Source organism: Aegilops tauschii, chromosome 7, assembly GCF_002575655.3.
Source record: "Aegilops tauschii subsp. strangulata cultivar AL8/78 chromosome 7, Aet v6.0, whole genome shotgun sequence".
Taxonomy (NCBI): Eukaryota; Viridiplantae; Streptophyta; class Magnoliopsida; order Poales; family Poaceae; genus Aegilops; species Aegilops tauschii.
Window position 1 is genome coordinate 88,558,488 of NC_053041.3, and position 72,089 is coordinate 88,630,576.

General features: G+C 46.1%; 1 protein-coding gene across 4 annotated transcripts; it reads left to right on the top strand.

Moving 5' to 3' along the window:
- The first annotated feature begins 40,600 nt into the window (after positions 1-40,600).
- On the top strand, positions 40,601-51,570 carry LOC109778891 (protein DETOXIFICATION 27). Of its 4 annotated transcripts, none has more exons than XM_020337476.4 (7): positions 40,601-41,132; positions 49,269-49,810; positions 50,186-50,329; positions 50,411-50,649; positions 50,759-50,877; positions 50,967-51,053; positions 51,188-51,570. In XM_020337476.4, exons 1-7 carry the CDS (start codon positions 40,866-40,868, stop codon positions 51,233-51,235), a joined length of 1,446 nt encoding a protein of 481 aa, XP_020193065.1. In that variant the 5' UTR covers positions 40,601-40,865; the 3' UTR covers positions 51,236-51,570. The 4 variants fall into 4 exon arrangements, with proteins under 4 accessions (XP_020193065.1, XP_073361822.1, XP_020193064.1 ...); XM_020337475.4 differs by lacking the exon at positions 40,601-41,132 and adding an exon at positions 45,331-46,666; XM_073505721.1 differs by having other exon boundaries at positions 40,607-41,132; positions 50,186-50,649.
- The last annotated feature ends 20,519 nt before the right edge of the window (positions 51,571-72,089 follow it).

Consider the following 72,089-nt stretch of genomic DNA (forward strand, 5'->3'; position numbering starts at 1 on the left):
TAGCTCGTAGGTTCATTGTTGTCTAGCAACATGACTTCCAAGACAGGATTATGTACCACCCTGAAGTAGTACGCATCCTTGTCGACCTACGAGGTGTGGTAGTGACTTGATCCGAAGTTTCACGATCACTATCATAAGCTTCCACTTCAATTGGTGTAGGTGCCACAGGAACAACTTCATGTGCCCTGCTACACACTCACTTCTTTGGAAATACAAGTTTCTCATAAACTTTATATAAACCCAAAATCTTTGATCATCTCATCAAAGCGTATATTCCAACTCCGAGATGCTTACTCCAGTCCTTAGAAGGATTGCTGGAGCTTTGCATACTTGTTAGCATCTGTTAGGATTGACCAAACCTTCTGGTTGTATCACATACAACCTTTCCTCAAGAAAATCGTCGAGGAAACAATGTTTTGACATCCTATCTGCAAGATTTCATAAACAATGCAGTAACTGCTAATATAAATCCAACAGACTCTTAGCATCGCTACGAGTGAGAAAGTCTCATCGTAGTCAACTCCTTGAACTTGTCGGAAAACATCTTAACGACAAGTCGAGCTTTCTTAATGGTGACACTTACCATCATTGTTCGTCTTCCTTTTAAAATCCATCTGCACCCAACAGCCTTACGACCATCAAGTAGTTCTTCCAAAGTCTATACTTTGCTTTTATACATGGATCCTCTCTCGGATTTTATGGCCTCGAGCCATTTGTCGGAATATGGGCCCACCATCGCTTCTCCATAGCTCGTAGGTTCATTGTTGTCTAGAAACATGACTTCCAAGACAAGATTATGTACCACTCTGAAGTAGTACGCATCCTTGTCGACCTACGAGGTTTGGTAGTGACTTGATCTGAAGTTTCATGATCACTATCATAAGCTTCCACTTCAATTGGTGTAGGTGCCACAGGAACAACTTCTTGTGCCCTGCTACACACTAGTTGAAGTCATGGTTCAATAACCTCATCAAGTCTCCACCATCCTCCCACTCAATTCTTTCAAGAGAAACTTTTCCTCGAGAAAGGACCCATTGCTAGAAACAATCACTTTTGCTTCCGGATCTGAAATAGGAGGTATACCCAACTGTTTTGGGTATTCTATGAAGATGCATTTATACGCTTTGGGTTCGAGCTTATCAGCCTGAAACTTTTTCACATAAGCGTCGCAGCCCCAAACTTTTAAGAAACGACATCTTAGGTTTCTCTAAACCATAGTTCATACGGTGTCATCTCAACGGAATTGCGTGGTGCCCTATTTAAAGTGAATGCGGTTGTCTCTAATGCCTAACCCATAAACGATAGTGGTAATTCGATAAGAGACATCATGGTATGAACCATATCCAATAGGGTGCAGTTATGATGTTCGGACACACCATCACACTATGGTGTTCCAGGCGGTATTAGTTGTGAAACAATTTCCACAATGTCTTAATTGCGTGCCAAACTCGTAACTCAGATATTCATCTCTATGATCATATCATAGAAATTTTATCCTCTTGTCACGACGATCTTCAACTTCACTCTGAAATTACTTAAACCTTTCAATAATTCAGACTTGTGTTTCATCAAGTAAATATACTTAGCATTTACTCAAATCATCTGTGAAGTAAGAACATAATGATATCCACTGCGTGCCTCAGCACTCATTGAACTGCACACATCAAAATGTATTACTTCCAACAAGTCGCTTTCTTGTTCCATCTTACTGAAAACGAGGCCTTTCAGTCATCTTGCCCATGTGGTATGATTTGCATGTCTCAAGTGATTCAAAATCAAGTGAGTCCAAACGATCCATCTGTATGGAGTTTCTTCATGCATATATACCAATAGACATGGTTCGCATGTCTCAATCTTTTCAAAAACGGGTGAGTCCAAAGATCCATCAACATGGAGCTTCTTCATGCGTTTTATACCAATATGACTCAAATGGCAGTGCCACAAGTATGTGGTACTATCATTACTATCTTATATCTTTTGGCATGAACATGTGTATCACTACGATCGAGATTCAATAAACCATTCATTTTAGGTACAAGACCATTGAAGGTATTATTCAAATAAACAGAGTAACCATTATTCTCCTTAAATGAATAACCGTATTGCGATAAACATAATCCAATCATGTCTATGCTCAACGCAAACACCAAATAACAATTATTTAGGTTTAACACCAATCCCGATGGTAGAGGGAGCATGCGATGTTTGATCACATCAACCTTGGAAACACTTCCAACACATATCGTCATCTCACCTTTAGCTAGTTTCCGTAGCCTTTTATTTCGACTTACTAACACTTAGCAACTGAATCAGTATTTATTACCCTGGTGCTACTAGGAGTACTAGTAAAGTACACATTAATATAACGTATGTCCAAAATACTTCTGTCGACCTTGCCAACCTTCTCATCTACTAAGTATCTAGGGTAGTTCTGCTTCAGTGACCGTTCCCCTCAATACAGAAGCACTTAGTCTCGGGTTTGGGTTCAACCTTGGGTTTCTTCACTAGAGCAGCAACTGATTTGCCGTTTCATTAAGTATCCCTTCTTTCCCTTGCCCTTCTTGAAGCTAAGTTGAAAGAAAAATCACTGAATGCTAGAATGAAATATGATCCTGCTTATGCTACTTCACCTATCTTTGTTACTGATAAGGATTATGAATTCTCTATTGATCCTGGCATAATTACTTTGGTTGAATCTGATCCTTTCTATGGCTATGAATCTGAAACGGTTGTGGCACATCTTACTAAATTAAATGATATAGCCACCCTGTTCACTAATGATGAGAGAACTCGCTACTTTTATATCCTTAAAATATTTCCATTCTCATTAAAGGGTGATGCTAAGATATGGTTTAATTCTCTTGATCCTGGTTGTGTGCGTAGTCCCCAGGATATGATTTATTACTTCTCTGCTAAATATTTCCCTGCTCATAAGAAACAAGCTGCTTTAAGGGAAATATATAATTTTGTGCAAATTGAAGAAGAGAGTCTCCCACAAGCTTGGGGGAGGCTTCTCCAATTACTTAATGCTTTGCCTGATCATCCTCTTAAGAAAAATGAAATACTTGATATCTTTTATAATGGACTAACCGATGCTTCCAGAGATTACCTGGATAGTTGTGTTGGTTCTGTTTTTAGGGAAAGAACACCGGATGAAGCTGAAATTCTATTGAATAATATGTTGACAAATGAAAATAATTGGACACTTCCTGAGCCTATTCCTAAACCAACTCCGAAGAAGAGAGGTGTTCTATTTCTCAGTCCTAAAGATATGCAAGAGGCAAAGAAATCTATGAAAGAGAAAGGTATTAAAGCTGAAGATGTTAAGAATTTACCTCCTATTGAAGAAATACATGGTCTTAATTCACCACCTGTTGAAGAAATATATGATCTTAATCCATCACCTATTGAAGAAACTCATGGTCTTAATAACCCGACACAGGTAGTAAAGGTAAATTCTCTCTATAGAGTTGATGACGGTGATATTCCTCGTTATAAGTCTGCTAGACAATGCTTGGATGAGTTTGACAATTTTATTGTTAAACAAGAAAACTTCAATGCTTATATTGGTAGACAATTGAATTATAATTCCGATACGCTTGAACACTTGGGTGATTATATGTCTAGAGTTAAAGGTGAACTTAAACTCATTAGTAAACATGCTTCTATGGTTACCACTCAAGTAGAACAAGTACTTAAAGCTCAGAATGATTTTCTCAATGAATTAAATAGTAAGAATAATGATTATGCTGTTAGAGTGGCTACTAGAACTGGTAAAATGACTCAGGAACCTCTGTATCCTGAAGGCCATCCTAAGAGAATTGAGCAAGATTCTCAGAGAAATAATATTGATGCACCTGGTCCTTCTAAAAAGAAGAAAAAGAAAAATGATAGGACTTTGCATGCTTCTAGTGAACCTATTGCTGAACCACCTGAGAATCCCAATGATATTACTATTTCTGATGCTGAAACACAATCTGGTAATGAACATGAACCTAATGAAAATGTCAATGATGATGTTCATGTTGATGCTCTACCTAGTAATGATAATGATATAGAAATTGAACCTGCTGTTGATCTTGATAACCCACAATCAAAGAATCAACATTATGATAAGAGAGACTTTGTTGCTAGGAAGCATGGTAAAGAAAGAGAGCCATGGGTTCAGAAACCCATGCCTTTTCCTCCCAAACCATCCAAGAAAAAGGATGATGAGGATTTTGAGCGCTTTGCTGAAATGATTAGACCTATCTTTTTGCGTATGCGATTAACTGATATGCTCAAAATGAATCCTTATGCTAAGTATATGAAAGAAATTGTCACTAATAAAAGAAAGATACCGGAAGCTGAAATTTCCACCATGCTTACTAATTACACTTTTAAGGGTGGAATACCAAAGAAACTAGGAGATCCAGGAGTACCCACTATACCATGCTCCATTAAAAGAAACTATGTTAGAACTGCTTTATGTGATCTTGGAGCCGGTGTTCGTGTTATGCCTCTCTCTTTATATCGTAGACTTGATTTGAATAAGTTAACACCTACTGAAATATCCTTGCAAATGGTTGATAAATCAACTGCTATACCTGTCGGTATTTGTAAGGATGTGCCTGTTGTGGTTGCAAGCGTTACTATTTTAACAGACTTTTTTATTCTTGATATTCCCGAGGACGATAGTATGTCTATTATTCTTGGAAGACCCTTTTTGAATACTGCAGGGGCTGTTATTGATTGCAACAAAGGCAATGTCACTTTTCATGTTAATGGAAATGAGCATATGGTACACTTTCCGAGGAAACAACCTCAAGTTCATAGTATAAACTCTATTGGAAAAACTCCATCGATTATTTTTGGAGGTTTTGAATTTCCTCTTCCTACTATCAAGAAGAAATATGATATTCTTATTATTGGGGATGTGCATATCCCCGTTGAGGTAACATAGTGTTATTCGAAATTTCTCCAGTTCCATGTTAGTCGGAATGAGTTTGTTAACAAGACTTGATCAACCTTATTAGTGGATTCCTTTTGATGAGCATGAGATGGATGAATTTAGAAAGCACAACCTTTTGTACCCTCCTTTTACTTTCTGTTATTTAGTTGAAATAAAGTAAAAATAGTTTTTTCTGTCTGTTTTCTGAATTATCCGTGCAATATAAAATACCCCGAAAATAAAAGTTATCCAAATGCCCTGCCAATTTAATATGATTTTTTCTGGAATATTTGAGAATATCTGGCACTGAGAACACAGCGGGGGGAGCAAGCACCTAGCCACGAGGGTCCAGGGCGTGCCCACCCCTACAGGGCACGCCCCCCTGCCTCGTGGGCCAATGGTGGCTCCCCTCCACTTATTCCTACACCCACACACTTCTTCTTCCTCCCAAAAAAAATCACCATCCAGCTCAAGCACGAGTTCTAGCTCATTTTGCTGCGATTTTCGATGTCCTTGCTCAAAGCACCTCTCACAAAACTGCTTTGGGGGATTGTACCTTGGTATGTGACTCCTCCAATGGTCCAATTAGTTTTTGTTCTAGTGCTTTATTCATTGCAAATTTGTGTTGCCTAGGTGACCATGTTCTTGAGCTTGCATGTCAAATTTATATGGTTCCAAGTAGTTCTAATGCGTGATATAGGCTCTAGGCACTTGTAGGAGTAGTTGCTATCAATTCTGTTGAGCTTGGTTCACTTTTATTTGAAGTTACTAAAAATTTCAGAAATTTTTCAGAGGAAGAAATATGTTTAGGAAAATGTACCAAGGTGGCCTTTCAAGGAAGCAAGGACCCAGGCTCGCAATGCGCGATGCCGATGATGATCCACCAAGGAACGCTCCAGTGCGGCCTTATGAATGGCCTTCAGAAGACTTTATGGATCGAGCGGGAATCAAGGAAGAATTTAACTCATATTTGCGTAACGCTGATCTTGTGAGCTTCGAGGCAGAAAAGTGCCGCCAGTACCACTATCTCACTAGTTCATTTGTGAGGAGGTTTGAATATTCATCTTCACGCAATTCTCAAACTGTCCTGTTTGATCTCTATGAAAATTCTTATACTATGGACTTAGAGGATTTTAGCACTGCTTGCAAACTTCCACAATGGGGTAGTACTAGTGAACCTCGCAAATCTGAATTTAGAGATTTTCTCGCTAGTATAACTGTGGGGGAATCTAGAGATATAGCACAAGCTACCATAGGGAGCATTCATTTTCCTGCTATACATTATTTTGCTCTCTTTATAGGTAGGTGCATAAATGGTAAAGATGAAGCATGTCATATGTGTGTCCCTGACCTCAGTGTTCTTAGGAGTGCTGTGTTAGGAGATAAATCTTATAATTTGGGAGCCATTGTTGCACGTAGGTTGCATCATAATAGATTTAATGGAGATTTCTTTGGCGGAATTTATGCAACCCGTATAGCTAATTTTCTGGGTATAACCATACGCGATGATGATATTGAATTGCCTCCTACTTATCTAGACTTTAATTCTACGGTTCAGCATCAGGTTGTCGAGAGGAATGAACCACCTCTCCGGTACTGACTAATCTTTGACAGGCATCATGCCGTCAATATTGTTCTCCCTGCCCCTACTCTCTTTGACTTTCAGGCAAAGGGGAGATATTACATAACCAGAGAGGAGGCAGATGAGTATAAGAGGAGGGCTGAGATAGCTCGCCTCCAAGCTACAGCCCATGATGCAATGACCGCTGCATCACAGTACGACCCCAACTATAACTTTGGATATCCGCCAAGCCATCCATGGCACTAAACCAACTTAGGCCAAAAGCCTAAGCTTGGGGGAGTACGTATTTCCCACCGACATTACTTTTATGTTCACGCACTCATTGCTAGATGTCGGTGCTCATACTCTTTCATTGTACTATCCATGCTAGTTTATTTTCCTTTTTATGCTTTCTTCTTGTGTGTTTGAAAAATCTTAGAAAACCAAAAAAAATAGCGGTAGCTTTTAGCTAGTTTACTTTTCATGCTGTAGTAATAATTAGAAAGAAAACCCAAAAAGATTTCCCTTTCTTCTTTTGTCTGTTGGGAGCTTTCCCGTGTAAATAGTTTTATTTCTTTTCTTTTCTTTGGGGGTCAATAGGAGAAGACCATGATGAAATTGTTGAAGTGGCTCTTATATGCATTATTGTTGATTTAACCAAGAGCCCGTATTGCCTTGTCTTCTCCTGTTTATTGAATGCTCGCAGATTCCAGCTTAGTCCAATGCACGTGCACTATTATTATTATTCACACCATTCGGTCGTGCAAGTGAAAGGCAATTATGACGATATATGATGGACTGATTGAGATGAGAGAAGCTGGTATGAACTCGACCTCTCTTGTTTTTGTAAATATGATTAGTTCATCGTTCCTGATTCAGCCTATTATGAATAAACATGTTTGCAATGACAATTAGAGATTATAGTTACTTATGCCATGCTTAATTAGCTAGGAGTTTATAATGGTTTACCTTGCATGCCAACATGCTATTAAAATGGTTGTGATGTGGTATGATGGGGTGGTATCCTCCTTTGAATGATTCAAGTGACTTGACTTGGCACATGTTCACACATGTAGTTGAAACAAATCAACATAGCCTTCACGATATTTATGTTCATGGTGGATTATATCCTACTCATGCTTGCACTCAATGTTCATTAATTTTAATGCATGTTCATGACTGTTGTCGCTCTCTAGTTGGTCGCTTCCCAGTCTTTTGCTAGCCTCACTTGTACTAAGCGGGAATACTGCTTGTGCATCCAATCCCTTAAACCCCAAAGTTATTCCATATGAGTCCACTATACCTTCCTATATGCGGTATCTACCTGCCGTTCCAAGTAAATTTGTATGTGCCAAACTCTAAACCTTCAAATGAAATTCTGTTTTGTACGCTCGAATAGCTCATGTATCAACTAGGGTTGTCCTTATCTTCCATGTTAGGCGGGTTAATCTCAAGAGGAGTGGACTCCGCTCCTCACTCACGAGAAAATGGCTGGTCACCGGGATGCCCAGTCCCATGCTTTATGCAAATCAAATCAAAATAATTGCAAACAAAACTCCCCCAGGACTGTTGTTAGTTGGAGGCACTCGTTGTTTCGAGCAAGCCATGGATTAATGCTTGTTGGTGGAGGGGGAGTATAAACTTTACCATTCTGTTTGGGAACCGCCTATAATGTGTGTAGCATGGAAGATATCGCCATCTCTCGGTTGTTATGTTGACAATGAAAGTATGCCGCTCAAAATATTATTTATCTCTGCTTTAAAACCGAGCTCTGGCACCTCTACAAATCCCTGCTTCCCTCTGCGAAGGGCCTATCTATTTACTTTTATGTTGAGTCATCACCCTCTTATTAAAAAGCACCAGCTGGAGAGCACTGCTGTCATTTGCATACATTACTATTAATTTATATACGGTATGACTATGATTGGATCTCTTTTACCATGAATTACAATGTCTAGCCAGTCCTTGATCTTTAAAGGTGCTCTGCATTTATGTTTTGCGGTCTCAGAAAGGGCTAGCGAGATACCATCTTGTTATATCATAGTATGATTGTTTTGAGAAAGTGTTGTCATCCGAGATTTATTATTATAGCTCTCTAGTTGATTATGCCATTAACATGAGTAAACTTGAGACCTAAGTGTTATTGTGAATATGGTTAGTCATAATCTTTGTTGAAAACTTGAATGCTGGCTTTACATATTTACAACAACAAGAGCAAACGGAGTTTGTAAAAGTTTTTCTTTATCACTTTCAGTTTATCAACTGAATTGCTTGAGGACAAGCAAAGGTTTAAGCTTGGGGGAGTTGATACGTCTCCGTCGTATCTACTTTTCCAAACACTTTTGCCCTTGTTTTGGACTCTAACTTGCATGATTTGAATGGAACTAACCCGGACTGACGCTGTTTTCAGCAGAATTGCCATGGTGTTATTTATGTGCAGAAACAAAAGTTCTCGGAATGACCTGAAACTCCACGGAACTTATTTTTGGAATATTAAAAATACTGGCGAAAGAATCAAGGCCAGGGGGCCCACACCCTTGCCACGAGGGTGGGGGCGCACCTGCCCCCCTGTGCGCGCCCCCTGCCTCGTGGGCCCCCTGCTACTCCACCGACCTCAACTACAACTCCATATATTCGTGTTCGGGGAGAAAAAAAATAAGAGAGAAGGATTCATCGCGTTTTACGATATGGAGCGCCGCCAAGCCCTAAGCTCTCTCGGGAGGGCTGATCTGGAGTCCGTTCGGGGCTCCGGAGAGGGGAATCCGTTGCCATCGTCATCATCAACCAGCCTCCATCACCAATTTCATGATGCTCACCGCCGTGCGTGAGTAATTCCATCGTAGGCTTGCTAGACGGTGATGGGTTGGATGAGATTTATCATGTAATCGAGTTAGTTTTGTTAGGGTTTGATCCCTAGTATCCACTATGTTCTGAGATTGATGTTGCTATGACTTTGCTATGCTTAATGCTTGTCACTAGGGCCCGAGTGCCATGATTTCAGATCTGAACCTATTATGTTTTCATTAATATATGTGAGTTCTTGATCCTATCTTGCAAGTCTATATTCACCTACTATGTGTTATGATCCGGCAACCCCGAAGTGACAATAATCGGGACCACTCCCGGTGATGACCATAGTTTGAGGAGTTCATGTATTCACTTTGTGTTAATGCTTTGGTCCGGTACTCTATTAAAAGGAGGCCTTAATATCCCTTAGTTTCCATTAGGACCCCGCTGCCACGGGAGGGTAGGACAAAAGATGTCATGCAAGTTCTTTTCCATAAGCACGTATGACTATATTCGCAATACATGCCTACATTACATTGATGAATTGGAGCTAGTTCTGTGTCACCCTATGTTATGATTGTTACATGATGAACCGTATCCGGCATAATTCTCCATCACCGATCCAATGCCTACGAGCTTCTCACATATTGTTCTTCGCTTATTTACTTTCCCGTTGCTATTGTTACAATCACTACAAAACCCAAAAATATTACTTTTGCTACCATTACCGTTACTTCCATACTACTTTGCTACTAAATACTTTGCTGCAGATATTAAGTTATCCAGGTGTGGTTGAATTGACGACTCAATTGCTAATACTTGAGAATATTCTTTGGCTCCCCTTGTGTCGAATCAATAAATTTGGGTTGAATACTCTACCCTCGAAAACTGTTGCGATCCCCTATACTTGTGGGTTATCATCCGTGGACCTAGAGGCGAAGGCGTCCAAGAAGGGGAAGATCTCCCTTTCGAACGATTCGGAATCGGACGCCGAAGCCATCCTCGAGTGGCGCCTCAGGCCGAAGCCCTTGGCCGAGTCGTAAGTATTCAAAAGATACTATGTATATACCTGGCCTTTTACAAATTGTAGGATAACATATCATTTACGTATTTCAGTACGGCCCGTGATCTCCCCCAACAATCGTCGTCTTTGGGGAACTCGTTGGCGCCGGAGATGATGGAGAGCGAAACACCTCCGCGAGCCTCTCCGCCACAGACACTGAGGTGTTGTCCCAAAGGACCTCTCCGGGCCAGGGAGAGGTGCGGAAGGCCGTTGAAGCGACGCCAGAGGGTAATGCCTCAGCCGCCGAAAACATGGACACAACCCCTATGGAAACTGACAACGGGAGCTCAGACCAGTCCGGCCCCCAGCTGAATATGACTCTGGAGACCCACATGGCTCCGGAATCGAGCGAGCAGCCCCTTTAAGGGAGGGGGGAGTGCCGACTCCACCAGCGACCTCCATTAATCCGGAGGCGTCGAAAACGTTGAGGGAAGCACTTCAACGTGCTTCCGTCGTGGAGGAGCACCGTACCTTGATGGGTACGGTGGTTGAGAAGGTTCAGTCCGCCAAGAGCGGTCTGAACGAGGCCTTCACTAGCCTGCTAACAGGCTTCGAGGTATGCGATGTAATATTCCTGACCGCTTTTGATATGAAATATATGCCTGTATATAGATAGTAGCCCCTGAGACTTTGTTCGGCTCTTTGGAAAAAGGAGCCGAACAGAGGATCAAATATTTGTCGGAGATAACACGCGTATCTATTTTGATAAACAGGCTTCACTGTTAGCGGCTTTAGCCAAGGACGCTGAAGTTTCCAAACTCTAGCGGAAACTGAAGCTGGCTGACAATGAGATTGACCGTATTAACAAGCGGTTCGATGAGGCCCAAGTATGCTTTTAAAAGGCCCCTTACAAGCCTGAATGGTAATGCAAACTCAGAGTTTAAGCTCATGTGCTGCTATGTATATGATTGTAGGCAGCGCGACCGAGGTTGAGACCCTCAAGAGTGCCCTTGCCGAAGCCAAGAAGGAGGCGAGGGCAAGCAAAGCGGCCGCAAATAAAGCGGCTGCGGATTTAGACGCCGAAAAGGTCGCCCGCCGCCAGTATGAGGCAAGGGTGACCGAAGTGGAGCAAGCGCTCCAGGATACCGCCAACAAGTGTGAGTCCTTAGAGGAGAGTAATAAGGCCCAAGCGGCCGAACTCACCAAGGACTTCAAGAGGCGAAGGAGGCGCGGACCGAGTCCTGGGCGGCTCGTGAGGAGATCAAGCAAGCCGAACAGATAGCGGCTGGTAAGCCTTTTCTTTTACAGAGTATATTTGGCGGTCGGAGATATGCTTTGCTAAATCGACTATGGAGTGCTCCATACGCCTTCGCGGATCTCCCGAGAAGTGCTGCCGATGCCGCCCAATACTTCCGGACCCAAGAAGGGAACGCGACGGAGAAGCTCTTCTGGTTGCAGTATTTGGCGCCGGAGCGGCCAACATTGCTAAACAACCAGATGATGCAGCTGGCGGAGCTGCATAGGATGTCTGGTTTGGCCATGAAGGATATCATAGTCCGGCTATGGCCAGCCGGACCCATTCCGAGCAGCTACTCTGGCCTAGTCAAGCGGCTCGGCGACGCCTCGCCCCGAGTTGAGGCTGTGAAGCGCTCAACGTGTATAGAAGGTGCGCGGATGGCCTTTACCCGTGTCAAGATGCACTGGGCAAAGATGAAGGCCGCCGTCGTGGCGGTTGAGAGTCCGCCCGGAGGCAAGGACCACCGCAAGCCGGAGCGCTATTTTGAAGATGTCCTCAAGGGTGCCCGTTTGATAGAGGGTCAATGCTCGAAGGATATTGTGTTCGAGTGAATGTATCCGAACTGCCCCGACCTTGTATTATAAACAAAGGCTTTGTAATATATTTATGCTTTTATCCGAACTACATACCTCCGGTGCGGCCGTATTTTATTATTCTTGAAAGTTTGCCATTCGTTGGCTTCAGCCCCCATGTACATGCTACGGGGGTGTTCATAATAACGTGTAATCACTCTTGACCCAACGTCTTGGTCCATAAAAGAGGTGACCTACGTAACGAACCAGGCAATCAGACTATGCGGCTTCAGCACTTTCACTTAGCCATAGGAGTTTGACTATGGGGCTAAGAACTAGCCCCTGGTGCGCGTGCGGCTGTCCGAACTAGGATACCTTAGGCGCGTGACCGAACCGAAGTCAGTCCTTCGTATAATACGGAAAAAATCGCAAGAGATTTACATTGAGTCGCCGAATAGCCGACCATCTCCCGCCATACCATGACAATCAGTTTTCGGCTTTCTCTACTTAGGTGTTTGACCGGACGAACAAGAAACACAATCGCAGTAGTTCTCTCTTTACTACCTTAGCCGAACAAGCGGAACATAAGGTGGTAACCACAGGAGTCGGGCAACCCAACTATTGACCGAACACATGATTCGGAGCCGATGCATATAATGCCATATTCGGGGCGCCGAAGTATACTATAAAAGTGTTCGGACTTTTTTCTGAAAAAGGAATATATGTGGCTGACAAGAGCCCCTGGCGATTTAAATCGTGCCGATGTGTATATGCCGATCTGACGCAAAGAGGGAATACATATTAGGAAATAAGCCAATACCGAACAGGGTTGGGCGAAATTGTTTCCATTATAGTCTGATATATACGTCAAAACGTATTTTTACAGAGGATGCGATAAGCATCGAGGCTATTTTACATGCCGATCACAAGGGAAAGCTGTATACAGGTCCTAAGAAAAGGAAAAAAATGATCTTGAAGATCCTTTGGACACTCTGCCGCATGTCTGCGCTGCTTTTTGCCTTGGTGTATGATCCTTTGAGAGGATCAATGATCAAGTATACATAAGGAGCCTGAAAAGGGGCCCTTGGTATCATCAAAAAGTGATGTTGGTTGTGAAGAACCTGAAAAATAAAAATAAGAAGAAAAAGAAGAATGTGAGGGTCCGGATAGGGTCGAACCGTATTGTGGACCTTATTTTTAGTAGGCCTCCGTCCTTGCCCATGGTACCTTTAGTGTGTAGTTATGTACACACGGTACGTATGCTGCTATCAGGTTGGGGCTTTGACGGAGGCTGAATTGCTAATCTAGCTCTCGACGAGCCGGACTTTCATTCTGCAAGGTAGACCGGACTCGTTTGACAGTGTCCGGGGGCTTGACTGCCGATGTAGTATTCGGATTAATGAGGCCACCCTGTACTTCGGCTACGAGGGCTGCAGTATGCTCCTCAGTACGGAGGGAGCGCTCCATGTTTCCATTGACTATTATAACCCCACTCCCCCTCGCACGATCCCCACGATCCCCCACTCTCTCGTTTACTCCCCTACCCTGGATCTGGATCGGCCAAACGCGCCGGCGCCCACGCCCGTTACGCCCGCCCCGCAAGGCCTTGGGCCACTGCCCAGTGGGGCCCCCACACCCCCCCTTTTCTATAAAAAGAAAAACAGAAAAATATTTAAAAATATTATAAATAAAATTATTTAATTAATTAACTTTGTTTGATTAACTTGATTAGTCTAATTAGATCTTAGTTAACTAAGAGTATGGCAGATGGGCCCCACTGCTCCTTTTGACCAGTCAACCCAGTCAAGGTTGACTGTTGACCTTGCTGACATCATGCTGATGTCATGCTGTTGTAGTAAACCTATTTTTATTTTAATTAAATCTGTTAATTCCAAAAATGTTTTAAAACTTTAGAAAATCATAGGAAATAATCCGTAACTAGGATGAAAAAGTTTTCTACATGAAAGTTGCTCAGATCGACGGGACGAATCCGAATACGAAGCCAGTTCGCCTGCCACACATCCCTAGCATAGCGAACGTGCAACCTTTCCCCTCCGTTTCATTTGTCCGAAAAATGCCTACCACTGGGAAACATTCCCGGATGTTTCCCCCCTTCGCCGGTATCGTGTAGCACCGCGGTAGAACACCCCTAGCGCTGCTTTTTGTCATGTCATGCATCTTTTGCTCTGTATTTACTATTTCTTCCCCCTCTTCTTCTCCGATAGACCGCGAGACCGCTGTCGATGCCGCTGTGATCGACTACGTCGACGATGAACCCTTCTTCCCTTTCAGCGGAGCTTCCAAGCAAGCCCCTCCTTTGATAATCCCAATATCGCCCATTCCATTCTATCATGCTTGCATTAGATTTTGCTATTGTTATTGATTGCTCCTATTCTGATGCATAGCCTGCTTTTGTACCTGCTATTGTTACCTACCTGCTTGTCCTAAACTGCTTAGTATAGGTTGGTTAGTGATCCATCAGTGACCCCCACCTTGTCCTTGTTGCCCCTGCTTCATCATCGATGACTCGATCAACGTGATCGACGACCAGAGCCCGACACCTCACATCACTTCATGCCCCTATTGTTGCTCGACTCTGTAGAGCTACTATCGAGTGCCGAGGGTGATCCCTCATAACGCACTCCTGATGATAATGTTGTATTGTAGCTATTCGGTCGTGGTCATCGAGGGTGATTTCCTCTTTCACCATTCCTGATACGGCTCTGTCGTTCAACACCTCAAGTGTGAACCTCGAGGGTGGTCCCTCTTACGTTCACCTTTATGATTACATTGAGTGGAATCCACCGGGGGTGATTCCTCGGGTTTTCCCCTTGATGTCTGGACACACGGTTACCTTGACTTTACTTGAGACCTTGGTGGAAGTCGGGCGGGCCCGGAGAGCACCCGCAAGATGGTTACGAGGCACGGCCGGGCCGACAGACCGCCCCCGAGTGGGCTGGGCTAGCCCTTGTCGTATTTCCTCGAGACGGGGCGACGGGGTCACATTATCGTGAGTCTCTGCTCGTCTCCGCAAGCTAATAATACACTATGGTTTGGGTATTTGTTCTGAGTTGGCCTTTCGCCTTTACGCACTAACCACCACGCGAGAATAGTTATGGGCCTCGACGTCGCAGTATCAGCCGAAGCTTTGTCAGACGTCCAGTTCAGCATTGCGGCACGACTGGGCCGGCACCATCCTGTAGTGGTGGAGCCTGGACCCGCCCTACACGTAACGACCCGGAGTGCAACGGCGATGGGCCCAGACCCTAGAGTGCTTAGGATGTAGACCGGCGGGGACCTCTCTGCTGAGCCTAGGTAGGGCTACGACGTGTTGATCTTCCGAGGCCGGGCATTGACCCAGAAAAGTGTGTCCGGCCAGAGTAATCAAGCGTGTTGGAAAACGTGGTGCACCCCTGCAGGGAAGATTATCTATTAATAGCCGTGTCCACGGAAATGGACGTTCAGACTTGTATCCTGATCTTATACAACTAGAAATGGATACTTGATATGTGATGGATATGTGGCTCCGGGATTGCTTCCTCGCAGGGAGTCGAGGAAGGATCTCTGGGCATTAATTCTACAACATGTTTGTTAAATATAAACTGCTATTCTTTACTCTTCTACATGCTGCAAGATGCTTGGAGCTGCTTGAAGATGCTAGTCTTTGATAGGCTAGGCCATCCCCCCCCTATTCTGGCATTCTGCAGTTCAGTGCACAGATACAATCCTTCCATTTGATACCAATGCGTAGTTAGTATAGATCTGATGCTTGCGAGTACCTAGGATGAGTACTCACGGTTGCTTTGCTCCCCCTTTTTTCCCTTCTTTCTTCTTTCCGGTTGTTGCAACCAGATGGTGGATCCCAGGAGCCAGATGCCACCCCGTTGCCTACTTCTACATGGAGGCCGCCAAAGACTAGGAGTAGTTAGGAGGTCCCAAGCTGCAGGAGGCCTTGCCTCTTCGATCGTGTTGATTTTATGCTTGCCTTCTTAAGGCAGTCTTGTCTAACCTTATGTTTGTACTCAAATTGTTGCTTTCGCTGACTCTTGTGTATCGAGCTTGTATTCGAGCCCTCGAGGCCCCTGGCTTGTAATATAAAGCTTGTATTGTTTTATTTGTGTCTAGAGTTGTGTTGTGATATCTTCCCGTGAGTCCCTGATCCTGATCGTACACATTTGCGTGTATGATTAGTGTACGGTCGAATCGGGGGCGTCACAAGTTGGTATCAGAGCCGACTGCCTGTAGGATCCCCCTTTCCAACTCCTTGGACGAAGTTGAGTCTAGCCTTTGAAAAATTGTTTTACTAACATGGCTGTGTGGCTTATCGGCCCACGTCGCCATTGGGTGGTTTTAGGATCTTTTACTCCTCATCTATACTCTGGGACTCTGATCTTTCTACTATTCGGGTTAAATGATTTTGCTAACTCTATCCTAGGTTCTCATCATCACATCCATCCGGAGATTTGTAATACGCCTTTCTTGAGTTGTGGGCCAGGATCTGCTTCACATTGTTCACGGGCCGCAGGATCCTTTTATCAAGGGCACCCTGCGTCGTCCCCTGCAGATTCCTCGCTCTAGTGGTTTTCTCCGACATGGATGTAGCCTTTGCTATGTCTCGTTGTTGTATCCTTCCATCGTGCGCCAGCGTGCCGCCTAGTACGTCTAGGATGATTCTCTTGTCCGAACTCATACTAACAACGTGTAAATGGCTCTATAGATGTATATGTATGTCTTTAATGACTACTGCTTTGTACATACTAAGCCTTTGCTCATTGTTCAAGTTACATCATGAATGACTCCATACACCTGCTCCACCCCTTGTTAAACTGCTCCCTGATGTTTCTAGCAGGATGGCTGACGATCCTCCACCTCCACCCTATATTGCCGCAATGATGCAACAGTTTGAGCTGAATGGTCAGTTTATGACTGGGGTAATGGCCCAGTTCCCGAACCAGAATGCTAATCAACAGCCTGCCCCAATAACACTGCCAGAATTTGTGCGCCTCAACCCATCCATTTTCCGCAACTCCACCAATCCTATGGATGCTGATGATTGGCTTCGTGACATCATGTTTGAGATGGAGTCAGCTAATGTTGCCCCTGCCAGTTATGTCACCTTTGCGACATTTCACCTGAAGGGTTCAGCTGCTCAATGGTGGGAAAGCCACAGGGGCATGCTGCCTGCAGAGACTGTAACCACTTAGCAGGAATTTTTGTTAGCCTTCCATGCACGGCACATTCCACAAGGTCCGATGGACCAGAAGAAGAAGGAGTTCCGCAAACTCTCACAGGACACAATGACTGTGGATGAATATCAGAGGAAGTTCCTTGAATTATCTCGCTATGCTGCGGATGATGTCTGCACTGATGCTCGCAAGCAGGAGAAATTCCGTGAAGGACTGTGTCCCGATATAAAGCTCGCACTTGTTGCTCATGATTGTGCAGACTTTGCGACGCTTGTCAGCCAAGCTTTTCGAATTGAAACTGGTCTGACTGAGTACCAGGAGTCGCTCAAGCGTACTCGAGATGTTGGCCCATCCTCGAGTCAGCCTGCTCAGAAACGTCGAGTCTGGATCCCACACAATGTTCCTCACCGACCTGCTCCAACACCAAGTCCGTCTTATGTTGCACCTCGTCTACCTCCGCCGCTGAGACAACTGACGATTCAAGGTGGACAGGCTAATGTTGTAGCTTCTTCCCATAATGATGGTTTATGACACAAGTGTGGTCAGCCAGGGCACCATGCTTTCAACTGTCGCCAGGGTCAACCGCAAAATTCATCACGTCGTCCTGTTAGTCGTAAGAAGGGCCGTCGAAACCATCATACCAGTGTGTGTACTGCCAGTCCGCCTACGGTGATTGGTGGTCAAGTCTCCCATGTCAAGATTGAAGAAGCTCGTGAGTCCCCAAAAATTGTGATGGGAACCCTTCGCGTTAATTCAGTGCCAGCTTCTGTTCTCTTTGATTCAGGAGCATCGCATACTTTTGTGTCCCAACAATTTTCTCAGTCGCATGAGTTATACATGGAAAAATTACCCACTCCCTTAGCGGTTCAATCCCCAGGTTCCAAGTGGCAAACCTCAATGGTAAGCCCTCACAACCAAATCGAGATTGGAGGTCTACTTTTTCCGGCTTCTCTCATTGTACTCGGACCTTCCAACATAGACATCATTCTTGGTATGGATTGGTTGACAGCCCATAATGCTTTGATTGAATGTGCTACCAAGATAGTCCAGCTCACTCACCCTTCTGGCCAGACAGTCAAATACTCAGCTCGCACAGCTCGGGATGCCAAGAACCAGATTGTTCTGAATGCATTGAATGCTTCACCTCTTGAGGGAATAGAGAACATTCTGGTCATTCGTGAATTCGAAGATGTCTTTCCAGAAGAACTTCCAGGAATACCCCCTGCTGGAGCTGTTGAATTCATCATAGACTTGAAGCCGGGCACTACTCCTATTGCCAAGCGGCCATACAAGATGCCGCCACATGAACTCCTTGAACTTAAGGAGGAAATCGACAAATCTCTTCATAAGGGATTCATTCGTCCTAGTTCCTCTGCTTGGGGAGCACCTTCTCTCTTTGTCAAAAAGAAGGATGGTATGAATCGTTTGGTCCAAGATTACCGACCGATCAACCAGGCAACAATTCAGAACAAGTATCCGCTTCCCAGAATCAACGATCTGTATGATCAACTTGCTGGTTCCTCGGTATTCTCTAAGCTGGATTTGAGGTTGGGTTACCACCAGATTCGGGTTCGTGAAGAGGATATTCCCAAGACCGCCTTCGTTACTCGCCATGGTTCATACAAGTGCACCGTCATGTCTTTCGGCTTGACCAATGCTCCAGCAACATTCTCTCGTCTGATGAACTATATATTCATGGAATACCTCGACAAGTTCGTCGTGGTTTATCTGGATGATATCATGGTATATTCGAAGAATAAAGAAGAACATGTTGAACACCTTCGACTTGTTCTGGAAAAGCTTCGAGAACATCAACTATATGCTAAGTATTCCAAGTGTGAATTCTGGCTACCCGAAGTGACCTATCTAGGGCATGTCATCTCCAAGGATGGTATTGCCGTCAACCCCGAGCGAGTTCAGGCTATTCTCGATTGGACTCCTCCGAAGAATGTCAACCAAGTCAGAAGTTTTCTCGGACTCGCCAGCTATTGCCGTCGATTTGTCGAGAACTTCTCCAAAATTGCCAAGCCCCTGACTGGTCTGCTTCACAAGGGCGTCAAGTTCGAATGGACAGAAAAGTGTCAGGAAAGTTTCCAAGCACTCAAAGACAAGCTGACTTCTGCCCCAGTGCTTGCTCCTCCCGATACTAAGAAGGATTTCGTCATTTACTGCGACGCTTCACGACAAGGATTAGGCTGTGTCCTAATGCAAGAGCGCAGAGTGATTGCTTATGCCTCTCGTCAATTGCGCCCTCACGAAGAGAACTACCCAGTTCATGACCTCGAGCTTGCTGCTGTCATACATGCATTGAAACAGTGGCGACATTACCTTCTTGGTAATCGTTGCGAGATCTTCACCGACCACCACAGTCTGAAGTACCTGTTTACCCAGCCAGACCTGAACCTCCGTCAGTAGAGATGGATGGAGACCGTAGAAGACTTTGACATGGGCATTTCTTATACACCAGGCAAGGCTAATGTAATGGCTGATGCTTTGAGCCGCAAGTCATATTGCAATCACCTTGAGGTTCGAAAAGTTCAGCCCTCGCTTGTTGAAGAATTCAGAAAGTTGAACCTCCATATTGTTCCTCCTGGTGCACTCGCACCCCCTCCTCCAGAATTCCGCAAGATGAACCTCTGCGTTGCTTCCCAGGGTTCCCTCAATACCCTGGCTGTCGAACCAGGTCTCTTGGACTCCATCAAGAGAATGCAGGGATATGACTCTCAAGTTGAGAAGATTAAACGCTACCTTGCAGAAGGAAGGCCGTCATTCTTCATTGTTGATAATGCTGGCGTTTTGTTCTTCAAAGGTCGCCTAGTGGTTCCTTCAAAAGACAACCTGGATATGGCTAAGGAGGTTATGAAAGAAGCTCATGACACTCCATTGTCTATACATCCCGGTAGTACCAAGATGTACCAAGACATTCATCAGAGATTCTGGTGGTCAATATGAAGCAAGACATTGCTCGTTATGTTGCTGAATGTGACGTTTGCCGCCGTATCAAAGCAGAACATCAAAGGCCTGCTGGAACTCTGCAACCTATCTCTATTCCTGAATGGAAATGGGACCATGTTGAAATGGACTTCATCACTGGATTTCCCAAATCGCAGAAGGGTAATGATGCTATACTTGTCGTCATTGACCGACTTTCTAAAGTTGCACACTTTCTGGCCGTCAAAGAAACCATCACTGCTAGTCAGTTGGCAACTCTCTATATGTCTAGAATTGTTTCACTTCATGCTATTCCGCTGGTAATCAGCTCAGACTGTGGCAGCTTATTCACTTCAAGATTCTGGGCAAGTTTCCAAGAAGCTATGGGAACTCATCTATCTTTCAGCAGTGCATTTCACCCTCAGTCTCAGGGACAAGTTGAACGCGTCAATCAAGTTCTCAAAGACATGCTTCGAGCTTGTGTCATTTCCTTCGGCAAGAAATGGGAGGAATCTCTCCCGTATGCTGAGTTCTCTTACAACAATAGCTATCAAGCTAGTCTGAAGATGGCCCCCTTTGAAGTGTTATATGGACGAAAGTGCCGAACCCATCTGAACTGGTCAGAAACTGGGGAACGTCCCCTCTTTGGTCCAGATATTATCCAACACGCTGAAGAACAAGTCCGCGTCATTCGCGAGAATCTCAAGACTGCTCAGTCATGTCAAAAGAGTAATTATGATCGTCATCACAAAGACATGGTCTATCAACCTGGTGAAAAGGCCTATCTTCGAGTCACACCAATGAAGGGTGCACACCACTTTGGGATCAAGGGCAAGCTAGATCCTCGCTATATTGGTCCTTTTACTATTCTCGAGAGGCGTGGAAAAGTGGCATACCAGTTGGAGCTTCCGTCGAACCTTTCTCAGGTTCACGATGTGTTCCATGTGTCACAACTCCGCCGCTGCTTCAAGGACCCAATCCGAGCAGTGGATCATGAAGTGCTCGAGTTGCAACAGGACCTCTCCTATAAAGAGCATCCGGTCCGCATTCTCGACCAAGCTGAACGTCGCACACGTCAGAAGGCGATCAAGTTCCTCAAGGTCCAGTGGTCGCATCACTCTGAAGACGAAGCCACTTGGGAACGCGAGGATCGCCTGCGTGATGAATACCCTGAACTGTTTCCTTCTACCTCCTAAATCTCGGGACGAGATTTCTTGTAGTGGAGGAGAATTGTAACGCCCGATTAATTATGCAACAATAATCATGCTAATGGTGCCATGTCATCTATTTTTACTGTTGTTAAGCTCGCGTTGATTCAAAGTCGGTTCCAGATTCAAATTTAAATAAGTAAAAAAAGGGAAAGGGCAAAGTAAATAAAATAAAAAGAGAAGCCAAAAAAAGAAAAGGGGAGAGGCCCCCGTCCCTCACTGGGCCTCGGTGCAGGTAATCCCCCAGGCCGGCCCACGCGGCCCCCTCACCCCCTGGCTATAACCCCCCCGGTGGCAATGAAACCCTAGCGTCACCCCACTCCCCCCCCCCCCCGCACGATCCCCCACTCTCTCGTTTACTCCCCTAGCCTGGATCTGGATCGGCCCCTGCTCCCGATCCCGGCGCTGCCCGACACCGCTCGTCGTTGGCCTCGTCCCCGTCTCCCCCCGAGCGGCTTCCTCGCCCCTCGCCGGCCTACCCTACCATCGCTGCCTCGCGACCTCGACCTCTTCCCCGACTGGCCTCCTCCAGCCACGCCGCCCTCTTCACATCAAACGCAAGTGAGGCCCCCGGCCTCTGCCTCCATCTCCTTTCCTCTGTCGCCGAACCCGAGCACCGCGCCGTCCACGCGCCGCGCCCGCGACCCCTGCTGCTGCATCACCGCCGCTCTGCTCGCTGACATCCCGTGCCGCCCTGCTACTCTTCCCTGTCACCGTTGCTACGCTGGCGCCCGCTGGCCGCGCGTCGAACCCCTGCCGCGCACGCCCCCTTGCCTGTCGCCCACGTCCCCGCCGCGCCTTCGCAGACACCCTCGCGCGCGTTGCCGGCCTCCCCTTGCACGCCTCGCCGTCGCCCGGGCCTGCGCTCGGCGCGGCTGCCGGCACCCCGCCGCCAAACGCGCCGGCGCCCACGCCCGTTACGCCCGCCCCGCAAGGCCTTGGGCCACTGCCCAGTGGGGCCCCCACACCCCCCTTTTTCTGTAAAAAGAAAAACAGAAAAAGATTTAAAAATATTATAAATAAAATTATTTAATTAATTAACTTGATTAGTTTAATTAGTTAACTAAGAGTATGACAGATGGGCCCCACTGCTCCTTTTGACCAGTCAACCCAGTCAAGGTTGACTGTTGACCCTGCTGACATCATGCTGATGTCATGCTGTTGTAGTAAACCTGTTTTTATTTTAATTAAATCTGTTAATTCCAAAAATGTTTTAAAACTTTAGAAAATCATAGGAAATAATCTGTAACTCGGATGAAAAAGTTTTCTACATGAAAGTTGCTCAGATCGACGGGACGAATCCGAATATGCAGCCCGTTCGCCTGCCACACGTCCCTAGCATAGTGAACGTGCAACCTTTCCCCTCCATTTCATCTGTCCGAAAAATGCCTACCACTGGGGAAACATTCCCGGATGTTTTCCCCCTTCGCCGATATCGTGTAGCAACGCGGTAGAACACCCCTAGTGCTGCTTTTTGTCATGTCATGCATATTTTGCTCTGTATTTACTGTTTCTTCCCCCTCTTCTTCTTCGATAGACCCCAAGACCGTTGTCGATGCCGCTGTGATCGACTACGTCGACGACGAACCCTTCTTCCCTTTCAACGGAGCTTCCAGGCAAGCCCCCCTTGATCATCCCGATATCGCCCATTCCATTCTATCATGCTTGCATTAGATTTTGCTACTGTTATTGATTGCTCCTATTCTGATGCATAGCCTGCTTTTCTACCTGCTATTGTTACCTACCTGCTTGTCCTAAACTGCTTAGTATAGGTTGGTTAGTGATCCATCAGTGGCCCCCACCTTGTCCTTGTTGCCCCTGCTTCATCATCGACGACTCGATCAACGTGATCAACGACCAGAGCCCGACACCTCACATCACTTCACGCCCCTTTTGTTGCTCGACTCTGCAGAGCTACTATCGAGTGCCGAGGGTGATCCCTCATAACGCACTCCTGATGATAATGCTGTAGTGTAGCTATTCGGTCATGGTCATCGAGGGTGATTTCCTCTTTCAGCATTCCCGATACGGCTTTGTCGTTCAACACCTCAAGTGTGAACCTCGAGGGTGGTCCCTCTTACGTTCACCTTGATGATTACATTGAGTGGAATCCACCGGGGGTGATTCCTCGGGTTTTCCCCTTGATGTCTGGACACACGGTTACGAGGCACTTTACTTGAGACCTTGGTGGAAGTCGGGCGGGCCCGGAGAGCACCCGCAAGATGGTTACGAGGCACGGCCGGGCCGGCAGGCCGCCCCCAAGTGGGCTGGGCTAACCCTTGCCGTATTTCCTCGAGACGGGGCGACGGGGTCACATTATCGTGAGTCTCTGCTCATCTCTGCAAGCTAATAATACACTATGGTTTGGGTATTGGTTCTGAGTTGGCCTTTGGCCTTTACGCACTAACCACCACGCGAGAATAGTTATGGGCCTCGACGTCGCAGTATCAGCCGAAGCTTTGTCAGATGTCTAGTTCAGCATTGCGGCACGGCTGGGCCGGCACCATCCTATAGTGGTGGAGCCTGGACCCGCCCTGCACGTAAAGACTCGGAGTGCAACGGGCGATGGGCCCAAACCCCGGAGTTCTTAGGATGTAGACCGGCGGGGACCTCTCTGCTGAGCCTAGGTAGGGCTACGACGTGTTGATCTTCCGAGGGCGGGCATTGACCCAGAAAAGTGTGTCCGGCCAGAGTAATCAAGCGTGTTGGAAAACGTGGTGCACCCCTGCAGGGAAGATTATCTATTAATAGCCGTGTCCACGAAAATGGACGTTCAGACTTGTATCCTGATCTTATACAACTAGAAATGGATACTTGATATGTGATGGATATGTGGCTCCGGGATTGCTTCCTCGCAGGGAGTCGAGCAAGGATCTCTGGGCATTAATTCTACAACATGTTTGTTAAATATAAACTGCTATTCTTTACTCTTCTACATGCTGCAAGATGCTTGGAGCTGCTTGAAGATGCTAGTCTTCGATAGGCTAGGCCTTCCCCCACTATTCTGGCATTCTGCAGTTCAGTCCACAGATACAATCCTTCCATTTGATACCAATGCATATTTAGTATAGACCTGATGCTTGCGAGTACCTTGGATGAGTACTCACGGTTTCTTTGCTCCCCTTTCCCCCCCCTTCTTTCTTCTTTCCGGTTGTTGCAACCAGATGGTGAATCCCAGGAGCTAGATGCCACCCCGTTGCCTACTTCTACATGGAGGCCACCGAAGACTAGGAGTAGTTAGGAGGTCCTAGGCAGGAGGCCTTGCCTCTTCGATCGTGTTGATTTTATGCTTGCCTTCTTAAGGCAGTCTTGTCTAACCTTATGTCTGTACTCAGATATTGTTGCTTCCGCTGACTCTTATGTATCGAGCTTGTATTCGAGCCCTCGAGGCCCCTGGCTTGTAACATAAAGCTTGTATTGTTTTATTTGTGTCTAGAGTTGTGTTGTGATATCTTCCCGTGAGTCCTTGATCCTGATCGTACACATTTGCGTGTATGATTAGTGTACGGTCGAATCGGGGGCGTCACAGCCGTGCTGGTCCCTTGAGTTTTAGGGGGAGGTATTTGATGGCGTGGAGATCATCACCGCGAGCCATGTGGATGTGGAGAACAAAATCCTCAATCCATACTGCGGGATCTGTCGTTCCATCGTATGATTCAATGTTCACGGGTTTAAACCCTTCTGGGAACTGGTGCTCCATTACCTCATCGGTGAAGCATAAGGGGTGTGCGGCGCCTCTGTACCAGGCGACGTCGCGACGTAGTTCGGATGACGTCCGTATGCGGTTTTTGGCCCGGGTGAGGTTATGCCTATCGCACGGGGCCTGATGGCCGTCTTCTCGCGTTGGGGCGCGCCCCCTTGATCCGTAGATTGATCTGACTTGGCCTGTTCTATTGTTCGGGTCCTGTCGTAGGTCGTAGGTGTATCCTGGAGCCGTTGTCTCTCTGCCTTTACGGCGAGGTGGTGCGGGTTGGTTTTCGGCATGAGTAGCCTCTCTGTCCCGTCCACGCGGTGGTCGGTCAGGTTTGTCAGCAGGTTTATACTTTAGCGGTATTGGCTCAAGGGTCTCGTCTTCGAATTGTGGTAGTAGCTTGCGCTTCGGGTAGCTCTTTGTTGGGCGTTCGAGGCTGTATTCTTCGGCTGCCAGGACTTTAGTCCATCTGTCATTGAGCGTATCCTGTTCGGCCTGAAGGTGCTGCTGTTTCTTTTTTAAGCTTCTCGCTGTTGCGATTAGCTGGCGCTTAAAACGCTCTTGCTGAAGGGGTTCCTCGGGCACGATGAAGTCTTCGTCGCCGAGGCTCACATCATCCTCGGAGATTGGTAGATAGTTACTATCCTCTGAGTCCTCGTTTCCGACCGGGTTGTCGGGGTTAACCTACCCCTCCTCCCAATCATCATGTTCGGATGTTGGCTCGACGGGGGCTTCGGGGTCTTCGGCGTTCTCCAGAGTATTATTGTCTCTAGTGCCTGTATTGCTGTCTTTTCGCGACACGATTTTGAGCGGCGCCGCTGACGTCGACGCTTTGGTGGTGCCTCAGCAGGCTTGTCCTCAACCGGATCCTTCCTGCCTTCGTCGTCGTCCTCTTTGGGTGTATCCACCATGTACACGTCGTATGTGGAGGTGGCCGTCCAACGTCCGGTAAACGGCGGGTCCTGGCCTTGTCCGTCTCCGGCATCATCGTCCATGTCGTCGATGTCTTCGGAGGCATAATCCAGCATGTCGGTTAAGTCTTCGACAGTGGCTATGAAGTGGGTGGTGGGTGGGATGTAAAATTCCCTGCTCTCAACCCTAGTCCGGGCTGGGCACAGTTCAGAGGCAATCCTTCTGTAATGGCGAGGGACCGCATCAAGTCTAGAGCCTCTTCTAAGGGCGAGGGTCGGACAGGGAAACTAGAGTCCGCGGGGCTAGCCAGGGCAAAGGCCTCCTGGCCAAGCTTACTGGGCGCGGGCTTTGAGAGTTCGGAACTAGTGTCCAGGGGCGAGTCCGGCTTTCCAATTGCAGGGAGAGTCTGGTTTGACTCCGGGCTGGCCGAAGACAAAATCGCCTCCGGATCCCCGATTGTGAGTTTCGTAGCTGGGAGTCCGGCGGGCTTCAAACTCCCATCTCCGGACCCGACAGTTTGCTCTGGATCTAAGGCCGGAGTGGTGATCGTGGCCGCGAACCCTTTGAAGATCAAGTCTCCTCAGATATCAGCGACATAATTTAGATTCCCGAAACTGATCTGATGACCAAGGGCGTAGCTGTCGATCTGTTCGAGGTGGCCAATCGAGTTGGCACGCAGAACGAAGCCGCTAAACACAAAAATCTGGTCGGGGAGGAAAGTTTCCCCGGAAACGGCATCATTATTGATGATCGATCGAGCCATTGATCCTCCTGTCGACGGCACATTGGAACTCTCAATGAAAGCACCAATGTCGGTGTCAAAACCGGCAGATCTCGGGTAGGGGTCCCGAACTGTACGTCTGAGGATCGAAGGTAACAGGAGACAGGGGACACAATGTTTACCCAGGTTCGGACCCTCTTAATGGAGGTAATACCCTACTTCCTGCTTGATTGACTTTAATGAGTATAGGGGTTACAAGAGTTGATCTACCTCGAGATCTTAATGGCTAAACCCTAGATGTCTAGCCTGTATGATTATGATTGCCTCTGCGGACTAAACCCTCCGGTTTATATAGACACCGGAGGGGCCTAGGGTTGTACAGAGTCGGTTTACAGAGAAAGGAAACTTCATATCCGAACACCAAGCTTGCCATCCACGCAAAGGAGAGTCCCATCCGGACACGGGGGAAGGCCTTCTATCTTGTATCTTCACGGCCCATCAGTCCGGCCCATGTCACATAGCCCAGACGCCCGGGGACCCCCTAATGCAGGACTCCCTTGGTCGCAAGCTCGCCCCCCCCCCCCCCCCACCCCCGGGGGCGCGCCATGTGAGCTTGTGGCTCCCTCGTGCATCATATAGTCGCTCCCCCCCTCAAGCATCTAGGGTCTCTCCTGGTCCAGAAAAATCATCATAAAGTTTTATCGTATTTGGACATTGTTTGATATGGTTTTCCTGTCAAACAATAAAATAGACAAAAACAGAAACTGACACTGGTCGCGGAGTTAATTGGTTAGTTTCCAAAAATGATATAAAATTGAATGTACAGCATATAAGATTGATAATATGATAGCATAAAATAATTAAAAATAAATACGTTGGAGACGTATCACAGCCCATAGCCACCTTGTGTCCACACGGGCCCCTCCCGGACTCTGGGGTTTCTTTTTCTTTTTCAGTTCGTGAATATTAAAAAAACAGAAATCATGAACACTTTTTGAAATCTTGAATTATTTGAAACATAGGAACATTTTTTTTCAATCATGCAAATTTTTGAAATCGTGAACAATTTTGAATACACAAACATTTTTTTCATGCTCGAACATTGTTTCAAATTCATGATCACTATATTAATACAATAATATATTTTCAATACGAGAACATTTTCAAAATCAAGAACATTTGTTTGAATCGCAAACATTTTATGTTTTCCTGAGTAATTTTTCAAAACCGTGAGCACTTTTTGAATTCATGAACAGTTTTTCAAGTTCATGAACATTTTCTGAATAGGGCGACATTTTTTATAACTCATGAACTTTTTTTGAATCTGCGAGTAGTTTACGTTTTTCCTGACATTTATTTAAATAAGCATTAAAACAAAAAGGTAAAAGAAAAAGAGCGCCCGGCACCACAGTGGGCCGGCCCAAAGCTCTTGAGAAACGAAGCAACAAGACAAATGGGGCGCCCCCAGTCGCGGCAGCTCGCGCCCCAACGAGCGACCTGTTTGGCCGGCCCATGCTCGGGGTGAACGCCCATTTTTTGTTACCTTTTCGTTTTTATTTTCTAGTATTATTTTATACTATATTAAAATAATTTGGGATTAGTTTTAAAATTTAAAACAGTTTGAATTGTGAATTGTGAAAATAAGTTCTTCAAATCAAAAGAATAAACATATTTTGAATTTTAATGAAAACAATAATGAGATTTTTTAATTATGATGAACATATTTTATATTTCTTGTACAAATTTTTAATACAATGAATTTTTTTTTAACTTTACGAACAAAATTTTTATTCAAGAAGGACAATTTTTGATTTCGATGAACATTTTCTGAAATCTATGAAAAAAATTGTAATTTGATGAATATTTTTGCAGTTTTACGAAATTTTGACTTTTGATTAATATTTTTTTTAATCCGATGAACAAAAACTGTATTCGGTGAACATTTTTTGAAATTTATGAACATTATTTTACATTGAAAAATATTTTTTGAATTCGATGAAAAAAAAACTGTTTGCGAATTTAAAAAGAAAATTCGCAAAAAATTGAAAAGTAAAAATACGTAATTTCGAAAAAACTGTTCAGGTATTTAAAAAAATTGTTTGCAATTACCAAAAATGTTCATTTTGTTTTTTGGTTTTCCCTAAGTTTTGGCGGATTTGTTTTAAGTATTGCTTTTAGAAGCACAACACATGTGCCTCGGCAAGAAGCACAACTGAGCTTTTTGAAAAGAAAAAAACACAGTTGTGCCTTTGCGAGAAGTCTAACTTATGCTTCCACGAGAAGCACAATTTTGCTTCCTCAAAAGAAAAAGGCCTTGAAAATGGTGGAAACACAGCATGTGCTTTCATGACAAGCACAAGTATACTTCCTGAAAATAAAAATAAAAAGCGCAACATGTGCTTCCGTGAGAAGCACAACTGTGCTTCCCAAAAAGGGCAAAGGACAGACGTGCTTTCCAAAAAAAATAATGAAAAAGCGCAATTGTGCTTCCGGGTTCCGCTTTTCTTTTCGATTTCAGTTATTTTTTTTCCTTTTGGGTTTTCCTTTTTTTAGTTTTGCTTTTTTATATCTGGTTTTTTCGTCAATTGACTTTTGGAATGGTTTTTCCATTAGTACCGGAAATCCAATGTTTTTTTCCTGGTTTTTTAAAAACCATTCCAAAGGTCACGCAACAAAAAAAGAGAAAATGTTTTGAAAAAATATTACGGAAAAAAGGAAAAACTCGCTGATTGCGACAACTGGCGCACATGCGTGCGTCACTTGTGAGTACTACAGAAGGGGTACCCCTTAATTAGGGATTTAAGAGAAACCATCGGCTGAGTACGGGGGCAAATCTTGGTGATCCCATATTGGCGTGTTTGATAGCCTACATCACCCCCAAACAGCCCGAGTAGGTGGGCTCACACGCGCACAAACATTAAAGCAACCCAAAGCCCGGCTCGCTAGGAACGCTCGAATTGGTCGTTTCCAGCAAGCCAGGCTGAATCGGGTGCAAAAATGGGGCATGACATACACGGCGGTGCAGGGAAAATTTGGGCAGAGATGGCGGGAGACGAAAATCCCCCACCGCCAAATCTAGCATCTCCCCCATGTACTCGCTAACCTCTAGCCGCCAGTGTAATGCCATACACGTTTCGATACTTGGTTGTGTACTTCCGAAATTATCATCTAAAATGTGCCGAATTGTTTTGAAATCGATAGTTTGAGCTAGATGAGCTAGCTAGAAGAGGTTGAAACTACTGCTGCACACACCATAGGAACTAAGGGCCTCTCAAGCACCGTCCCCCAATTCAGACTACTATCCGTCTACGGACGCGTCACAGATAAGGGAGCTGTCCATGCAACGCTATACCTCAAATGCCCGCTTCTATTAACTTAAAAAAAATAGCATTTCACCAAATCTTGCAATTTTGATCTATGCATGGGGCATGACGTACACGACGGTGCAGGGAAAATCTGGGCAGAGATGGCGGGAGACGAAAATCCCCCACCGTAGGATGGCGGAAAATCTAGCATCTCTCCCATGTACTCGCTAACCTCTAGCTGCCAGTGTAGTGCCATACACGTTCCGATACTTGGTTGTGTACTTTCGAAATTTTAATCTAAAACGTGCCGAGTTGTTTCGAAATCGATAGTTTGAGCTAGATGAGTTAGCTAGGAGAGGTTGAAACTACTGCTGCACACACCATAGGAAGTAAGGGCCTCTCGAGCACCGTCCCCCAATTCTATCCATCTACGGACGCGTCACGGATAAGGGAGCCGTCCATGCAATGCTATACCTCAAATGCCCGCTTCTATTAACTTAAAAAAATAGCATTCCACCAAATCTTGCAGTTTTGATCTATGAAGTGCGCAATTGCATGAACATAGTACACATTCTTCCGCCGAACAACATGACCATAGAAAAATCACTTTCTGCCAAACAATGGCACGAGAAATAAAATTAAAGAAAAGAAAACGCATCTTTGCGCCAAACTAATGGCATGCTAGCCGCATCCTTCCGCCAAAAACTACAAGTGAACGCATGAAAAAAAGAAATGATTAGCGGCTTCCGCCAAATTTCAAACATGCTAGCACCATCCTTCCGCGAGACGTCACGCTAATCACCTTCCACCAAAGGCTAATAGCAGCGCAACAGTCTTCTGTCATTCGAACGAAGAGGAAAGGGGTATGTGATGGCTTTTAATTAGTTAGACGGATGTCCGGACTTCCACAAATTTTTCTCGGGTTGCTTCCGGTTTGTGGGGACATGCGGACTGGTCCGAAGGTGCGGACGTTGGAGACACCATGCTTGATGACAAAAGAAAAGACGTCAAGGCACCGTGATTCGTGCATTTGCGGGCGTTTTCTGCAAGCCGTCGATGAGCAGCATGGTGAACTGTAAAATCTAAAATGATTGTGAAAATTGTACATGGGTGCTTAAAAATCCCGATGCCCACTCAATGATGAGAGTGCGGTTGTACGTCCGTGATATGCCCACACGTCCTTCCACAACCCATCCACGTCTGCCGTGAGGCGACCGCTCGATCGAACAATACGCAGCACCGTACGTGATCGACCAAGACAGAAGAGACACCCGTTGTCCCTTGCATTTTGGAACCGTGTGCTTGTTGGGTACCGGGTGCACATACGTACCTACTCCGCCGGGCCGTCGCCGTCGGCGTATCTCGGTTCTCGGAAGCCGTCGCCGTCGATGTATCTCGGTTCTCGGAAGCCATGGCCGTCGCCATCGGGGTTACGTGAAATCCCTTTCCATTTCCACCGTTGCATCAGCGCTTACGCACGCACATGCATGCATGCGTGCCCAGGGCCGGAAGGCCCCTCCTTCCTGTGATCGGCAAGCCACTGATCCTATCATCAAGCATGTGGTCACGGATCCTGAGCTGTGTCCACCCCTCACACACGTAGGTCTACCCCGGCTGTTTCGGTTGACGTGGCCATGGCCCGATCGTCGCTGCAAGTTGCAACTTGCATGGAGGTAAAAGTGGAAGCGAAATGTAATCGGGGGCTCCGATCCCCCTGTCCAAATGAGTGCTAGCTAGACCGGCTGGCTCAGCCTGGGCAATCGGGATGCGATCCGCTGATGTCTCAGCCTTTGATCAATCACGCGCGCTCAAAAGCTAGCTATCCTGGTATTCGACTCGATTTGATTTTAACCAATCTGCCTCGGAGTAGTCCACTTCACGCTGCCGCTGGGCGTAAAAAGCAGCGCAGGGTCAACAACCAACGTTAACATCAGATTAAACGCCACAGGATCCTGTCATTCTTCGGCGAGTCCGGCTCGGGTTACTCTCAGCGATTTCTTCTTTTTCTTATTACGCGCGCGGGGTTCACGTGGTTGTTGAGCCGACGACGACTGTCGTAAGTGCAGCTAAGTGCGTCGCCGCTAGCAATGGTAGCTTTCAGGTTTTAATTTCGTGGCACGCTTCGTCCATGATGATTTGATATTTAGTGTCGCATTTTCCTTTTGATGTGGGGATTGAAGCTGCTAGGAGATGTCATCCAGAAATACTCCCTCCTTTTTGGTTTATTGGGTTTATCTCACTTTCATAGTTTTTCTATGTTATAAGTCTTATTTTCACTTCTATCCACCACAAGTTCACGTTTCATGGTGCGTTAAATTGATGCATGCAAAGATTAAAAGAAAACCAACCAATGCATGTAACTATTCCTACTCATTTAGTGGTCATCCATGCATCCACCGTAATTAATGCAGATTAAAATTTGAGTAATTTTATAACCTACGAGACACATTCCTCCCCCCCAATCTACCTTGGTTGATGAGATTTTAGATTTAAACCCTATAAGGCTGGCCATAGTAGTGGTATGTTAGTTGGTATCATACACTCGGGAATAGCAAACATGCTGATATGGCACATAAGTAAAGAAGAGAGAGGGGTTAGAGTAACAACATAGGTAGTGTTAAATGCTATCCTACTTTGTGACATGCATGACAATAAATATGATCGTCTGTGATACTACTTTATGATACCATGCACTATGAAGGTAGTATCATACGCTAGTATCATGTGCATGATACTAGTATATGATACTCCTCACTATGAGTAGACTAAACCAGAAAGGAGGGAGTACCCCAATAATTTTTGAAAACGGAGAAGTGGCCACGAGAGCAGTGGCAGAGCTTGATGAAGATTCTTGAAGGGGCTTACCATAGTTGAGGGGGCGAAGAAGATAAATTATATGCATGAACTCTGAGAAATAGTTGATATTCAAACCCAAACATTACGGGTTATTTTTCTAAAGTGTGTGTGTGGGGGGGGGGGGGGGGGGCAATGGCCCCCTTTGACCCTCATGAAGCTCCGCCACTGCCCGAGATGGAGATGTCATCTACTGATTCCTCTGGATCGCAAACAAAAAGGAAAAAAGTAATAACAGCCACAGTCGGAAATAGATAGGCGATTGTGGTCACTTGGTCGGAAATCGACATGAGGACAAACGCGCTCTTGTGATCGCTATCTATGATCGATGTAGTCATGAAGGCCTGTTCCAATGCAAAGGTGCTTAAATGAGGTGCTAAATGCATTAAATAGATTAGCAACTCAGGTCTCCAATGCATAGTTGCTTAGTTTTTTTCTTTTGGCTAAGCTTCATTCATTTAACGAGTTGTAGACTCAGAACTATGTTTCCATCTAGGTACGCATGTTTAGCACCGTTTATTCCTGTGATCATCAAACTACTCTCTCTTCTTCAATTAAGTTGTCACATTAGATTTTAGACCTATATGACATTCTTAGCACTCGTACACGATGGAACATTGGGAAGGACCTTATTTGACCTCGTCATGGCTCACGACACATCACATAGCTGCATACAGTCGACACGACTAGGTGCTATTTTTATCACAGCTAAATGTTTGAAGCCATCGGCGTGGGCGAGCCAGGTTGCGTTGCGTGAAAACCTCTCCCTTTTCACCATTGCGTCGCCGCTTACGTACGAAAATGCATGCATGCGCGCCCAGGGTCGGAACCCGGAAGGTCCCTCCTTCCTGTTGTGATGATGACATAGTCAGCGTGTGGCCAGGGATGGCTAAGCTGTGTCCGCGGCGGTCCGCCTCTCACATTGTTGCAAGGAGGTCGGTCGTCAGGCAGCGCGTCCGATAAGATACGGAGAAGGAAGCGAAATGCAAATCGGCGCCGAGCTCCCCCTGTGTGTCCTCTTCCACGCCAAGTAAAGCTGGAGTGTAGAACGGTTCGATGCTGTAGCTTTCCGGGTCCAAGCGTAGCAAAATCGACCATTTTAACCGCGAAGCCAAGTTAAAAGTGCTGAACGGTTCAATGCTGTAGCTTTCCAGGTCCAAGCGCAGCAAAATCGACCGTTTTAACATGGAGCAGGCACTTGTTCGGCTGTTCGTCATCACGGCTCCAGCGCTTCTCCGAGCTCGCAATCTTTTTCGACAAGAAAATATGAGCTGTGTCATATCAGCAGGAGAAACGAAATCATGCAAGCCTCGTGCTTGCGTGCGCGCCGGTTTCTGCGAAGCCGTCCTCCTCGGAGCATCTCCAGCCGCGCCCCCAATAGGCCCCCCAGGCGATTTTTCAGCGCCGGCGCAAAAAAAAGCCCAGTCGCGCCCCAGGACGACGAAAAGCGCCGGTTCGGCTCTTTTTTCCGCCAGGCGGCCGCAGGCCGAACCCGGCGCGCTGGGGGGCGCTTGGGGGCTCCGGCGCAAGGGAAAAGCGCGGCTGGCCCACGCCGTCAGGTGAAAAGTCAAGATTTTCTTCCCCGACTCGCCTCCCACCCCCCGCGCTCTCGGCCGCCACTAGGTATATCCCGGCGCCGCCCCGCCGCCCTTCACCGGTAGATAGCCATTCCCCGCCGGAAAAATAGCAGAGGTTCGCCGCGGCAGCCCCTCCGACACCAGCTGAGCGTTTCCGGCCGCCGTTTCCGGCCGCGGAGGGGCAGTTTAGCGGCGGGTGCACGCCCACCGCGCGCAAGGTGTTCGGCGATTTGCCTGCCTCGGTGATGGACTCGGATGACGAGGAAGTGCTCGCCGCGCTGCTGGAGGAGGAATCCGAGGCCGACGTCCAGGAAGAAGAGCATCTCATGGTGCTCGCCGCCCTCGCCCAGCTGCTGGCGAGCAATGAAAAGCCCCGGCAAGGTGGCTCGGTGCCGGGGCGGGTGAAAGCAAAGAACCGGCATCGTCTCGAAGGCTACTGCATGCTCTACTCCGACTACTTCGCCGATGCTCCACTTCACGGCGACATAACATTTCGGCGCCGTTATCGGATGAGCAGAAAGCTTTTCCTCAGAATTGTGAATTTCATCCGGCAGTTCAACAACTACTTCAAATGCAAGATGGATTGCACCGGCAAACTTGGATTCACCTCCATCCTGAAATGCACGACAGCGATGAGGATGCTTGCATACAGAGCTCCCGGTGACTCACAGGACGACTATGGGCGCATGGCCGAGTCCACCAGCATAGAGTGTTTCTACAAGTTCTGTCGGGCAGTGGTGGCAGTGTTTGGACCGCAATACTTGAGAACACCCAATGCGGAAGACACTGCTCGGATCCTAGCACAGAATGCAGCAAGAGGATTTTCTGGGATGCTTGGAAGCATCGACTGCATGCATTGGAAATGGAAGAATTGCCCATTTGCTTGGCAGGGGATGTACAAAGGCGCCAAAGGCGGTTGCAGTGTGGTACTTGAGGCGGTGGCCACACAGGACCTCTGGATTTGGCACTCCTTCTTTGGTATGCCAGGAACTCACAATGACATCAACGTGCTGCAGTGCTCTCCTGTCTTTGCCAAGCTTGTTGAAGGTCATTCTCCTCCGGTGAACTTCGAGATCAATGGGCGGCACTACAACAAGGGGTACTATCTAGCTGATGGCATCTATCCGAGATGGTCGACATTTGTGAAGACCATCAAAAATCCTGTGCCTGGAGGCAAGAACGCCTGGTTTGCGAAGATTCAGGAGGCTTGCAGGAAGGATGTCGAGCGGGCATTTGGTGTGCTCCAATCTCGATTTGTTGTTGTCCGATACCCCGCTCAGACCTGGTCGAAAGATCAAATGTGGGAGATCATGACCTGCTGTGTCATCTTGCACAACATGATCATTGAGAGCGAGCAGGAAGAGCCAGTGTTTGACACTGAACCATACCACAGGCAGGGTCCTCTTGCCCAAGTTGATCACCAGCTACCGGCAACCTGGACTGCCTACCTCAGTATGCGTCAGGAGATCCGAGACCCACAGGTGCATCATCAACTGCAGCAAGATCTGATAGAGCACCTATGAAGGCTCAAGGGCGACACCGGGCGCAACGTGTGATGAAATATGAGTTTTTATTTGTTGAACTATATAATTTGTATTAAACTATTTGTTGTTGAACTATTTTGTTGAAGTATTTGAATTTTATGCGCTGAAATATGTGATAAAAATATTTATGTTGATAATTGAACGCCGAGCCACGGCGAACCACGCCGAATATGGGCCTATTCTCACCCGTATGAGCCTTTTTCACCGAAATGGGGCTTCAAAAGTAGGCCAAAATCGGCGACTGGGGACGACGACTGAGCGCAAAATCGCCCCCAGCGCCGAACGAATCGCCGGCTCGTCCACAGGAGACGATTTTTATGCGTCCTGGAAAGGCCAACGGCTGGAGATGCTGCAACGATCGCGCGGTCGACGTACGAATGAAGCAAGCACAAAGAGCCAAGAGGCTTCGCTCATCGATGACACCGTACCGATGAACGGCTAATGGAGGATTATTAAACTATGCTTACCTACTATAACTAGCAAACGAGCGGTTGTGAGCGAGTGCTAGCTAGAACGTAGCTAATACGTAAGGGTTGACTTGGTAGCACGACTTTTAAGTAACAAAGACAATGATTGAATTAGGTTTTAAAACTTAACGAGCTTCATGAACAATATAATGAGTTTCACGAGCAGCTCGTTAATACAACTAGCCTAGATCATTTTCTTCTCGACACTTCCCCAGAAGCGCCTCCAAGACGACTAGGGTTTTCCCACCTCTCAATCTACCTCGTCGTTTGTGGCCTTAAGGTCATGGAGGCGTGGTGGATCTCCGCCCTTGCCTACAGGAGGACTCCTGCTTCGTCCTTGGGTATTTAATAGAGCCTGTTTAGCGTTTGTGTCCTAAGCGGAAAGTTGAGGCGGTGACGGCTTCTTGAAGATGAAATAAGGCTCTTCACACCTAGCCCCCGTCCGGAGGTTAGTCCAACATTGTTGGAGGGCATATGAAGGTGTGTCTCCTACGGATCTCGTGGGATTCGGTCAATATTTGTCTTCGGTGGATTTGCTTGAATTCAGTCTTCGTTCGTTCGCGTTTGTGTGACTATAGGTTAAATCTTTTTGGTCTACACTTTTCTTCATCGCCAAAGGTTGTTTTTCTAATCTGCTGGTCCTTTGGAATCTTAGCATGACAACTTACTGATTGTTTACTATAACATGATTTGCCCGGCAACAGTGAAGAAGGGCGATGACGGCGGCATGTCTTCGACTCGTTCTAGTGATTTTTAGTTGTTGTTAGGTGGTCTACTAAAATGAATGTATTTTTTGTTATTTTGATTTTCTTTATACTGCCATGATATGAATATATAAAAAATCCACCCATATGGTGTCATATGGTGACTCTGCTAATGTCACTTTTTTACACAGTATAACACAGACGTTCATACATACACGCCCCTATGGATGCACGCACGCAGTAGCGGCGGCAGGAAAACTCAACGCCCCAGGCAGCCTTTGGGGCCACTGTAGCACTGTAGCTACAGTAGTGCTACAGTATCCAAAGGAAATACATCTCACGACCGGCCCAGGCAGCGCCCCGGGCTGCCTAGGGCCTGTCTCCGCCACTGCACGCACACACATCCTATCTCCATGAGTACCTTTTCGAGACTGAACCTGCACATCATGTTGAGATTTACGAAGTCATCATAGATGCCTCCGTAGTCGACGGAAACGCCTCCTACCATTCAACGAACATCACCCACTAGTAGAAAACAGGGCTTTGGTCACAGGGCAATATTCACATTAGTCCCGGTTCAGTCACGAACCGGGACTAATGTGAGCATTGGTCCCGGTTCGTGCGGCTAAGGCATTAGTCCCGGTTCACCTGGGCCCTTTAGTCCCGGTTGGTGCCACGAACCGGGACTAAAGAGTGCGATGCCCATTAGTACCGGTTGGTGGCACCAACCGGGACTAAAGGTTGGACCTTTAGTCCCGGTTGGTGCCACCAACCGGTACTAATGGGCTTTGAGGCATTAGTACCGGTTCATGGCACGAACCGGTACTAAAGGACCCATTTTCAAACTCTATCCCCCCCCCCCGACCGCCTTTTCAGTTTTCGTAAAAACAAAAGAAAATGATGGAAATGTCAAAAAAATAAAATAAAATAAGTTTCCCATGTGATATGTGGTCTAGTTGTTGGGAAAATTTACAAATATGAATTTCGACTTTATTTGCAAAATCTCTCTGGAATTTGTAAAATGGGCATAACTTTTGCATACGAACTCGGATTAAAAAGTTTTTTATATGAAAAATCATCTACTCGAAAAGTTACATCCGAATTTAAACGGGGGAACCCTGTTAAACATTTTCAAAATCCTCAAAAACCTAACAGAAAAAAAGTTACGGGGCTTTCAAGATCTAGAGGCAAAAAAATTCAAAAAATTTCAAACTTACTAGTAACAGAAAAAAAAATATAGTTTCAAATTTTATATTTGGAAAAAATATGGTCAAACTGTGGTCAAACAATGGTCAAACTAATTATTCTAGAATATTAGTGTTACTAAATAATTATTTCAGTTTTTTTGAATTTTGGTCAAATCTGGTCAAACTGTGGTCAAACAATGGTCAAACTAATTATTCAAGAAATATTAGTGTTACTAAATAATAATTGTTTTTTAAAACAATAGTTTCAAACTCAAACAGTGAAATGTGTCACTTCATGCTCAAGCTAAATTCCTGAGGGTTAATAGGATTGACATCTTACTATTGTCAGGAAAACAACAAGTGCAGACTTGGAAACGAGGGAGAATAGAACCCGGAAGTTAAGTGTGCTCAGGCTGGTGGAGTGGGAGGATGGGTGACCGTTCGGGAAGTTAGATGATTTGGAATGATGAGGGGTGATTAGAGATTAGAGGATAAATTGAGCAGTGATGAGGGGTGGTGATTAGAGATTAAAAAAATTCAGAAATTTGAAAATAAAAAAATTCAAATTTTTTTTTAAAAAAATTTCATAAAATTTCCTTTAGTCCCGGTTGGTGTTACCAACCGGGACTAAAGGTGGAGCTCCACGTGGCCGCGGCCTTTAGTCCCGGTTCGTGTAATAACCGGGACTAAAGGGGGAGGCATTAGTAACGACCCTTTAGTCCCGGTTCAAAAACCGGGACTAAAGGCCCTTACCAACCGGGCCAAAAGCCCCTTTTTCTACTAGTGAACTTAAACCCTGAAATAAATCTAAAAATATGAGCACCAATGCCAAGTCTAGCACTTGAATTCTAATGGTTGTTTCCACGATAAAGAATGTAAGAGCATCTACAACCGGACCCCCAAACGTCTCATCTTACAGTCTGGTCACAGTTCAAACACAAAAAAGAAAAAGAAAAAAGGTCACCCAACTGGACCCCCCACACACACACTTTGTCTTCATGTGACCGGGTTGTCTGCAAATTCCCATATCACATTAAATATGGGGAGGATATGGGAATGCCTGGGCAGCCCTCCACTATGATGCGGCCCACCGCGGATCACTTTTTTTGTCTTTATTCTTTCCTTTCTCTTTCTCTCGTTATCCCCATCTTGCATGAATGCATAAATGGAGGCTCAAAAGGAACGTGCCCGGTCATTGACGATCCGAACACGTCTACATATGTTTAGACTCGAAACTAGCCAATACTGGTTGTAAATGCTCTAAGCATCTGAGCTAGCCTCAGTTCAGGCGTTTCATGGCAATCAAAAAACAATCCGCGGATGAGTGATGTCTTCACTTTCGATCAATCACGCGGCTATGGCGGGGCCCCGGGAGGTGCAAACTTAAGTAGGGAAGAGGGGAAAGAGGACTTTCTCACCGACGGACGAGCCAGGGGTGGACAAAGAGAGCGCCTGGGTGCGCCCGCGTCCTGTTCGTTTGGACGCAAACACGGCCCAAATTTGAGTTAGAAATTGGTCGACGACGCACAAAAAACTTGTGTTGATCTGCGATTTGTGTCTGTTTCGGCTCAATCGGATCAAATGGGGTCCTGCGTCGGAGTTGGCCTAATCATCTGAGCTAGCCTCGGTTCGCGCGCTATACGAGCGATCATAAGCAATCCGCCGATGAGTGATGTCTTCACTGTTGATGAAATCACGCGAGTGCGCGCGGTCAGAGCGTGCGTATCGACAAGACGAGCAGAGGACAAGCAAACAATATCAATATGGCCCGGGTCCAATCCACCTGGATGCGCCGTGGCCGTATCCGATGTACCTGCGCACGCACCTGCTCCCCGTTGGATGGACGCGCAACAGCGACGTACTCCTAGATCTCGTCCGATCCCGCCGGCGAAGCGATGCTCATCAGCGGTTTCGCTTTGGACGATGGATCCGGACATACGCGCGCGCCACGCCGGTCGAGCTGACGGCCCTTGTCAGCTGGCGCTTCTTTTCGAAAAGACAAGAAAAGGGTCAGCCTCGTCACTTCAGCAAAAGAGTTTGAAAACTGGCTGGGGTTTCTGACTGAGCTTCTCCACTCGATCTCCGGGCGGATGGGTGTGGTGTGGTGTGGTGGGTGTGGCGGGCGCCGATGGTTGGTGCGTGCGTGTGGATGGCTCGGCTCAAGCGCTGTGGACCGTGTGTTACGCTGACCGTCCACATAAATTAGCTGATTGTAAGCACGGGCGGGGGCGGAGCCCTCCTGTCCTGTAAGTAGGAGTATATATCTACTGATCGTCCAAAAGTCACGCTACCGTATGCCAGGCAGGCAGATATGGCTAGCCAGGGCCAAGCCAGCAGCGCCTCCACATGAATGAGCTGATTAAGCACGCGCGGGGCCTCCGCTATATACTCGCCACCCGATCGACCGCAAGCACACAAGCAAAGAAAGAACCCGGAGGAGCTCAAGCTGTGCGGAGCGCCGTCGTCGTCGAGTGGAGGTGGAGCGCGCCATGAGAGGGGACGGGGAGGCGGAGGAGGCGTCGGCGCCGCTGCTGGTGCCGGCCGCCAAGGGTACTGGGCAGGGGCGGGTGGCGCGGGAGTGGTGGGAGGAGTCGAAGCGGCTGTGGCGGATCGTGGGGCCGGCCATCTTCCAGCGGGTGGCGCTGTACGGGATCAACGTCGTCTCGCAGGCCTTCATCGGACACATCGGCGACCTCGAGCTCGCCGCCTTCTCCATCGCCTCCACCGTCATCGGCGGATTCAACTTCGGATTCCTGGTAAGCATGCAACCAACCACAAACCTTCAATCCGGGTACTCCTGTATTTGCTAGCCGCGTCTCCTTGCTCGAGCCCAGCAAACGTCTTAATCTGGAGCACGTACCACCTATGGATTCGCCTCTTGTGCACTCTGCACTGGAGATCGGTCGAAAGATTGTAGTACTATTAGTTATCAGGAGATCTTATTAATTAGATCAGAAGCATATATAATCGATCCCAACAGCAACAGGCTCGTTCCAAAGAGACAAAGACAGGATCGACTAGACTAAACCAGGAATGCGACGGCATTTTGCAGGTTACCAAATTGGTTTGAAACTTTGAAGCAGTCGACATGCCTTGCAGTGCGGCGTGAACTAGCGCAGGTTGGTCAACGCTAACGCCGAAAACGCGCGCGCGTATCCTATCAACACGCCCCAGCTCGCGCGTGTGTTTCTGTGTGTGTGTTTTTGTGGGGAATCCCCAGCTCGTGTTAATCTGGATAGCTTGAGTAGTAGTACATGCTCCGTCTTCATTTCCCATGCGCGCGCGCGGGCCATGCGCTTGTTGGGCCGACGACTGTCGGCTGACGAACAGCAGGGGTGCAGCTGCATCGCGGCCAGTAGCAGCAGCTTTCAGATCTTCATTTCGTTTCGCAGGGGTTGTGTGCCTCATGAGCAGGAGCAATAGTACTGTTTTGATCTCGATGTGCGGATTGTGTGCTGTCTAGGTAAGAAATGAGTCCGCCGCCCCCACGCTCCTGCGACGCGCCGCCCCGGCGCTCGCAGCCACCCAAAGCGCCGCCGACGTGAACCCTCCGGATGCACCGCGCTCTCCTCCAACGCCGTCCTTCCTGCCTGGATTCGCTCAGGCCAAGTACGGGCAGGACGAGCTGGTGCTTGCCCTCTTCCCGCAGCTGGCACAGAGGAGGCCAGATCTGGCTCCGCCGCTCCTTGGCCCTGCTGCGTCCGTCTCCCCCGCCGTCCCGGATTCGCAGCCGGTTGCAGATCCTGCTGCGCTGGATTTGGGGAACCGCAGAGTCAAGTTCGCCTTCAATGTGACCCTGCTGGAGGCCACTCCGCCCGAGCCCATTCATGGCGCTCACCGGCCCTGCATCAAATCAGCGGCAAATCGCTCCTTCAATGGGCTTCCCGCATCGAGCCCTGCGCTGCATGCGCCGATCGCGGCCTCCGCGCCAAGCATTGAAGAGGCAGGCTGCAGTGATGAGGGCTGGCAGTTGGTGCGTCCGCCGTTCTGGTGGAGGAGAAGCCCTGCGTCCAACCACCAGCATTCAAGAAGAAGGCCACCTGCTCCCTTTTACTCCCCAGGCGCTGGCTTCGTCAAGTTGAAACACAGAGTATGCCATCGATGCTTAGACAAAGGGCATTGTAAGGCCAGCTGCCGCAACTCGCTCAGGTGTCTCCGCTGTCGGCGGTGTGGGCACCGGGCGCGCTCCTGCTTCAGTCCTCGCTCTGTCTCCACATCAAGCTGCTCCGGCTACAGCTCTGCGTCAAGCTCGCCTGTGACCAGCCCAAGCTCCTCCGGCTACAGCCCTGCACCAACCTCCCCAAACTACTCTGCATCAAGCTCCAGCTACACTTCCACAAGCCAAGACAGGATGCCGCGCATCAGAGATCCTTCTCTTCGCCCGGAGGAGCACCACGCTGTGGTCATCTCCACCCCGGACATGGACGCGCAGGCCGCTGGTCTGGCCAGCCTCGCGGCGTTCGTCTGGCTAGGCGCCAACCGTCCGCGGTCAGCGCTGAGGAGATGAGGAGTGCCATCGCAGCTCACTTCCACATTGACCGCAACTGCTTCAGAGTGGTGCCGCATTACCCAGAAGACTTCCTGGTCAGGTTCGACTACCCCCATCACCAGGACCTGGTCACCGCGGTCCCAGGGAGGTTCTCCAGTGACGGCCTCGACATCCATGCGGCCAAGTGGAGGCTCAATGCCCATGCCGACGTCGTTGACGCCTTCCATCACGTCCACCTCTGCGTCGAGAATGTCCCCCTCAACTCCTGGAATGACGCCGTCGCTCAGCAGGTCTTTGGTCCCAACACCTTCCTCCACTACTTCGACATCGCCACTGTCCAGCGAGAGGACGCCTCTGCGCTCAGTCTTTGGGCGTGGTCGGCCAACCCTTCGGCCATCCCCAAGGTGGTCCATCTCACCGTGGGAGCGAGCCAACCTGGTGGAGTCCTCGTCGGCCCGTCGGGGGCTACTGGGCGTCAAGGCCTTCGCCGCCGCGTCCTGGTGCACCTTGACAGGCACGAGGACTTCACCCCCGACGCCAACGGCAATGTCCCCCGGCGGCCACACTACTCCAACAAGTTTGATTGGCGATATGGTAGGGTCGACGGAGAGAGGAGCCCTCATGACCGCCATGAGCCAGATCGCCGCCGTCGTGATGATAGAGACCGACATGATGATGACGACGACCGTCGTGGGCGCCGTCACGGCCAGGAGGGCAGGAGAGCCTCTTGGCGCGAGCGCATCTTCCGTAGCCGCTCCAGGGCTCCTGACAGGCGCCATGACGACGATCGCAACGACTTCAGGCGCGATGACCGGCGTGACTCGCGTCGTGACGACCGTGGCGACGGCAGAAGGCGTGGAGCGGAGCTCGAGCTGCCTGACGCTCGTTGCATTGATGCTACAAGGGTGCAGCGCCTGCCTGATGGCTCTGTCATCCCGGCCTCTGGGAGGCGTCCTCGTCACCGCTCGGCTGACAGCGCTTCTGGAGGCAGCCAACTGGGCCATCGCTTTGGCAGCCGTGGCGCTCACTTCCTCCTTCGCCGCGCACCACTTCCTCGGACGTCCTTTTCGTCCTGGCTGCACAAGGCGACGTCCTGCTTTGGGGCACAAGTGCAGCCCTCTTTGACTCTTCAAGATCATGCAGAAACAAGTCAGCCTGAGGAACGCACACACCCTGAAGAGCAGATTCCAGCAACGCCTGCTCACATGCCTCGTCTTGTGCAGATGGCCTCCTCTCAGTCTACTGCTGATCTGGGAGGAGGGGCTACTGACGAGCCACCCTTGTGCTCCCCTGGCACGCCTCTGTTTGTGCCGGTGCAGCCGGCTATCCTGCCTGATCCGGGCTCTCCACCACCCAGACCGCTAAGCAGGAGGAGGAAGACCTTGGCTGGGGTCATTGGTTTTGACCTGAGCCGACGGAGCCCACGCATCCGGGACAAGAACAGGGCAATGCCTATTGCCCAGTTGGCGGAAAAGCTCCTCTGTGAGAGGATGGGCATAGTTGGCGAAGGGGAGGCGATCACAGAGGAGGCTAGCTATTGGTCGTTTTGTGGCAATGTTCAAGGGTCAGCTGCCTGACTTGGCTATTGCAGGGCTTCGAGCTTTGTTCAAGATGGACTGTGACCTTGCAACGGCGGTGAAAGATGCTCTGTTGCTGCATGGAGGCGAGGGCGCGGTGGAGATGACACCTGCGGCTGCCGAGTCTGGGCTGGAGTAGACTGGAGCTCCACGTTATGATTAGTTGATGTAGCTAGTTTCCTATGTTAGTGAAAATCATCTATGTCCTAGGCCTGTTTGTAGCTGCTGTTGCTGGCTACCACCCCAATGTGCCCTGGCAGCTGTTTATGTAATGTGCTGAATGATGCTATGCACCTCCTGATGTTACCTAGTTTGCTCAATGACTAGTCTAAATTTAAGTGTGCTTAATTGGAATGTACGTGGCCTGAACTGCCCCAATAGAAGAACCACTGTGAATGCCACCATTGCAGCTTCAACATGTCACTTGGCTTGCCTCCAGGAATCAAAGCTTGAAGATGTGGATGCCTACACTGCTGCTTTTCTTGGCGGATATAGACTGAAAGGTTTTGCTCAGCGCCCTGCTGTTGGAACGCGGGGTGGAATCCTACTTCTCTGGAATGAAGATCATGTCCGCGTTGAAAGTGTCCAGTATGGCAGACTACACCCTCTCGGCCACTGTCACTATCATCAGCTCCAATATTTCTTTCAAGCTAACCTCCGTCTACGGCCCAACTAGAAACAACCTAAAAGAGGCATTCTTCCAGGAAATGAAGGACCAAAAGCCAGCAAATAATGTGAGGTGGCTCGTCACCGGCGATTTTAACCAAATCTACAGGGCTAGAGATAAGAATCGTCCAAATGCTAACTGTGGCCGAATTGTACGATTCTGCAACACCCTCAACTTCTGCGAGCTCAAGGAAATCCACATCCAAAATAGAAAATACACCTGGAGTAAAGCAACCCGACAATGTCCAAACTAGATGGGTTCTTCTGTAATGAGGAATGGGATATCACTTTCGATAAACACATCCTCCACGCCCTGTCATCCTCACTTTCGGATCACTGCCCTCTACTCCTCGCCAATGAAGATGGGCCTCGGCGGCCGCGGACTTTCAGATTTGAAATTTTTTGGACCAACATGGCAGGATTTCAGCAGGTCGTCCAGGAGGCGTGGAATGAGACGTCCGCACACAATGAGCCATACCAAAGACTGTTCCACAAGCTAAAGAAGACAAGTCAGAAGCTTCGCTCCTGGAGCAAAAGCCTTTTCTCTAATGCCAAAGTCCAGCTACATATGGCTCTGGAGGTCATCCTAAGACTTGATGAGGCCCAGGACCTTCGAGCTCTTAGTCCAACGGAGTTGGATCTTCGGAAGCGACTCAAGAAAAAAGTAGTGGGCCATGCGGTGATGGAACGTGCGCGGAAAAGGCAGACCTCGAGGATCACCGACATAAAAGAGGGAGACGCGAATACCCGTTATTTTCACCACGCCGGTCATACGTGCGCGCGCGCGCCACGCCGGTCGAGCTGACGGCCCTTGTCAGCTGGCGCTTCTTTTCGAAAAGACAAGAAAAGGGACAGCCTCGTCACTTCAGCAAAAGAGTTTGAAAACTGGCTGGGGTTTCTGACTGAGCTTCTCCACTCGATCTCCGGGCGGATGGGCACCGATGGTTGGTGCGTACGTGTGGATGGCTCGGCTCAAGCGCTGTGGACCGTGTGTTACGCTGACCCTCCACATAAATGAGCTGATTGTAAGCACGGGCGGGGGCGGAGCCCTCCTGTCCTGTAAGTAGGAGTATATATCTACTGATCGTCCAAAAGTCACGCTACCGTATGCCAGGCAGGCAGATATGGCTAGCCAGGGCCAAGCCAGCAGCGTCTCCACATAAATGAGCTGATTAAGCACGCGCGGGGCCTCCGCTATATACTCGCCACCCGATCGACCGCAAACACACAAGGAAAAGACCACCAGAAAGAACCCGGAGGAGCTCGCCGCGAGAGCTAGCGCGCCATGAGAGGGGACGGGGAGGAGGAGGAGGCGTCGGCGCCGCTGCTGGTGCCGGCCAAGGGGGACGGGCCGGGGCGGGGCGCGCGGGTGGCGCGGGAGTGGTGGGAGGAGTCGAAGCGGCTGTGGCGGATCGTGGGGCCGGCCATCTTCCAGCGGGTGGCGCTGTACGGGATCAACGTCGTCTCGCAGGCCTTCATCGGCCACATCGGCGACCTCGAGCTCGCCGCCTTCTCCATCGCCTCCACCGTCATCGCCGGATTCAACTTCGGGTTCCTGGTAAGCATGTTAACCACAACCAAGCACAAACCTTCGATCCCGAGCACTTCTGTATTTGCTAGCCGCGTCTCCTTGCTCGAGCCCAGCAAACGTCTTAATCTGGAGCACGTACCATCGATGGTTTGAAACTTTGAACCAGTTGACATGCCTTGCAGTGCGGCGTGAACTAGTGCAGGTTGGTCAACGTTAATCGCAGAAAACGCGCGCGCGTATCCTATCAACACGCCCCAGCTCGCGTGGGTGTCTGTGCGCGTGTTTTGTGGGAAATCCCCAGCTCGTGTTAATCTGGATAGCTTGAGTACATGCTCCGTCTTCATTTCCCATACGCGCGCGGTTGTTGGGCCGACGACTGTCGGCTGACGAACAACAGGGCAACACCTGCACCGCGGCTACGAGCAGCTTTCAGACCTTCATTTCGTTTAGCAGGGGCACGATGCCTCATGACTCATGAGCAGCAGTACTGTGTTTTTTAGGGAGACGGCACGGGCTTCGCCGTTCATGATATGTCGCATTTGAAATCATTTTGCGTGGATTGTAGTAGCTGTCTGCGGACACGGACGGCCAGGAGTTGTCGTCCGGATTTCACACTGCAGAAAACTAGTCGACTCTGCAGTCTACACCGCGCGCGGCGTAAAGTAGTGCCGGGTCAACTTTAACGCCGAAAACGCCACCGTATCTTATGATTAGGTCCGGCACGTGTCACTCTGAATAATAATAATAATAGTACTACAAACATGCCGACCACTATCCCATTTCCCCTACGCGCGCTGATCGAGTTCTTCCTGCTAAGCAAACCACATGCATGGAAGGCCTTCATTCATGGCGCAGCTGCCTGCGTAAACTAGTGCGGCCGGGTCAACCAGCTTGACGCCACGCCACGGCATCTTATCACTAGTCTGAGCAATTTCTTTTCCGATGCGCGCGCGCGCGGATCATGCGGTTGTTGGGCTGACGACTGTCCGTTGGTGCAGCTAGCTACCTCCGTCGACGCAAGCAAGCAGTGGCCTTTCAGATTTTAATTCCGTGGGCTTGCTTCGTGATTTGATATTCGAAATAAATGAAACGATGAGTAAGATCTTGCGTAGAAGCACAATCGATCACACTCATTCCGGAAAAGACAAGGGGACAGGATCGAGTAGAAAACCACGAACGTGACGGCATTCGTTTGTTGTTTTTTCTTTTCTTTTTGCGAGGACATTCGTTTGTTGGTTGCCAAATTGGTTTGGGCTTTGGGCTTTGAACCAGTCGACCTTGCTTGCACTCCGGCGTAAACTAGCGCAGGGTCGTCAACGCTAACGATGGGAACTCGCCGTATCTTATCATCAATCACGTCCAGCTCGTGACGCCTTGAGTAATACTCCCTTCATCTCAAATTACTTGTCGCATAATTGGATTTATCCATTCTTGCGACAAGTATTTCCGGACGAATGGAGTACTATACACATACGTGCCGGCCACCATCCCCCTTCTCCTGCTCGCGGGGATCATGTCATGTGGTTGCTGTCGGTACAGCTACACCTAGCGTACTACAAGTAGCTTTCAGATTTTAATTTCGTACTTAAGTTGGTATACCTCACGAGCAGCATTGTTTTTAGAGGGGAACACTTCACTATAATCTTATATGTTGATAGTTTTTCCTATGGTCATAGTCAAGCTTTGCTACATTTGAGTTAAGACAAATCTTATATGCGGGCTAAAAAGAAACAATTTTGCTAAATCTCAGTCGATCTAGGCTAAGTCTCAGTCAACGCTATATTCGTGAGATCTTACATTGAGATCTATACCAAAAAAAGTTAGCTTTTTCTTTCTTACGTATTATATGACTTGACTAAGACTTTATTAAGTCTCAGAGACCTAGCCACACCTAAAAAGAAATGAACTTGGCAGGAGAGACTGCACTACTTTCAGCTCTCTTTGGACTGGAACAGAAAAAAAAGAAGGAAAACCAACAACCAATAATATTCAGAGATGTGTCCCTCTTTCGCAAGACAGAGGGAAGAGGAACCGTGTCCTGGTTGAGCACATGTCAAATTCATTGCTGGATCCGGTCGGCCGCTAGCAGCCGCACCGCACACTGTATCTTGTGCAGTTTTGTGCGTACGTACGCCTGCCGCTGCTGACGCCGTCACGCACCGGCCCCTGACACCAATCAGGTCTACTGCATTGTGGTGGCCAGTCCGTCATGGCTCACGGCATCATATGGCCATCGTACCATCAGTAGCACGAGTAGAACTATTTCGTCACAGTGAAAATGTTTGGTACTAGTAAACAGAAAAGGAAATCTTCAGGCTATGGCGAAAAACGGTGCAGTATTACCTCCGTTCTTGTTTATTGGTTCTCCTTATAGTTTGAGTCGAACTTTAATGTTTGATTTAACTATCAAAAAATAAGTTATATACCTTAAAAATAGTATCATTAAAATACGAATCCACCAATGCAAGTTTCGTGACATATAATTTATAGTTTGTTAGTCAAATCTACAGTCAAAGTTAGATACAAAATACAAAAGGGCCAAATAAACCCAGACCGAGTTGTATTTGTGATCACTGGTGTCCATCAATGGTAGTTTCATGAATTTTCTTCTACTGCTGGTAACAAACAGCTGGGCATGGCGAGCGCGCTGGAGACGCTGTGCGGGCAGGCGTTCGGGGCGAAGAAGCACCACATGTTGGGCATCTACCTGCAGCGCTCGTGGATCGTGCTCTTCCTCTTCGCATTAGCGCTCACGCCCACCTACGTCTTCACCGAGGACCTGCTGCTCCTTCTCGGGCAGACACCGGAGCTGTCCCGCCTGGCGGGCAAGATGAGCGTGTGGCTCATCCCTCAGCACTTCGCCATGGCCATGCTGCTCCCGCTCACCCGCTTCCTGCAGAGCCAGCTCAAGAACTGGGTCACCGCCGCCACCGCCGGGGCCACCCTCGCGCTGCACGTCCTTGTCACCTACCTCCTCGTCACCCGCTTCCATCTCGGCTACGCCGGGGTGGTCGTCGCCGCCGACGTCGCCTGGTGGGTCGTCGTCCTGGGGCAGTTCTTCTACGTTGTCTGCGGCGGCTGCCCGCTCTCGTGGAGGGGCTTCTCCGTGGAGGCCTTCGCCGACTTCTGGGACTTCATCAAGCTCTCCACGGCCTCCGGCGTCATGCTATGGTAAGTCTTTTTGTCACAGTTTTTACAACAGTGCACGTACTCCCTCCGTTTTTATTTACTTCGTATATTAGAGTTGACTGAAGTCAAACTTTGTAAAGTTTGACCAAATTTATAAAAAAAGAATATAAATATATAGAATAACAAATCTATATGATGTGAAAGTACATTTAACAACGAATCTAATGGCATTGATTTGTTATTGTATATGTTAATATTTTTGTCTATAAACTTTGTCAAAGTTTGTAAAGCTTGACTTTGACCAAAACTAATATACGGAGTAAATAAAAACGGAGGGAGTACTAATTCGTAGAGTATAACGAAGAAGTGTATACATTCTAGGCCCTGATTCTTTGACATTTCTTTGCCAATCCGCAGCATGGAGAACTGGTACTATAGGGTGCTTGTTTTGCTTACCGGGTACCTGCCCAACGCTGAGATCGCCGTGGACGCCCTCTCCATATGCTTGACGATCAACGGATGGGAGATGATGATCCCCCTAGGGTTCCTGGCAGCAACTGGGTACGTGTACTCACACCGAGTTTACACTTTACACGACTATGCATTGTCTAACAAGTGGCGACTTTCTGCCGAAAATGGCAGGGTGCGGGTGGCAAACGAGCTCGGCGCGGGCAGCGGCAAGGGCGCGCGCTTCTCCATCGTCGTCTCCATCACCACCTCCGTGGTGATCGGGCTCGTCTTCTGGTGCCTCATCCTCACCTACAACGACCAGATCGCGCTCCTCTTCTCGTCGGGGAAGGCCGTGCTCGACGCCGTGCACAACCTCTCCATGCTGCTAGCCTTCACCATCCTCCTCAACAGCGTGCAGCCCGTCCTCTCAGGTATACATACATTTCCTTCTATAGCTCGATCGATCGAGAAATGCCACTGAAGCTCTACACGCTTGTGTGGCATTGTATTCTAACTGTGGGTGGTTGCATTGCATTGCAGGTGTAGCTATTGGTTCTGGATGGCAAGCACTGGTCGCCTATGTCAACATCGGATCCTACTACCTGGTCGGGGTGCCGATCGGGATCATACTGGGCTGGCCACTCGGCTTCGGAGTTCGGGTAGGGAATGGATCATCAGAAGGCCAGAGAAACATAAATGAAGAGAAGAAAGTTTGCATCTTCTGATCATGCATGACTAAATTTTGCAGGGAATTTGGTCTGGGTTGATTGGCGGGACTGCTGTTCAGACACTGGTGTTAGTCTACCTCACCATGAGATGTGATTGGGACGATGAGGTACGTGAGAGCTCGATCATCTTTTCCCATATGCTTTGTTTATCTTGTCATAAGATTCAGCAGTTTATTCTCTTATTTTCGGTTATCAAATTTTGTTGTTGGGATTTTTGAGCTCATTGCTTGTGTGGTTGCAGGCCAAGACCACCAGTGCACGAATGAGAAAATGGGCCAGCACAAAATGAAAGCTACTCGACAATATTGTTGTCAACTTTCAGCTCCCTTTGACACAGGGGAAAAGGAGCTCAGCGGCAGAAGGATCAGAAGTAAACGATCAGAATATGGGACGGAGGAAGTAGTTAGTTCAGAAGAAAATGTGGGCGTGTATTTCACTAGGGAGCACGCAGGCGGCCTGTTTCTCAAGATATCCGCTGGTCAAGAAAATTCAGTGCGCTATTAGAGAGCTCAAATCTATGTATTTCTACGATATCCAAATGCATAGTACGGAGAGAAAAAGGAGGAATGTGCTAGAAATTCAAATTCCACCGATGAAAGCAAAACATCGAGATCGTTGATTTGATGGACCTTGTCTAGTATAATCCTTAAGATGTACATAACTGTACCTGGCATGACCTGTTTTCTGCACGATTCACCCGATCAGATTATAACCGCTAGATTTTCGTAACCTTTTTTTTTGCGAGAAAATTTTCGATCTATTCATCTTCGATCATGGTTGTACAACGAATACCAGAAATAATAGAAATTACATCCAGATCCGTAGACCACCTAGCGACGACTACCAACACTGAAGCGAGCCGAAGGCGCGCCGCCGTCATCGCCCCTCCATCGCCGGAGTCGGGCACAACTTGTTGTAGTAGACAGTCGGGAAGTCGTCGTGCTCCACACGCCCACCAACGATGCTAGACGCACCGCCGGAACAGGGGCTGGACGGCGAGACCTTTATTCCATCTTCAGGGAGCCGCCACCGTCTCGTCTTCCTGAGCAGGACACAAACCCTAGCAAAACTAAAAGAAACGGCTTCTCGTTTTTAGATTTTCGTAACCTTGTGCAAACAAATCACATCCAAGAAAAAATATGCAAAAAAAATTGAGAGCAAAAAATGCAATTTTTATCTAACATTTTTGCCATTCAACTTCTCCACCAGAATTGTGCAGATTTTCCCTTTCTGGTTGTCCTTTTTTTTTTATTGATTTTACACACTATTGTTTGTGGGTCTTTTTTCTGGGAGAAACTTTTAATATATTATCTTTAATCATGGCAGTACAACGAATACCAAAAAAAAAAATACATCTAGATTCTGTTGGGGAACGTAGTAATTTCAAAAAAAATCCTACGCACACGCAAGATCATGGTGATGCATAGCAACGAGAGGGGAGAGTGTTGTCCACGTACCCTTGTAGACCGAAAGCGGAAGCGTTAGCACAACGCGGTTGATGTAGTCGTACGTCTTCACGATCCGACCGATCCAAGTACCGAACGCATGGCACCTCCGAGTTCAGCACACATTCAGCTCGATGACGTCGCACGAACTCCGATCCAGCAGAGCTTCGAGGGAGAGTTCCGTCAGCACGACGGCGTGATGACGGTGATGATGATGCTACCGGCGCAGGGCTTCGCCTAAGCACCGCTACGATATGACGAGGTGGATTATGGTGGAGGGGGGCACCGCACACGGCTAAGAACAATGTCAACTTGTGTGTTCTAGGGTGCCCCTACCCCCGTATATAAAGGAGCAAGGGGGGAGGCCGGCCGGCCCCTGTAGGGCGCGCCAGGAGGAGGAGTCCTCCTCCTAGTAGGAGTAGGACTCCCCTTTCCTACTCCTACTAGGAGGAGGAAAGGAAGGAGGAGAGGGAGAAGGAAGGAGAGGGAGGAAAAGGAGGAAAGGGGGGCCGCCCCCCTAGTCCAATTCGGTTTGGGCTGGGGGGGGCGCCCTGCCTCCTCTCTTCCACCACTTGGCCCATGAGGCCCATTACTTCTTCATCGTATTCCCGTAACTCCCCGGTACCCCGAAAAATACCTGAATCACTCGGAATCTTTCTGATGTCCGAATATAATCGTCCAATATATCGATCTTTACGTCTTGACCATTTCGAGACTCCTCGTCATGTCCCCGATCTCATCCATGGCTCCGAACTACCTTCGGTACATCAAATCACATAAACTCATAATACCGATCGTCACAGAACTTTAAGCGTGCGGACCCTACGGGTTCGAGAACTATGTAGACATGACCGAGACACGTCTCCGGTCAATAACCAATAGCGGAACCTGGATGCTCATATTGGCTCCCACATATTCTACGAAGATCTTTATCGGTCAAACCGCATAACAACATATGTTGTTCCCTTTGTCGTCGATATGTTACTTGCCCGAGATTCGATCGTCGGTATCTCAATACCTAGCTCAATCTCGTTACCGGCAAGTCTCTTTACTCGTTCTGTAATACATCATCCCGCAACTAGCTCATTAGTTACAATGCTTGCAAGGCTTATAGTGATGTGCGTTACCGAGTGGGCCCAAAGATACCTCTCCGACAATCGGAGTGACAAATCCTAATCTCAAAATACGCCAACTCAACAAGTACCTTTGGAGACACCTGTAGAGCACCTTTGTAATCACCCAGTTACGTTGTGACGTTTGGTAGCACACAAAGTGTTCCTCCGGTAAATGGGAGTTGCATAATCTCATAGTCATAGGAACATGTATAAGTCATGAAGAAAGCAATAGCAACACACTAAACGATCAAGTGCTAAGCTAACGGAATGGGTCAAGTCAATCACATCATTCTCCTAATGATGTGATCCCGTTAATCAAATGATAACTCATGTCTATGGCTAGGAAACTCAACCATCTTTGATCAACGAGCTAGTCAAGTAGAGGCATACTAGTGACACTATGTTTGTCTATGTATTCACACATGTATTATGTTTCCGGTTAATACAATTCTAGTATGAATAATTAACATTTATCATGATATAAGGAAATATAAACAACAACTTTATTATTGCCTCTAGGGCATATTTCCTTTAGTCTCCCACTTGCACTAGAGTCAATAATCTAGTTCACATCTTTATGTGATTAGTTCACATCTTTATGTGATTAGTTCACATCTACATGTGACTAATACCCAAAGGGTTTACTAGAGTCAATAATCTAGTTCACATCGCTATGTGATTAACACCCAAAGAGTACTAAGGTGTGATCATGTTTTGTTTGTGAGATAAGTTTAGTCAACGGGTCTGTCATATTCAGAGCCGTATGTATTTTGCAAATATTCTATGTCTTCAATACTCTGCATGTAGCTACTCTAGCTAATTGTTCCCACTTTCAATATGTATCCAGATTGAGACTTAGAGTCATACGGATTGGTGAAAAACCTTGCATCGACGTAACCCTTTACGACGAACCTTTTGTCACCTCCATAATCGAGAAACATATCCTTATTCCACTAAGGATAATTTTGACCGCTGTCCAGTGATCTACTCCTAGATCACTATTGTAATCCCTTGCCAAACTCAGTGTAGGGTATACAATAGATCTGGTACACAGCATGGCATACTTTATATAACCTAAGGCCGAGGCATAGGGAATGACTTTCATTCTCTTTCTATCTTCTGCCGTGGTCGGGCTTTGAGTCTTACTCAATTTCACACCTTGTAACACAGGCAAGAACTCTTTCTTTGACTGTTCCATTTTGAACTACTTCAAAATCTTTTCAAGGTATGTACTCATTGAAAAAACTTTATCAAGCATCTTGATCTATCTCTATAGATCTTGATGCTCAATATGTAAGCAGCTTCACCGAGGTCTTTCCTTGAAAAACTCCTTTCAAATACTCCTTTATGCTTTCCAGAAAATTCTACATTATTTTCGATCAACAATATGTCATTCACATATACTTATCAGAAATGATGTAGTGCTCCCACTCACTTTCTTGTAAATACAGGCTTCACCGCAAGTCTGTATAAAACTATATGCTTTGATCACTCATCAAAGCGTATATTCCAACTCCGAGATGCTTGCACCAGTCCATAGATGGATCGCTGGAGCTTGCACATTTTGTTAGCATCTTTAGGATCGGCAAATCCTTCTGGTTGCATCATATACCACTCTTCTTTAAAAAATCCATTAAGGAATGTAATTTTGACATCCGTTTGCCAGATTTCATAAAATGTGGCAATTTGCTAACATGATTCAGACAGACTTAAGCATCGCTACGAGTGAGAAAATCTCATCGTAGTCAACACCTTGAACTTTGTCAAAAACCTTTTTCGACAAGTCTAGCTTTGTAGATAGTAACACTACTATCAACGTCCATCTTCCTCTTGAAGATCCATTTATTTTCTATGGCTTGCCGATCATCGGGCAAGTCAACCAAAGTCCACACTTTGTTCTCATACATGGATCCCATCTCAGATTTCATGGCCTCAAGCCATTTCGCGGAATCTGGGCTCATCATCGCTTCCTCATAGTTCGTAGGTTCGTCATGGTCAAGTAACATGAACTCCAGAATAGGATTACCGTACCACTCTGGTGCGGAACGTACTCTGGTTGACCTACGAGGTTCGGTAGCAACTTGATTTGAAGTTACATGATCATCATCATTAGCTTCCTCGCTAATTGATGTAGGAGTCACGGGAACAGATTTCTGTGATGAACTATTTTCCAATAAGGGAGCAGTTACAGTTACCTCATCAAGTTCTACTTTCCTCCCACTCACTTCTTTCGAGAGAAACTCCTTCTTTAGAAAGGATCCATTCTTAGCAACGAATGTCTTGCCTTCGGATCTGTGATAGAAGGTGTACCCAACTGTCTCCTTTGGGTATCCTATGAAGACACATTTCTCCGATTCGGGTTTGAGCTTATCAGGATGAAAACTTTTTCACATAAGCATCGCAACCCCAAACTTTAAGAAACGACAACTTTGGTTTCTTGCCAAACCGCAGTTCATACGGTGTCGTCTCAATGGATTTAGATGGTGCCCTTTTTTAATGTGAATGCAGCTGTCTCTAATGCATAACCCAAAAACGATAGTGGTAAATCGGTAAGAGACATCATAGATTGCACTATATCCAATAAAGTACGGTTATGATGTTCGGACACACCATTATGCTGTGGTGTTCCAGGTGGCATGAATTTGTGAAACTATTCCACATTGTTTTAATTGAAGACCAAACTCGTAACTCAAATATTCGTCTCCACGATCAGATTGTAGAAACTTTATTTTCTTGTTACGATGATTTTCCACTTCACTCTGAAATTCTTTGAACTTTTTCAAATGTTTCAGACTTATGTTTCATCAAGTAGATATACCCATATCTTGCGCAAATCATCTGTGAAGGTCGGAAAATAATGATACACGCCGCGAGCCTCAACACTCGTCGGATCGCATACATCAATATGTATTATTTCCAATAAGTCAGTTGTTCGCTCCATTGTTCCGGAGAACGGAGTCTTAGTCATCTTGCCCACAAGGCATGGTTCGCAAGCATCAACTGATTCATAATCAAGTGATTCCAAAATCCCATCAGCATGGAGTTTCTTCATGTGCTTTACACCAATATGACCTAAACAGCAGTGCCACAAACAAGTTGCACTATCATTATTAACTTTGCATCGTTTTGGCTTCAATATTATGAATATGTGTATCACTACGATCGAGATCCAACAAACCATTTTCATTGGGTGTATGACCATAGAAGGTTTTATTCATGTAAACAGAACAACAATTATTCTATAACTTGAATGAATAACCGTATTGCAATAAACAAGATCAAATCATATTCATGCTCAACGCAAACACCAAATAACACTTATTTAGGTTCAACACTAATCCCGAAAGTATAGGGAGTGTGCGATGATCATCATATCAATCTTGAAACTACTTCCAACACACATCGTCACCTCGCCCTTAACTAGTTTCCGTTCATTCTGCAACTTCCGTTTTGAGTTACTAATCTTAGCAACTGAACTAGTATCAAATACTGAGGGTTTGCTATAAACACTAGTAAAGTACACATCAATAATATGTATATCAAATATACCTTTGTTCACTTTGCCATCCTTCTTATCCGCCAAATACTTGGGGTAGTTACGCTTCCAGTGACCAGTCCCTTTGCAGTAGAAGCACTCAGTCTCAGGCTTAGGTCCAGACTTGGGTTTCTTCACTTGAGCAGCAACTTGCTTGCCGTTCTTCTTGAAGTTCTCCTTCTTCCCTTTGCCCTTTTCTTGAAACTAGTGGTCTTGTCAATCATCAACACTTGATGCTTTTCTTGATTTCTACCTTCGTCGATTTCAGCATCACGAAGAATTTGGGAATCGTTTATGTTATCCCTTGCATATTATAGTTCATCATGAAGTTTCTAGGAACTTGGTGATAGTGACTAGAGAACTCTGTCAATCACTATCTTATCTGGAAGATTAACTCCCACTTGATTCAAGTGATTGTAGTACTCAGACATTCTGAGCACATGCTCACTAGCTGAGCTATTCTCCTCCATCTTGTAGGCAAAGTACTTGTCAAAAGGTCTCATACCTTTCGACATGGGCATGTGTTTGAAATACTAATTTCAACTCTTGGAACATCTCATATGCTCCGTGGTGTTACAAAAACGTCTTTGAAGCCCCGATTCTAAGTCGTAAAGCATGGTGTACTAAACTATCAAGTAGTCATCATATCGAGCTTGCCAAACGTTCATAACGTCTGCATTTGCCCCTGCAATCGGTCTGTCACCTAGCGGTGCATCAAGGACATAATTCTTCTGTGCAGCAATGAGGATAATCCTCATATCACGGATCCAATCTGCATCATTGCTACTAACATCTTTCAACTTAGTTTTCTCTAGGAACATATCAAAATAAAACAGGGGAGCTAAACACGAGCTATTGATCTACAACATAGATATGCTAATACTACCAGGACTAAGTTCATGATAAATTAAAGTTCAATTAATCATATTACTTAAGAACTCCCACTTAGATAGACATCCCTCTAATCATCTAAGTGATCACGTGATCCACATCAACTAAACCATGTCCGATCATCACGTGAGATGGAGTAGTTTTCAATGGTGAACATCACTATGTTGATCATATCTACTATATGATTCACGCTCGACCTTTCGGTCTCCAGTGTTCCGAGGCCATATCTGCATATGCTAGGCTTGTCAAGTTTAACCCAAGTATTCATGCGTGTGCAAAACTGGCTTGCACCCGTTGTAGATGAACGTTGAGCTTATCACACCCGATCATCACGTGGTGTCTCGGCACGACGAACTTTGGCAACGGTGCATACTCAGGGAGAATACTTTTACCTTGATTTTTAGTGAGCGATCATCTTATATGCTACCGTCAATCAAAGCAAAATAAGATGCATAAAGGATAAACATCACATGCAATCAATATAAGTGATATGATATGGCCATCATCATCTTGTGCTTGTGATCTCCATCTCCGAAGCACCGTCATGATCACCATCGTCACCGGCGCGACACCTTGAACTCCATCGTAGCATCGTTGTCGTCTCGCCAAATATTGCTTCTACGACTATCGCTACCGCTTAGTGATAAAGTAAAGCAATTACAGGCGATTGCATTGCATACAATAAAGCGACAACCATATGGCTCCTGCCAGTTGCCGATAACTCGGTTACAAAACATGATCATCTCATACAATAAAATATAGCATCATGCCTTGACCATATCACATCACAACGTGCCCTGCAAAAACAAGTTAGACGTCCTCTACTTTGTTGTTGCAAGTTTTACGTGCCTGCTACGGGCTGAGCAAGAACCATTCTTACCTACGCATCAAAACCACAACGATAATTCGTCAAGTTAGTGCTGTTTTAACCTTCACAAGGACCGGGCATAGTCACACTCGGTTCAACTAAAGTTGGAGAAACTGACACCCGCCAGCCACCTGTGTGCAAAGCACGTCGGTAGAACCAGTCTCGCGTAAGCGTACGCGTAATGTCGGTCCGGGCCGCTTCATCCAACAATACCGCCGAACCAAAGTATGATGATGACCCACAAGTATAGGGGATCTATCGTAGTCCTTTCGATAAGTAAGAGTATCGAATCCAATGAGGAGCAGAAGGAAATGATAAGCGGTTTTCAGCAAGGTATTCTCTCCAAGTACTGAAATAAGTGGTAACAGATAGTTTTGTGATAAGATAATTTGTAACGAGCAACAAGTAACAAAAGTAAATAAAGTGCAGCAAAGTGGCCCAATCCTTTTTGTAGCAAAGGACAAGCCTGGACAAACTCTTATATAGAGGAAAGCGCTCCCGAGGACACATGGGAATTATCGTCAAGCTAGTTTTCATCACGTTCATATGATTCGCGTTCGGTACTTTGATAATTTGATATGTGGGTGGACCGGTGCTTGGGTGCTGTTCTTACTTGAACAAGCATCCCACTTATGATTAACCTCTATTGCAACCATCCGCAACTACAACAAAAGTATTAAGGTAAACCTAACCATAGCATGAAACATATGGATCCAAATCAGCCCCTTACGAAGCAACGCATAAACTAGGGTTTAAGCTTCTGTCACTCTAGCAACCCATCATCTACTTATTTACTTCCCAATGCCTTCCTCTAGGCCCAAATAATGGTGAAGTGTTATGTAGTCGACGTTCACATAACACCACTAGAGGCTAGAAAACATACATCTCATCAAAATATCGAACGAATACCAAATTCACGTGACTACTAATAGCAAGACTTCTCCCATGTCCTCAGGAACAAACGTAACTACTCATAGAACATATTCATGTTCATAATCAGAGGGGTATTAATATGCATATAGGATCTGAACATATGATCTTCCACCAAATAAACCAATTAGCATCAACTATAAGGAGTAATCAACACTACTAGCAACCTAGTAGTACCAATCCCGGACTTGGAGACAAGAATTGGATACAAGAGATGAACTAGGGTTTTGAGAGGAGATGGTGCTGGTGAAGATGTTGATGGAGATTGCCCTCTCCCGATGAGAGGAGCGTTGGTGATGACGATGGTGATGATTTCCCCCTCCCGGAGGGAAGTGTCCCCAGCAGAACAGCTCTGTCGGAGCCTTAGATTGGTTCCGCCAAGGTTCCGCCTCGTGGCGGTGGAGTCTCGTCCCGAAAGGTTGCTTATGATTTTTTCCTCGATGAAAGACTTCATATAGCAGAAGATGGCCACCGAAGAGCCAACAGGGGGCCCACGAGGCAGGGGGGCGCGCCCCCCACCCTCGTGGCCAGGTGGGGCCCCCTCTGACGTACTTCTTCTGCTCAGTATTTTTTATTATTTCCAAAAATGACTTTCGTGGAGTTTCAGGACTTTTGGAGTTGTGCAGAATAGGTCTCTAATATTTGCTCCTTTTCCAGCCCAGAATCCCAACTGCCGGCATTCTCCCTCCTTATGTAAACCTTGTAAAATAAGAGAGAATATGCATAAGTATTGTGACATAATGTGTAATAACAGCCCATATTGCAATAAATATCAATATAAAAGCATGATGCAAAATGGACGTATCAACTCCCCCAAGCTTAGACCTCGCTTGTCCTCAAGCGAAAGCCGATAACGATAAATATGTCCACATGTTTAGACGTAGAGGTGTCGATAAAATAAAATATGGACATGAGGGCATCATGATTATTCTCATAACAGCAACATAAATTGATATTGTCATATGATTTCTTATGCTCAAGTAATAATCTATTCACAATGCCAAGTATGAATCAGAAACTTTATTGAGAACCAACAAACTATAATCTCAGTCATTGAAGCAATTGCAATTTATCATAACATCAGAAAGAGTCTATGTCAGAGCTTTCTAGCAAGTCCACATACTCAACTATCATTTGGTCTTTCATAATTGCTAACACTCACGCAATACTTGTGGTTACGGAGTTTTAATCGGACACAGAGAAAGATAGGGGCTTATAGTTTCGCCTCCCAACCTTTTACCTCAAGGGTAATGTCAACAATAATAACTCATGCTGACTTACATCCAATTAGATATATCTATCAGGATCTTTCCAACACCCTGTGCTTGCCAAAGGATAAAATAAAAAGGAAAGGTGAAGATCACCATGACTCTTGCATAAGGTAGAAGATAATAGTAACAGATAGGCCCTTCGCAGAGGGAAGCAGAGGTTGCCATGCGCTTTTAGGGTTGGATGCACAAAATCTTAATGCGAAAGAACGTCACTTTATATTGCCACTTGTGATATGAACCTTTATTATGCAGTCCGTGGCTTTTATTTCTTCCACATCACAAGATCGTATAAAGCTTATTTCCTCCACACCAATCAATCATACATATTTAGAGAGCAATTTTTATTGCTTGCACCGATGAAAACTTACTTGAAGGATCTTACTCAATCCATAGGTAGATATGGTGGACTCTCATGGCAAAACTGGTTTAAGGGTTTTTGGAAGCACAAGTAGTATCTCTACTTGGTGCAAAGAATTTGGCTAGCATGAGGGGGAAAGGCAAGCTCAACATGTTGGATGATCCATGACAATATACTTTATCTCAGATATAAGAAAACATAACCCATTACGTTGTCTTCCTTGTCCAACATCAACTCTTTAGCATGTCATATTTTAATGAGTGCTCCCAATCATAAAAGATGTCCAGGATAGTATATTTATATGTGAAACCTCTCTTTCTTTATTACTTCCTATTAATTGCAACGATGACCAAAGCTATGTTTGTCAACTCTCAACAATTTTTAATCATCATACTCTTTCTATGCGAAGTCATTACTTTCCATAAGATCAATATGATCTCTTTATTTCTTTTTTATTCTTTTTCTCTTTTCTTTTATTCACTCAAGATCATAGCAAGATAATCAAGCCCTTGACTCAACACTAATCTTTATTATATATAGCTCACGGACTCGATTACATAGAAAGATCATAAAGCAAAACTCAAAACTAGATCATACCAAAACTTTTATTCTACTAGATCAAGATACTACTAAATAGGATCGAACTAAGAAAAAGGGTAAAGATAGGAGATGTGGTTGTGATACGATACCGGGGCACCTCCCCCAAGCTTGGCAGTTGCCAAGGGGAGTGCCCATACCCATGCGATTATGTCTCCTTCTTCGGGGATGGTGATGTGATATTCTTGGCGATAATGCCCCTCAGGATACGATTCTCCTCCTCGGGCTTATTGAGTTGCTGCTTGAGATCCATTATCTCCTTACGAAGCTTCCCTGTAACGGCTAAAGCTCCTTGCACCCAAGGGTGTTGCATAGCTGCGGGAGAACAAGTGACACTCCTCTTCATATTTTCATAAGAAAGAAATCTAACATTGGAAGGGATAACCGAGTTTCGAATAGCTGAGCTCTGTAGTTCCCCCATCGTGAATCTAGCTCGGAAGCGAGAAGTGACTTCTTGATCTTCCTCCATTGCATCTATCCTCATCAAGCCAGCCTCCATCTCTTCCTCCGTTGCTGGACCAAAGTGGTCAGCATCGCTGTTTGTCCTTGATCTCGATGCCGGATGAGACACCCGGCTCTCCCCGACTGACTCTTGAGAAGACATCTTGCTCTAATCTGCAGCAGCAACAACTCGAAACAAGAATAGAAGACAATTGCGTGATACGGGAGTCAAAACCTTCGGGAGATTATATAATGAATTTTTACCGACCAAAATACGTATCGTGCAAGAAAACGGAGTCCGGAGAGCACACGAGGTGCCCACGAGGCGGGGGGCGCGCCCTCCACCCTCGTGTCCTTCCCGGACTGCCTCTTATTTTTCTATTTTTCTAAATATTCCAAAACGGAGAAATATTGCCCTAAAAACTGTTTTGGAGTCGGTTTACTTACCGTACCACATACCTATTCCTTTTCAGAGTCTGAAACGTTCCGGAAAGTTTCCCTTATGTATTCCTCCGGGGTTACGGTTTCAATAACATTGGTTTCAACATTTATGGGATTACCTGAGATATAATGTTTAATTCTTTGACCGTTCACCACCTTCGGATTTGTGCCTTCAAAGTTGTTGATTTTTATGGCACCGGAACGATAGACCTCCTTGATAACGTAAGGGCCTTCCCATTTAGAGAGAAGTTTTCCTGCAAAAAATCTTAAACGAGAGTTGTATAGCAATACATAATCACCTATGTTAAACTCACGCTTTTGTATCTTTTTGTCATGCCATCTTTTAACTTTTTCTTTAAACAATTTGGCATTTTCATAAGCTTGGGTTCTCCATTCATCAAGTGAGCTAATATCAAATAACCTCTTCTCACCGGCAAGTTTGAAATCATAATTGAGATCTTTAATAGCCCAATATGCCTTATGTTCTAGTTCGAGAGGTAAGTGACATGCTTTTCCATAAACCATTTTATACGGAGACATGCCCATAGGATTTTTATATGCAGTTCTATAGGCCCATAATGCATCATCAAGTTTCTTGGACCAATTCTTTCTAGATCTATTGACAGTCTTTTGCAAAATTAATTTGAGCTCTCTATTACTCAATTCTACTTGACCACTAGACTGTGGGTGATAAGGAGATGCAATTCTATGGTTAACATCATACTTAGCAAGCATTTTACGGAAAGCACCATGAATAAAGTGTGAACCACCATCAGTCATTAAATATCTAGGGACTCCAAACCTCGGGAAAATAACTTCTTTGAGCATTTTAATAGAAGTGTTATGATCAGCACTACTAGTTGGAATAGCTTCTACCCACTTAGTAACGTAATCAACAGCAACTAAAATATGTGTATAACCATTAGAGGCAGGAAAGGGTCCCATATAATCAAAGCCCCAAACATCAAATGGTTCAATAACGAGTGAATAGTTCATAGGCATTTCTTGACATTTACTAATATTACCAATTCTTTGACATTCATCACAAGATAAGACAACTTACGGGCATCCTTGAAGAGAGTAGGCCAATAAAAACTGGATTGCAATACCTTATGTGCAGTTCTGTCTCCAGCGTGGTGTCCTCCATATGCATCGGAGTGACACTTGCGTAGGATCTGTTCTTGTTCATGCTCAGGTACACAACGTCTAATAACACCATCCACTCTTCTTTATAAAGATGTGGGTCATCCCAAAAGTAATGTCTCATAGAAAAACTTTTTCTTTTGCTGGTATGTGAAACTAGGTGGTATAAATTTAGCCACGATATAATTAGCATAATCAGCATACCACGGAGTACTACGGGAAGCATTTATAACATTTAATTGCTCATCAGGAAAGCTATCATCAATAGGTAGTGGGTCATCAAGAACATTTTCTAACCTAGACAAGTTGTCTGCAACGGGGTTCTCAGCTCCCTTTCTATCAACAATTTGCAAATCAAATTCTTGTAGCAGGAGAACCCATCTAATAAGTCTAGGTTTAGCATCTTTCTTTTCCATAAGATATTTAATAGCAGCATGATCCGTGTGAATAGTTACTTTAGAATCAACAATATAAGGTCTGAACTTATCACAAGCAAATACAACTGCTAAGAATTCTTTTTCAGTAGTAGCATAATTTCTCTAAGCATTGTCTAGAGTTTTACTAGCATATTGAATAACATTTAATCTCTTATCAACTCTTTGCCCTAGAACAGCACCTACAGCATAATCACTAGCATCACACATAATTTCAAAGGTTAATTCCAATCAGGTGGCTGAACAATAGGTGCAGAGATCAATGCTTTCTTAAGTATTTCAAATGCTTCTACACAATCATCATCAAAGACAAATGGTATATCTTTTTGTAATAAATTAGTCAGAGGCCGAGAAATTTTTGAGAAGTCCTTAATGAACCTCATATAAAATCCGGCGTGACCAAGGAAACTTCTTATACCTTTGATGTCCTTGGGGCATGGCATCTTCTCAATAGCATCAACTTTAGCTTTATCAACTTCAATACCTCTTTCAGAAACTTTATGCCCCAAGACAATACCTTCATTAACCATAAAGTGGCACTTTTCCCAATTCAAGACAAGATTAGTTTCTTCACATCTCTGCAAAACTCGATCAAGTTTGCTCAAGCAATCATCAAAAGAGGATCCATAAACGGAGAAATCGTCCATGAAAACCTCACAAATCTTTTCACAAAAGTCAGAGAATATAGCCATCATGCATCTTTGAAAGGTAGCAGGTGCATTACATAAACCAAAAGGCATACGTCTATAAGAAAAGCTACCAAAAGGGCAAGTAAAAGTAGTTTTTGATTGATCATTGGCTGACACAGGTATTTGAGAGAAACCAGAATAACCATCTAGAAAGAAAAAATGTGTATGTTTGGATAATCTTTCTAGCATTTGATCGATAAAAGGTAAGGGGTAATGATCTTTCTTAGTAGCCTTATTTAATTTGCAGAAATCAATTACCATCCTATAACCTGTAATAATTCTTTGTGGAATCAATTCATCTTTATCATTAGGAACGACGGTAATATCTCCCTTCTTAGGGACACAATGGACAGGGCTTACCCACTGACTATCAGCAACGGGATAAATTATACCTGCCTCAAGGAGCTTTAGTATTTCCTTTCTTACCACTTCTTTCATTTTAGGATTCAGCCGTCGTTGATGATCACGAACTGGTTTGGCATCTTCTTCCAAATTTATTTTATGTTGACATAGAGTGGGACTAATGCCTTTAAGATCATCAAGAGTATATCCAATAGCAGCACGGTGCTTCTTAAGAGTTTTCAATAATCTTTCTTCTTCATGCTCTGAAAGGTTAGCACTAATAATAACAGGATATATCTTTTTCTCATCAAGATAAGCATATTTAAGAGTATCAGGCAACGGTTTAAGCTCAAACACGGGATCACCCTTGGGTGGAGGAGGATCCCCTAGGATTTCAACAGGAAAATTGTGTTTCAGGATGGGTTCCTGTTTAAATAATACTTCATCTATTTCCCTTCTTTCATTCATAAACATATCATTTTCATGGTCTAGCAAATATTGTTCTAAAGGATCACTAGGAGGTATGGCAATAGAAGCAAGACCAATAATTTCATCCTTACTAGGCAATACTTCTTCACGGTGTTGTCTACTAAATTTAGAGAAATTAAACTCATGAGACATATCACCCAAGCCAATAGTAACAACACTCTTTTCGCAGTCTATCCTAGCATTAACTGTGTTCAAGAAGGGTCTACCAAATATAATGGGACAAAAGCTATCTTGTGGGGAACCAAGAACGAGAAAATCAGCAGGATATTTAGTTTTCCCGCACAAGACTTCAACATCTCTAACAATTCTCATTGGTGAAATAGTATCTCTATTGGCAAGTTTAATTGTGACATCAATATCTTCTAACTCAGCAGGTGCAATATCATGCTTAATTTCTTTGTATAAGCCAATAGGTATGGCACTAACACTAGCACTCATATCACACAAGCCATGATAACAATGATCTCCTATTTTAACAGAAATAACAGGCATGCCTACCACAGGTCTATGTTTATCTTTAGCACAAGGTTTGGCAATTCTAGCAGTTTCACCACAGAAATAAATAACGTGCCCATCAATATTATCAGCCAAGAGATCTTTAACAATAGCAATATTAGGTTCAACTTTGATTTTCTCAGGAGGTGTATAAGTTCTAATATTGCTTTTACGAACCACAGTTGAAGCTTTAGCATGATCCTTTATCCTAACAGGGAAGGGTGGTTTCTCAACATAAGAAGTAGGGACAATAGGATCATTATAAGTGATAGTCTTTTCTTCAACTTTAACAGGTGCATCTACTTTTACTTCTATGGGAGGATGATATTTAAACCACTTCTCCTTGGGGAGATCAACATAAATAGCAAAAGATTCACAAAAAGAAGCTACTATCTCAGAGTCAAGTCCATATTTAGTGCTAAATTTATGGAAAACATCGGTATCCATAAAAGATTTAACACAATCAAACTTAGGCGTCATACCTGACTCCTTACCTTCGTCGAGATCCCAATCTTCAGAGTTGCGTTTAATTCTATCCAATAAATTCCATTTGAATTCAATAGTCTTCATCATAAAAGAGCCAGCACAAGAAGTATCGAGCATGGTGCGATTGTTATCAGAAAGCCGAGCATAAAAACTTTGAAGAATTATTTCTCTTGAGAGCTCATGATTAGGGCATGAATATAACATTGATTTAAGCCTCCCCAAGCTTGAGCGATGCTTTCTCCTTCGCGAGGCCAAAAATTATATATATAAACGATCACGATGAACAAGATGCATAGGATAAAATTTCTGATGAAATTCCAATTTCAATCGTTTATAGTTCCATGACCCCGTATCATCACATAGCCTATACCATGTCGATGCATCTCCCTTCAAAGATAAAAGGAAGACCTTCTTCTTAACAACATCATCGGGTATACCTGCAAGCTTAAATAATCCACAAACTTCATCCACATATATTAGGTGCTCATCAGGATGCTTTGTTCCATCTCCTGCAAAAGGATTAGCTAGCAGTTTTTCTAACATACCCGAAGGAACTTCAAAGGGAACATTTTCATTTTCAGTAGGTTCAGTAGGTTGACGAGCAACTCTTTGCTCTACTGGTCGGGGTGAAGATACCCCGAACAAGCCCCTTAGAGGATTACTTTCCATAGTAACAAGTGACAGTAAATTTCAGCACACTACATAAATTTTTTCCTTACCAAATTCCACCTACCAAAGGCGCTTCACTCCCCAGCAACGGCGCCAGAAAAGAGTCTTGATGACCCACAAGTATAGGGGATCTATCGTAGTCCTTTCGATAAGTAAGAGTATCGAACCCAACGAGGAGCTGAAGGAAATGATAAACGGTTTTTAGCAAGGTATTCTCTGCAAGTACTGAAATAAGTGGTACAGATAGTTTTGTGATAAGATAATTTGTAACGAGCAACAAGTAACAAAAGTAAATAAAGTGCAGCAAAGTGGCCCAATCCTTTTTGTAGCAAAGGACAAGCCTGGACAAACTCTTATATAGAGGAAAGCGCTCCCGAGGACACATGGGAATTATCGTCAAGCTAGTTTTCATCACGTTCATATGATTCGCGTTCGGTACTTTGATAATTTGATATGTGGGTGGACCGGTGCTTGGGTGCTGTTCTTACTTGAACAAGCATCCCACTTATGATTAACCTCTATTGCAACCATCCGCAACTACAACAAAAGTATTAAGGTAAACCTAACCATAGCATGAAACATATGGATCCAAATCAGCCCCTTACGAAGCAATGCATAAACTAGGGTTTAAGCTTCTGTCACTCTAGCAACCCATCATCTACTTATTACTTCCCAATGCCTTCCTCTAGGCCCAAATAATGGTGAAGTGTTATGTAGTCGACGTTCACATAACACCACTAGAGGCTAGAAAACATACATCTCATCAAAATATCGAACGAATACCAAATTCACATGACTACTAATAGCAAGACTTCTCCCATGTCCTCAGGAACAAACGTAACTACTCACAAAGCATATTCATGTTCATAATCAGAGGGGTATTAATATGCATATAGGATCTGAACATATGATCTTCCACCAAATAAACCAATTAGCATCAACTATAAGGAGTAATCAACACTACTAGCAACCTAGTAGTACCAATCCCGGACTTGGAGACAAGAATTGGATACAAGAGATGAACTAGGGTTTTGAGAGGAGATGGTGCTGGTGAAGATGTTGATGGAGATTGCCCTCTCCCGATGAGAGGAGCGTTGGTGATGACGATGGCGATGATTTCCCCCTCCCGGAGGGAAGTGTCCCCGGCAGAACAGCTCTGCCAGAGCCCTAGATTGGTTCCGCCAAGGTTCCGCCTCGTGGCGGCGGTGTCTCGTCCCGAAAGGTTGCTTATGATTTTTTCCTCGACGAAAGACTTCATATAGCAGAAGATGGCCACCGGAGAGCCAACAGGGGGCCCACAAGGCAGGGGGGCGCAACCTGGGGGTAGGGCGCGCCCCCCACCCTCGTGGCCAGGTGGGGCCCCCTCTGACGTACTTCTTCCGCTCAGTATTTTTTATTATTTCTAAAAAAGACTTTCGTGGAGTTTCAGGACTTTTGGAGTTGTGCAGAATAGGTCTCTAATATTTGCTCCTTTTCCAGCCTAGAATCCCAGCTGCCGGCATTCTCCCTCCTTATGTAAACCTTGTAAAATAAGAGAGAATAGGCATAAGTATTGTGACATAATGTGTAATAACAGCCCATATTGCAATAAATATCGATATAAAAGCATGATGCAAAATGGACGTATCATATGACATGCTGGTAAGCAGTATGACTTGTATCGCCAACAACTCACTTGTGTTCTACTCGTGCATATAACACCTACGCATAAACCTGGCTCTGATACCACTGTTGGGGAACGTAGTAATTTCAAAAAAATTCTTACGCACACAAGATTATGGTGATGCATAGCAACGAGAGGGAAGAGTGTTGTCCACGTACCCTCGTAGACCGAAAGCGGAAGCGTTAGCACAACGCGGTTGATGTAGTCGTACGTGTTCACGATCCGACCGATCCAAGTACCGAACGCACGGGACCTCCGAGTTCAGCACACGTTCAGCTCGATGACGTCCCACGAACTCCGATCCAGCAGAGCTTCGAGGGAGAGTTCCGTCAGCACGACGGCGTGATGACGGTGATGATGGTGCTACCGACGCAGGGCTTCGCCTAAGCACCGCTACGATATGACCGAGGTGGATTATGGTGGAGGGGGCACCGCACACGGCTAAGAACAATGTCAACTTGTGTGTTCTAGGGTGCCCCCTGCCCCGTATATAAAGGAGCAAGGGGGGAGGCCAGCCGGCCCCTGTAGGGCGCGCCAGGAGGAGGAGTCCTCCTCCTAGTAGGAGTAGGACTCCCCTTTCCTACTCCTACTAGGAGGAGGAAAGGAAGGAGGAGAGGGAGAAGGAAGGAGAGGGAGGAAAAGGAGGAAAGGGGGGCCGGCCCCCTAGTCCAATTCGGTTTGGGCTAGGGGGGGGCGCCCTGCCTCCTCTCTTCCACCACTTGGCCCATGAGGCCCATTACTTCTTCATCGTATTCCCGTAACTCCCCGGTACCCCGAAAAATACCTGAATCACTCGGAACCTTTCCGATGTCCGAATATAGTCGTCCAATATATCGATCTTTACGTCTCGACCATTTTGAGACTCCTCGTCATGTCCCCGATCTCATCCGGGACTCCGAACTACCTTCGGTACATCAAATCACATAAACTCCGTCACAGAACTTTAAGCATGCGGACCCTACGGGTTCGAGAACTATGTAGACATGACCGAGACACGTCTCCGGTCAATAACCAATAGAGGAACCTGGATGCTCATATTGGCTCCCACATATTCTACGAAGATCTTTATCGGTCAAACCGCATAACAACATACGTTGTTCCCTTTGTCATCGGTATGTTACTTGCCCGAGATTCGATCGTCGGTATCTCAGTACCTAGCTCAATCTCGTTACCGGCAAGTCTCTTTACTCGTTCTGTAATACATCATCCCGCAACTAACTCATTAGTTACAATGCTTGCAAGGCTTATAGTGATGTGCATTACCGAGTGGGCCCAAAGATACCTCTCCGACAATCGGAGTGACAAATCCTAATCTCGAAATATGCCAACTCAACAAGTACCTTTGGAGACACCTATAGACCACCTTTATAATCACCCAGTTACGTTGTGACGTTTGGTAGCACACAAAGTGTTCCTCCGGTAAACGGGAGTTGCATAATCTCATAGTCATAGGAACATGTATAAGTCATGAAAAAAGCAATAGCAACACACTAAACGATCAAGTGCTAAGCTAACGGAATGGGTCAAGTCAATCACATCATTCTCCTAATGATGTGATCCCGTTAATCAAATGACAACTCATGTCTATGGCTAGGAAACTCAACCATCTTTGATCAACGAGCTAGTCAAGTAGAGGCATACTAGTGACACTATGTTTGTCTATGTATTCACACATGTATTATGTTTCCGGTTAATGCAATTCTAGTATGAATAATAAACATTTATCATGATATAAGGAAATATAAATAACAACTTTATTATTGCCTCTAGGGCATATTTCCTTCAGATTCGTAGACCACCTAGCGATGACTACAAGCACTGAAGCGGGCTGAAGGCGCACCGTTACCAGCGCCCCTCCCTCACCGGAGCCGGGCACAACTTGTAGTAGACAGTCGAGAAGTCGGCGTGCTAATGCCCTTAGGACCAACGCACCAGAACAACAACCGCCGTCGATGAAAAGAAGCTTAGATCGGAAGGATCCAACCTGAAGACACATCAACAAAGACCGGATCCAAGCAGATCCACCAAAGACAACCACCGACCAAATCTCGTGAGATCTGCCGGAGACACACCTTCACTCACGCTCCGACGATACTAGACGCACCACCGGAATGGGGACTAGGTCGGGAGAACTTTATTCCATCTTTAAGAAGCCGCCGCCGACTCATCTTCCTGAGCAGGACATAAATCCTAACAAAACTTTAAGAAGGACCTGGAAACAGAGCCCTCCCACCGACAAGGCCCAGGATCGATCGCGGACCCATGGCCTTAGGGCCATAGGAGACGTTGAAGATTGGCGCCGCCGCCGGCGGGAGGCAAAAATCATAGCCATCTTTCCTTGAAGGAGAGACGCGGGGAAGATGCAGATATCATATCTTTACAGTATGTGGATCTATTGTTTTGTGGGTCTTCGCTTTTGTATTTTTCCCGCTGAACTTAAGTTGCATGTCGCCTGCCGGCGGTAACTACAATTGCACTGTGCAACTATATTTATGCCAAAAAATAGAAAATGAAAAGAAAATATCCTACTGTCAACTGAGTGATATTTACACTCATATGATATCTAGCTGCTCCCTTTATCAAAATAAAACACATTCTAAACCAGCATTAATCGTGCGTTTGCCGAACTCACGTCTCTCATTGCGTATCTTCATTGCTATGTGAATACAAGCCACCATCACTTTGTGCTTATGCACGGTCACCAACAGAAGTTTAGTTTGATGGAAAGGTTACTCCATTTGCTCATTACTCTTCAGGTTTTCATAGCCAGCACCAAACATGCATTGTTTAGCGTAAAGATCATTAAAACAAGGTTGCACAATAAGATGGAAGGCCATCTTG

Coding starts and splice junctions, on each gene's coding strand:
- LOC109778891 (XM_073505720.1), top strand. CDS start 46,394: ATGAGAGGGGACGGGGAGGAGGAGGAGGCGTCGGCGCCGCTGCTGGTG. Junction 46,667..49,268: donor GATTCAACTTCGGGTTCCTG/GTAAGCATGTTA, acceptor GGTAACAAACAG/CTGGGCATGGCGAGCGCGCT. Junction 50,650..50,758: donor CGTGCAGCCCGTCCTCTCAG/GTATACATACAT, acceptor ATTGCATTGCAG/GTGTAGCTATTGGTTCTGGA.